At 35.3% G+C, this 72,089-nt stretch overlaps 5 protein-coding genes across 6 annotated transcripts; 4 read left to right on the plus strand and 1 right to left on the minus strand.

Moving 5' to 3' along the window:
- The first annotated feature begins 13,417 nt into the window (after positions 1-13,417).
- Positions 13,418-19,689, plus strand: LOC120073810 (putative L-gulonolactone oxidase 6). The gene is made up of 5 exons (XM_039026669.2): positions 13,418-13,535; positions 13,667-14,420; positions 18,332-18,587; positions 18,684-18,785; positions 18,858-19,689. Exons 2-5 carry the CDS (start codon positions 13,731-13,733, stop codon positions 19,580-19,582), a joined length of 1,773 nt encoding a protein of 590 aa, XP_038882597.2. The 5' UTR covers positions 13,418-13,535; positions 13,667-13,730; the 3' UTR covers positions 19,583-19,689.
- A 2,574-nt stretch (positions 19,690-22,263) lies between these two features.
- LOC120088113 (mavicyanin-like) lies at positions 22,264-23,725 on the plus strand. Its single transcript, XM_039045189.2, has 3 exons — positions 22,264-22,780; positions 22,900-23,081; positions 23,191-23,725. Exons 2-3 carry the CDS (start codon positions 22,925-22,927, stop codon positions 23,535-23,537), a joined length of 504 nt encoding a protein of 167 aa, XP_038901117.1. The 5' UTR covers positions 22,264-22,780; positions 22,900-22,924; the 3' UTR covers positions 23,538-23,725.
- Positions 23,726-35,820: 12,095 nt separating this feature from the next.
- On the plus strand, positions 35,821-38,043 carry LOC150038242 (uncharacterized). The gene is made up of 4 exons (XM_090312505.1): positions 35,821-36,151; positions 36,266-36,612; positions 37,045-37,248; positions 37,501-38,043. Exons 1-4 carry the CDS (start codon positions 35,821-35,823, stop codon positions 38,041-38,043), a joined length of 1,425 nt encoding a protein of 474 aa, XP_090168631.1.
- A 6,723-nt stretch (positions 38,044-44,766) lies between these two features.
- Positions 44,767-47,230, plus strand: MAGO (mago nashi family protein). Its single transcript, XM_039026017.2, has 3 exons — positions 44,767-45,078; positions 46,523-46,699; positions 46,841-47,230. The coding sequence occupies exons 1-3, from the start codon at positions 44,857-44,859 to the stop codon at positions 46,898-46,900; spliced, it is 459 nt and encodes a 152-aa protein (XP_038881945.1). The 5' UTR covers positions 44,767-44,856; the 3' UTR covers positions 46,901-47,230.
- Positions 47,231-47,367: 137 nt separating this feature from the next.
- LOC120073259 (dihydroorotate dehydrogenase (DUF3598)) lies at positions 47,368-54,393 on the minus strand. 2 transcript variants are annotated; one of them, XM_039026000.2, is made up of 5 exons: positions 53,893-54,393; positions 53,412-53,819; positions 51,988-52,110; positions 48,578-48,717; positions 47,368-47,886 (listed from the first exon to the last, which is right to left on the minus strand). In XM_039026000.2, the coding sequence occupies exons 1-5, from the start codon at positions 54,292-54,294 to the stop codon at positions 47,457-47,459; spliced, it is 1,503 nt and encodes a 500-aa protein (XP_038881928.2). In that variant the 5' UTR covers positions 54,295-54,393; the 3' UTR covers positions 47,368-47,456. The 2 variants fall into 2 exon arrangements, with proteins under 2 accessions (XP_038881928.2, XP_038881935.2); XM_039026007.2 differs by having other exon boundaries at positions 51,988-52,080; positions 53,893-54,391.
- Between the last annotated feature and the right edge of the window lie 17,696 nt (positions 54,394-72,089).

Raw genomic sequence — 72,089 nt, forward strand, 5'->3', positions numbered from 1 at the left:
AAATGAGAATTATCTCATACATCATTATCAAATTTATAAATAATATATCAGTCAAGTGAATCAACTGTATGAATGAGTATATTATTATCAAGTTTATCAACAATAGTTAGAGAGAAAAATGAGATGATAAATAATGTAAATAAGGAGAGAAAAAGAATATGGTATCGACCCATTTCTAGAAAAAGGGGAGGGGAAAAAGTTAATTTTTTTAATTTAGATTTTCAACAATATATAAGTTAGAGAAGAAACTTTATGACTTAGAGATCTATAGTTGAATTATATTGATGCTTAGCAAAAGGGAAAAGAGTGAGAAATGTTGAAATGAAAGTGGCACACCTGGCAGGCGACTTTATATACTTTATATATAGTCCTCACATTAAAAAAGTTTTGGTGGAATAAAGTAAATGATCGGTATCAATGTGTTGGAAATTATAATGGGTGGCAACATCGTTACAAAAATAATTTGGATATCCCTTCAATAATAATAATAATAATAATAATAATTTGTATATATTAATATTTAGCAACTAGGTAGCTCCATCCATTTTTCTAGCCCAATCACATCCTCTAATAATTATAATAATAAGGGGCAATTGCAATTTTAATAAAAAAATAAATTGACAGTTAGACGTTTGTTTCTAGATTTTATTATTTTTTTCTGTAAATATGACAAAAAACTTCCGTCTGAAAATTTGATGATTATTATCTGTTTTCTATGTGATTACTATGTGATTGTCACACCTACAATTATAAAAAGTTGAAGTCATGGTTTTGGTTTCTTAAAATGTGTTTGTCATACAATATAATTTTCTTAATAATAATTCAATGTTCTTTCTTTATCTTCTCCATTTTTTTTTTATTATTTTCCGTTACCTTCATCCTCGCAAAAATTCTTCATCGGTTGCATTCAACTTTTTGATGTCAAAGGCAAAGTTCTCTTCTCTTCACCATAAAAAAGTAGCCAAGCCAAAGACAAACAGAATTAGCAGTTTCTTTGAGTTTTTCCCTCTTGATTTTGATGTTAAATCATTGGGTATTGTTCGATTAATCATAGATTTGGATCAATTTCAACAAAATAAATAAATCTTGGTAGATGGGAAGGATACCAATGGACCAAATTGGAGAGAAGTAAAAACCCTAGTTTTGGATTGAGAAAATTGGAGGAGAAATCAATGGGTTTGTGAAATTAGTGTGGGATTTGAAGGAATGATTTTCATACCCATTTTCGAGGCCAGTGATGGTAGCGAAAGGGTAGTGGGATGGGAAGTTTTAGAAGAAAGAAGAAAAGAAATAGAAATATAAGAGAAGAAAACAAAGTACAGAGGTTGAAAGACGGAAAAATTGGAATTAAGTATTAGATAGTAATCACACAGTATTTCGATAGCAATTGATATTACAGAACTATCAAGTGATAATTACAAAAGACTCATTGATATATCTTAAGCAATTGTGAAGCAGTAGATCCATACATGAAGTACGTACTTATGAGTACTCCAAACTTTATTACCTTTTGTTTTATTGACTAATGATATTATTTCATAGAGAACACGAGATTGAGCTAGAGAACAGAAATGTTCCTAATACTATTGAGATGCATGAAGCACACTTTGCATATTGGTTTAAAGATAAAGTATGTAACATTTTGTTTTATTTTGTTCTTTGATAACAATCATAATTTCTTAGTGACTGGGTTTTTTAATCGTGCTTAGATGCAAACAAAAATTCAGTCAACGTCTAATGAAGTTTTGTGTGAGTTATATGCACTTTCACGTGGCCCTGATATTCAAATTAGTTCATATATTGGATGTATTATCAATGGTATGAGATTCAACTCAAAAGATCGAGATGATTGTTGCACAACTCAAAATAGTGGAGTTCGTATTTTTGGAGGACATGATAGTAAATGAGCAAACTACTATAGTATCCCGATTCAAGTGATTCAATTAAATTATGTTGATAGGAAATAAGTTATTCTATTTCGATGTGATTGGTATGATACAAATCCCCCCAAAAAAAAAAAAAAAGAATTTGTGAAGATCATCATTTTACAAGCATAGATACTTTTGATAGAAAAATGAACCATTTATTCTTGCATCTCAAGCACAACAAGTATTTTTTATGGATGATATTCAGTTAGGAAATGGTTGGAATATAGTCCAAAGAATTCAACATATAAATTTATGGGATTTGTCTGAAATACAAGTTAATGAACCTGAAGTAGATGTACATCAATGCGTAGATCAAGTTGGAGATTTTAAAATGCAAACTTGGCAAAGAAGTGGTGTAAATCCAACAGTAGTCTGTGAAAGTAGTGATTTGATTGAGATAGTTTTAGATTTTGATTAACAAGTGGAAGACGTATTAGAAGATGATGAGAATGAAGATGACAAGGAAGATGAAGAAGTTGATGAAGATGAGGAAGATAAAGTTGATGAAGATGAGGAAGTTGAGGAAGACAATGAAGAAGAACGACAATAGATTTGATGTTTGTGCATAGTTACTATATTGAATATTTTTATCTTTATTTTTGTAATGCAACTTTATGTCTAAAATATAATTTTTTGTGTTCCACATGAAAAGATGTCATGAGATAATGGAGAAAACATAATAGACATGAGTAATACACCCACTAATAACCAAGTCCGTGGTGTTATGCGAGGAGTTGGATTGCATCATGCGATTGAGACCAGTGGAGGAACACTTCGTATATCATGGGATCCTTCCCCTGGGAAACCAATTAGAAAAATTGCAAATATGTTTAGTAATGAGATTGGCACATCAGTGAAACAGGTTATCCCCTTTACTTGTAAAGTGAAAAAAATAAATTTCCAATGACATTTACACCACAATAATAGAACGATTGTTGGTAAGTTAATTTTTTTTAAAATATATAGTTCATTACTTGAATTACGATGCAATATTAATTAATGATATATATATATATATATTTTAAAAAGTTTGACATGGACCGCTCTCAACTACATATCAGAAACTACAAAGTATACGAGATTGGTAATTGATTTAAGGACTATAGAGCGAGATTATACCAGTATTATAAAAAATTGGGTGATCTAGAGCAAGCTCGTCAACAACCGTATAAAGGTGTTACAATTGAAGAATGAAATTTTTTATGTGATAAATGGGAGTCTCCAGCATGGAAGGTAAATATTAATTAATTTTTAATACATAAGTAAACAAATTTTTTAATAACTATACATTCTAATGCAGGAAAAGTAAAAAAACAAAACAAAACAAAAAATAGTAGAAATAAACTCCTTTTCAACCATTGTGTTGGAACAAAATCATTTCTATCTCGAATTGAAAATATATGATATTATTCTTTATCCATGGTTACCTATTTTATATTACTTACAGATATTGAATATTATTTTTGAAGATAAAGGATGATGGCACTTATTTTAGTCTCATCAACATCTTCTACCAAACTCATTAGTTTGTTGCAAAAGGTTGGATTGACAATGTGGCACATGAAGCATATGTAAGTATTATTTAAAATGTTTTAACGAATAATATAAATTTCAAATATTTTGATCTTTATGACATTAATTTGTTTGTTTTAAATCATATAGAGAAAATGATTGCTTTAAAACTAGAGTAAGAAAACTCAAGTATGCCCATGAGTGATGAAGAAATTATATGACCATCTTAGAGGAAAAAAAAAATACATATGCTAAAGGGATCTTGAAGTAAAAAAGAAACGTACTCACAAGATTATTCTAATTACTAAAGGCATGCCTTGCAAAGACAGAAGAACGTAAAGAGAGTGAACGTTGGAAGAATGAGAGAAATAAAGTTACTGTGGAAGAAGCATTAGAAAGTCAACATCAAGAGTACGAAAGAAGATTCAATGAATATTTTCTGTGTGTGAGAATATAGAATAATAATTACAGAATATGTTTATAATTGTTATCATGGGATAACTATTGATCAAATATTTCATTTTTTTTTCCTTCTTGTGAAAAAAAGGTTGGGGGAGGGAAGAAATGATTAATGTGTATATTTGTGGTTGTGAATGTAGGGGGGAGGGGTTGTGAACTAGTGGTTGGGGGAGGGAAGAAAGAATTAATGTGTATATTTGTCGTTGCGAAGGTAGGGGAGAGAGGAGAGGGAAGAATATTTATGTTTCATTATTGTTTGGAAAATTAGGGGGGGGGGGGGGGGAATGGGAGGAAATATTTGTTATTATGTGGTTTACTTATCATATTTTATATTTGTTGTGACATGATGAGTTTTTTTGTGATAATTAGGTTTAAAATTATGTGAATTAAGTTTGTCATAATTATGTTCTAGACAACTTACGATTCATAATATAAAATGGGTTAATCATTTTATAAACGGTGAATTTATTTAAGTTTGACATTTAACTTTTGAAATTGTTGAGAATATGTGAATTGTATTTGAAAATAATATGATATGTGTCTAATTATGTGTGTAGGACTAAATTGGAGCTTGTTGGTGATGACTACATTTCAAATTTAGACTCTTTTTCGTTGGAGTGGATATGATGGATTTTATGAACATATTTTAATGTATAGTACAATTAAGTTCCATTGCAATATATTTTTAAAATATTATTAAAATTTGCGACGTAACTAAAACGTTGCAAGATTATTACATCGAGAACATACAACATGTTCAGAAAATGTTTCATATTGCGACTTTTAGTAAACATCGCATAATGCGACTTTTTGAAAACATTGCATATTGCGACTTCTTAATCAATGTCGCATAATGCGACTTTTTCCTTATGTCGCTGCAGGCTACGATGTTTTCTTCCAAAAATCCGCAAAACATATTCAGCGACTGACCTTTAGCAACCAAAGCATGTGATGATTTAAATTAGTCGCTAATTTTTTTTTGCAACGAAATTTTGTTTTTAGCGATGAATATTGTTGCGAAATCGACAATTAAAGAACACAAAAAGGAACTTAGAGTAGGGAAGATCGACACACAGATATATGTGGTTCACTAACAGTGTGTTAGCTACGTCCATGGGCAGAGGGAGAACAATATTATTTGAGAGAGAATAATATTATTTGAGAGAATGTTTTCAAAATTACATAAAAAAACGGTGCCTCTAGGGTTAGAGAGTTTATATAGCGTACTACTCTAAACCCTAGGGTTAAAAACGTAAATAACTACAAATAAATGAATATGCTGTAATACAAAATCTAAATAGGTTTCGGGGGCAGTTGTTTGAAGCGCCAGCAAACAAATTCAAGGCATTTCAACAAATATTTTTAGTAGCAAAATGCCAGATTTCTTGTAGTGTGGTTAACATAAACATAAAGTTCCCTTTTAAAGTAGTTTATGAAAATTATTGTAGCAGCTATAAACCTACCATGATATATTTAGGATATCCAAACCTTGTACTCAATTCTCTTAGCAATCACAAGGTCATACGTGAATACAGATATACCTCCAGGGCCTAAGCTACCCAAGATTAGTAATCAATACCACAAATTGTGGAGTTGGATTCCAGAGTTGACCTACTTTGGCTCCGATGAATTCCTTGCTAATCTGAATAATGGTTGAGGAGTTGGATTCCGAAGTTGGCTACACCAGAGCCCCGATAATCCCCTACCAACCAGTATGGTGCAATGGAGATATATTTTCATAGTAGAGTAATCACCTCTTATTTACCAACTAGAGTTGTACCATCTTTTAACAATTACCAAATTATGTGGAAAAACACATAAATCTATATTAATTAAAATATTTGAAAAATAAACCACTCACTGTTGTTGACTAGTACTCGTTAGGTTAATAGCTTTTCCAACCTTAGTTTGACTTGAAAATAGTCCATGCTCCTTAGGTCATACTTTATAAATTTCCTTAAGCTCAAATAGTCGTTAGCTAGTCCATAATTACCCTCAAATTCCATCTCATATCCTTACTTGCCCTTACTTTTCCATAAATTAGGATTTTTGTATAATAATCCTTCAATTATTCCAAAATTACCTAAATCAACTTGGGTTCCAAAATTATTAATATAGGGCTAAAATACCAATAAAATCCTAATTAGACTTCAAAAATACTAACAAAAATCCAAAATAGCCAAGAGCATGTCAATGGGTGTCAAAATAGCCCATGGGTGCTCAACTGAGCGTGTTGGGGCGTGCTAACATGACTGATGGGCGAGGGACACAACAGGTGGGCAGGGGCGTGCGCACATGGGCGTGAGCGAGTGGTTGAAGACGTGGGCATGTGCGTGTGCTGGGGCATGGTGCAAGGGGTATGGCATTCGTGCTGGGCAACGATGATAGGCGTGAGGCGTGCGCGCACACCCCTGTGTGTGCGACCGTGGGGTGGGCGACTGGGCAGACAGAGCAGCAGAGCTGGCCAAAAACCCCTACCCTGCTTCCCCTATTTTTTCAGCAACCTTCCAAATTTTATTTTGTTAATTCAGGCCATATTCACTACAAATAATTTTTATATAACTCAAGAGAGATCTTTTAATTTACTAACCTTAATTTTAGAGGAATAAAACTCGCTCAAACAGTCCTATAAATCAACCTTGTTTGATTTTGCCCTTCTCACTAATTACTTTTAGTTTTCTTTAATTTTCTCAATCTTCTATTGGTTTTATGTCCTAAAACTCGTGGATTGTAAACAATAAAACTTCTTATGAAAATTTAATAAAGTTGTTATTGAGTATATGAATTGTTTATTTCATTTTAAAAATAAATCTAATAAACTAAAAAATCCATGACTATGAGTACTTGAACTTTATGTGGAGGCATAAGAGCGAACCAGGTTCGAATAAATAGTCAAAATGATCTATAGTACACGAATAAGGTTGGGTGCCTTATTCTTGTAACACTATTGGATGCGGCCCACTCTGTAGTTGTTACAAGTTGTAAAGTGCTATAGACGAAGTGATCCTAATTTGTACATGTGATGGCATAAGGAGTGGGAGAGTCATGTGTAATGAGTTTGCACAAGATCGGACCACGAAATAAGTCACTCTTACTTTATAACACTGTTTATTGTTTAAAGACTGACCATTTCACAAGGATGACCTAGGTAACTTAACCTGAAACTTGAGCTAAATATGAACTCTTGTTTATTGGGGATTATCCTTAGATTTGCATGGTTGAGGGTTAGCACAACAGCACCGGCTCAATAAGCCTCCTATTTCAAGGGTAAGATCGGGTAGATAGGTGGGGACATAGGGTGCAAGATGGAATTCACTCTTACCACTTTTAGGGATAGTAGAAAGATTATTCCCTTAAATGCTGACTTCAGGTGTTGAACAAGGGGCCATGCCCTTTCATTGGCTCGAGAGGGATTTGTTTTGATGATCGGATCACAAACATATTTTTCATTAGAGGATCAATGGGACTTAAACCTCAAGGGTAAAACAGTCATTTGACCTAGTCGTCATTCCTTCCCTTTGAAGAAATTCATAAAAAATTCACCAAATTTCTCCCAATTTAGTTTCCTAATTTCTTAATTAAATTTTATCCCTTCACATTTAGAAAAATTTCCAACATTTTCCTTTCCTTATCTTGATTAATTTTCCCTTTTACTCGATTAATTCCACCCAATTCTAATTTAAGGCTTAAGAAAATACGAAGGATCTAAGGCTTACAAGAAATCACGTGGGTTGTGGATCACAAACATCAGAGAAAGAAGATAAAACGTTTGTGGGTTGCTATCTGGTCACAGTCGCCGAAGATGGAGCATTGCTAGGGCAGTTTGTTGAGTGAATGACGTTGAGAGAAGGGGTATGGCTGAAGCTTCGAGAGAGTTTTCCACACAAAAAATGTGAAGGAAAAGTGATAAGGAAAGATAGATTTAGAGCCTTTTTTTTTTCCCCCTTTTTTTTGTTGCTTTTGTTCATTAAAAAAATCTTTGATAATTAATCTTAGTTATTAATTGTCATAAAATGGTGATATTTGAAAACTATCATAAATATCTAAAAATACGAAAATGTCCGCTTCTCATGCCAAAAACGCGTTTTTTACCTATAGAAAGTCATTTTTGTTGTAGTGGTTGTACTTTGTATCAAAATTACCTATTCAAAAATTTTAAAAATCAAATTTTCCAAGAGTGTTTAAAAATATCCTTATCATTAATTTTGGACCTAAAGGGAATGGGATTTCCACAACGGAAGCGATTGGTCACCTCATGTCTTAGAATTTCGTTTTGGAAAACATTAAAACAAAGACACGATAAACATTCAACCCTAATCATTCTTTCACGAAATTAACAGAGAAGAAACATGATAAGAGTAATCTTACTCTTAAAGAACCACTAATCTTCACGAATTCCTCTCCAACAAGATTATGAACAGAGAAAAGACTTCCCACGAACACTTTAACGAACGGCAAAACTTGGACACCATCACAATGGCTATCTTGTTATTCTTAAAGACTAGAATCAAGCAAAGTTGCTTACTTATTAGTTTTGGTAAAGGAGATGAAATTTCTTGAGAGAGTTGATTTGGGGAAGAAGATGAAATGCAAAGAGTATTTCTCAAAAAACGAACTCACAGGATGAATTGGATCATCAAATCCTCTGCCTTCCTCAATTTGAGAGAGTGAGGGGAAGTTATCAGATAACTCCCATCACATTAGGTAAAATGACTCCATTATGAATTATTTTACATTTATTTATATTACACATAATATAATTAAAATATAATTAAAATAAAATATGCATTATATCATATATAATACATAACATATAATTTATATTATATCACATATAATATAACCTATAGTTTATATTCTCTCGTATAACCTATAGTATTAATATGAATCATATGCACATTAATTTTAACCTATAGCTTTTATATGAATCTCATTCATATAATTAATATTTAAATCATATTCAGATATTTATCTCTCTCATTAAACTTTATAATATAATGTATCCAAATACATTATATTATTTATATCTTATACAATTAATTTCCTTTAATGAATTTAAACAATTCAAAGTAAACCAAAATCAATTGATTCGCATTAACCCTTATTGAGCTAGCAAGAAGACCTTATGGACCTACAGTTAAAAGCTCCAATGGTACGAGATTAACTAATTAAACTCTTTAATTAAATTAATCAAGCTTCATTAACTGTCGGTCACTCCACTAAAGACCGACAGCTAAAGACCGATAGCTACATTCTTTGCATCGTAAATATATTTTTGTATCTATTGGATATAACCAATCAACAGGGCATTGACCCTTCACAAATTGTTCGTAAGTATAGCTGGGTCAAATTACCATTTTACTCTTGTAGTTACATTTAACTTCTTAAGTACTACTGATCCTTCTAATAAGCAATTAGACATAGTTCCACCATAAATAAACTCTTCTCTGGCCAGTGAGAAGGTGAGATACCTCATTATTCAAGACCCGGAATCAACCCGCAAGGGAGCAAATTATCTACTTAGTCTAACAACTGGAAGGAGTGGATTTCTTCTTGTGTAGCTGTGTTCCCAGCTCTCCACTTGGACGAATTTCCAAAATTGAAGGAATATTAAGCTATCAGATCTGACCCCTCTCACCCATGAAGATCAAAGAACCACTCTCATAGGCAGGAGTTCAGAACTCACTCAGGATTAAGGTCAAGTCACCTATGGTCATCTTGGTGGAATGTAAATCTCTTCAAGTAATAGTGTTATAAAGAGAGACTAATTATTTCGTGGTCTGGTCTTATGCAAACTCTTTGTATAGAATACCCCTACTCACATGTCTCCATATGAATGATTAGGATTAGATCATCTGTAACACTTTATGATAACTTGTAAAAATACAAGTTATCTTTACTCTTAAGTTAGAACAATTAGGGTTTTTAATGATAAACTCTCCTCATTTTTAATAGAAACGCATGGAGTTACTTAAACAATAAAAATTTCATGTAAAAGAAGTTTATCACTAAAAATTGCAGCACTAACGCACTACTTTGCAGGATTTCAATGCAAGAACTAACAATAACGCATTAGAAAAGTGTCGCAGGAAACGCGCTAACACATGAGCCATGCGTCGGAGGGAATTCAATGCATAAAAGATTCATTGCTCCGGGTTGATTGTGTCACATCACCACTTGCAAGTATGGGCACCTGCAGCAGACGACGTCTGAAAAGCTTATAGAGGTCAGGCGGCCAACCAGGACATGAAGTTTAATGCTGACCAACAAATGGACTTAAATGCAGCCCATCCTTCAGATGGACGAGACCAACGCTTATAAATACTTGAAGACCATCCAGAATTAAGGGAGCAGATAATTAGAAGCTCCATACTCTTTGTAAATTTGTAAACTTAGTTTTAGTTTGTACAAGCTGTGCCGAGGTGTAAGACGATCAAAGGAATTGAGAACCATCACCACCGTCGGCCAGGGAGTGGAGAAAGTTATTGTTGAGAAAGATACTCTATCCTCGACTCTTTAAAGTGATTGTACACAACAAGATTGAGGTAAAGAACTACAAGAGATTGTATTCTCTAGCTTGATTTAGTTTCTCTCTTAATATCATTTTCATTTCATTTTGATGAATATAGTTCTTTGTAAAGACTCATTGATCCTTTATAAAATTCATATATTTGATCATCACTTTTGCTATTGTTTATCTTCTGTTTATATTGAAAGCATTAGTACTTCATGCATAATTTTGTTCCAACGCCTAAACCAACTTGACAACTTGGTGAAAGGTTCTTTACTTAGTTGTTCGAAAGAATAGCTAAGTTGCATTAAGTAGAACGCTTACTACAGCTAGAGATAAGCTTACTGGTGTTTCTTGCATTCTATGTTAGACGCATGCACCCTAGAGATAGGCTTGTATGTTATTCGCATTGAGAAGTGTTGAATGATGTCTAACGCATGAACAGAAAGATAAGCAACCCATCCCATTTCATCCACATTACATCAGTTATGTGCAATTATCTTTGACCGGCGCGTCCACCTACTTAAATTCCATTTTAACATCCTTCATTTTCCACTCAACTCTTTTGTATTGTCTTGCACAGGCATAGCATGTTAGTGTAAATAATACATCTTTCACATTTATATAGGAAAAACCTCCTACTGCAAGTACAACGCAGAATCTGTGTTAGTGAAACTGAATCCCTGTGATCGACCCTGGACTTGCCAGGAACCTAGATTAGATTTATACTTGGGTTTAATCTAGGAAAACTTGAACATTATTATAAGGAGTTGTGTGCCTTCTGTGCATAATACTAACGCCCCAACGCGTTGCATTCATTTAAACGCATCAAGACAGAACGCAACACTTAGACTTTATTCTTCCAATCTGTTTTACTTTATACACTCCTAAAGCATCTCACGATAGCAAGCGAATACTTTACAACAATTGTAACAATTATAAAGTGGGTCGTATATGTAGTATCACTAGAATAAGGTACTCAGTCTTATCCATCTACTATAGACATTCAGGTTATTACTTAAACATGATATACATGTATGTCTCCACATTTTAAGCTTTAACAAATAGCCTTGGATCTTAGTTTATTGGTTTTGGGTTAATGCAACTAAATATTAAATAAAATAACAACTTATTTTATTAAATAAATAATATGTTTGTATAAATAAATTTACAAACTACAAAACCACAAGATTTAGGACATCAACCCCAATAGGATTGTTATGCTTTGTTTAAAAAATACCTTTGAACTTTGAAAAATTTTTAAAAATACCCTTGAACATAAAAAAAAGTTAATAATTTGTTTGTATAAATAAATTTACAAACTACGAAACCACAAGATTTAGGGCATTAACCCCAATAGGACTGTTATGCTTTGTTTAAAAAATACCTTTGAACTTTCAAAAGTTTTCAAACATACCCTTGAACTTAAAAAAAAGTTCAAAATACCTTCCCCATTGTATATAAACAAAAACCGTTAATGCCTCGTTTAGAAAATAACTCTAAAATTAAAAAAAAAAGTTTAAAAATACTTCTAGTGTTAGTATGATGATCAATTTGTTTGAAGTTTTAGTAAGTTCGAAAAGAATCTATCTTAAAAGAAATTTTATACATATCCTCATAGATATTCTCATATTTTTCCAATTCTTATGCCAATTTTCTCAACAATCAAAATTTTATGTTCAAACATAAAATTCCCCAAAATCTTACAAAATTCTAAAATCAAGCTCTCCCCTTAAAACATACCAAAACGATAAATAGTCGAATAAAAAAAATATATTTGGCTATTAACACACTTGAGTACTAACAAAACTTTGTTAAAACATTTAGGGGCCATTTGGTCCACCAACTTATTAAAGTTAGTGTAAATAACCTAAATGGTAAACATTATTGAACTTGCACACTTATCGAGTAACTCCGTTTTCCTTCTTTTTATTTTTTATAGTTTTCATATTTACCAAGTAACTTCATCTTACTTTATTAATCTACTTTTCAGAAATATTATTGAATAACTTAATCTTACAATTCTACACTTCAAACACAAACTCACTAACTCGAACATATTAGCCTTCGATTTATTAACTCCACTCAGTGGGCCAAACGCCCTCTTAAGTTCTAAAATTTCTGGGTGTTTCCATCATTCTCTTTCTTCTTGTTATAGTCCATATACCTTACATAACTCAAATGTGCAGTTTTATTTATTTATTGCTATTTTTTTAAATAAGCAAATGTCAAACAACTAATAAAAAGGGGAGTGAGAGAGTATTGAAGAAGAGATGAGAGAAAAAAGAAGGAAAATAAAGAAGACACTATTAATGTGTTTTCTCTTCATATAACAGTAAGAGTATTTTTTTTAAAATTAAAGAGTACTTTTGAATTTTAAAAAAATTCAGAGTATTTTTTAGACAAAACAATAATATTTTCCATCCAAAACTAATTGTAAAGGTATTTTTCAACTCATTTTGAAAGTTTTAAGGGTATTTTGGCACAAAGTAGAAAGTTTATGGATATTTTGAATAACTTAATCTTAAAAATTATAAAAAAAGAAAAATATTTTAGCAAACTGATTAAAAACATCTGATTGCATCAACATTTTCATCAACTTTTACAATTTATACATAAAATATTATCTGAGCTAATCTTTAGATATAATGATTAAGAATAATCGATTATAGTTTAATTAAGTCACAATTAAAGTTTCATCGACTAATTTAAACATTTTTCATCTATTTTTTTGATTTCTCTAATTTTTTCAAAATTTTCCATCGCAATCGATATTTCCATAAAATCTAGCCCTCAACATTTCCATCCGAATCTACGTTTTGAACATTGGTTACATTAGAGATAAATACCATATTTTCAGGTAAATTTTTATAATATAACAATGATGTTAGTGAAAATTATTTGTTAAATTAGATTCAAATTAGGCCTTAAATATGCAAACTTGTTTGATTTGTGTATAAAATGCATAGCTGTATTTTCATTGTAAATCATAACATGAATCACGACAGGTGGTGTACATAGGCGTGGGAAATTGAGAAACGGGATGGATTTGGCATTATTTGAAATGAGAGGACTGTGTACGTCCAACAAGACAGCAGCAGGTGATTATTGTAGCGGGAAGTTAGGTAATGATTCTTTTCTTATTTTGAGTAGAAGCAACAAATTAACCCAATAAAATCATTCCTGTTTCCTACCATAAAATATTATTATTTATTAAAAAAAAACTAACAGAAAAGACGATCCTGTTAAATTATAGGGTTGAAGCAGAGGAGCGTGTCTAGTGCCTGAACCTGAAGCTGCGAAAACTAAAGTCAGACACTATGCGTAGGTGTTGGTGGTGGTCGTACAATGTTGCCTTGGTTTTCTTGTTGGTCGTTATTCTGTCTGACTGTAGTCCCCCGGAGGATCCGATCAAATGCGGATCCGTATCCCCAAATAAACACGCCAATTGCACCATCACAAATGCCTACGCCGCGTTTCCAGACCGAACCATCTGCCGTGCAGCGGAGGTGATATACCCAACAACAGAGGCGGAGGTGATGTTGGCGGTGGCGGCAGCGACGAGAGGTATGAGGAAAATGAAGGTGGGGACTCGGTTCTCTCACAGCATTCCGAAGCTGTCGTGTCCGGAGGGGGAAGATGGGGTGGTGATAAGCACCAAGTACCTGAACCGGACTCTGATGGTGGACGTGGAGGGAATGAGCATAAGCGTGGAGGGGGGAGCCACGGTGAGGCAGATCATAGAGGAGGCTGCCGCAGCTGGGCTGGCGCTGCCGCATACGCCTTACTGGTGGGGGCTCACCATAGGCGGCCTCCTAAGCACCGGGGCACATGGTAGCTCCTTATGGGGCAAAGGCAGCGCGGTCCACGATTACGTTGTGGCCATTCAAATGGTCACTCCCGGTGGGCCTCAAGATGGCTACGCCAAACTCCGTACCCTTCTTCCCGCTGACCAATACCATCTCAACGCTGCCAAAGTTTCTTTGGGAGTTCTTGGAGTCATCACACAGGTAATCTAATCTACCCCATCTTTCTTTTTATTTCCATTCGTATAATCTAAGCTTCCCTCTTACTTATTTAATTACTATTTACGTTTCATTCAACTCGCATCAAATTACACATTTAATTCAAGCTGAAAACAATTAATTTTCATTAAATAACCGCAATTTATAGGGTTAATTGGATAGAAAGGACTCTTTAAAAAAAAAAAATGGAAAAAAGGGTTGTTTGAGAATTATTTAGGGAAATGGGGTTTTTCTTTTTCTTTTTCTTTTTTTTTTTTGCTCACCTTTTTAGTTTTCTCTCTCTTCTTTTTCATTTATACATTTTTTCCGTTAGCTTTCGTTACCCCTTTCTTTGTTGTCTTTCTTTCATCTCCCTCTCTTTTTAATTTCTTTTTATTAACACTTTGGTTTACTCAAAATTAAATGATTAAAAATATAACATTTTGAACTTGGAGACTAATAAAAATTAAACCCAAGACTATCTAGGGATCAAAAATGTTTCTCATCCAAATAACCTTCTACAATCTCAATACTACAAAAAATGTAGTTTAAGAGGTAGAAGGAAAAAGCAGTATCCAAAAAAATGTTAATTGAAAGAAAATTTTAATATTAAATATTAAGGATTTTATACTTTTTCAATTAAATTATAGTTTAAAAACTAATGGTATCACAAAAATGTATAATTAGTGGATCAATTATTTAAATAATTTCAATTTAATAAAATAATAATTTAAATATTAAGATAATAATCATTTTAGTTTTGATTTTTATTAAATGTGTTTAAGAGTTTTTATTTACAAAACATGGTATACTAATTGCAATTTTGGTTTGAGAATTAAAAGTTTTAGTTTTGTTTCAAGAAATAGTAGCCACTTGTTTGTCAACCTTTCGTTTTTTTTTTAACTCCACTGTTGGAGAATATAAAATTTGACTTTCTAATCTATAGCATATATTCTAAATAAAGAATTAAATATTTTTTAAATTTGTATTTAGTATTTAAATTAAATTTTAGGTACTACTAAAAATGTGATTTTGATTATTATAATATTACATAAAAATGATGAATTAATTATAGTTTTTTTATTTCTTACAAAATTATAGAATTATTAATATTTAAGATTATTTTTTTCAAAAAAAGAAATAAAAGAAAAAAAATGTATTGTGTAAGATTAGATCCCAAGTGGAGTGTGTGATGTCTTAGCCCACTAACCAATATTCGGGGCTGTTTGAGGAGTTGAGATGACATAAGATGTGAAGAGTTTTGATGTCTAAAGAGTTTTGATGTCTGGAGAGTTCTGATCGAGTATGATCGAATATGTTCAAGTATTGAGATGATATATGATACACGGAAGGAAAATAACTGTGAGATACGAAACACATTCCAAAAATGAACTCACAAATAATTAAAATCAGTGAGATAGGATAATGGGTTTCCAAACATTGAGATGATATAGGATATGGGGATATACTATCTCATGTTAAGCCTCCAAATAGCCCCATGAAATTATAAATAGACAACCCACAGTCAAACATCTGTTAACTTTTTTTAATGATAGCACAATTTTCAATGTGAATGCATTTATGCAAGAAACACGTTCTCCTGAAAGACAGAACTAAATCACCCTTATATATTTAGGGGGTGTTTGGCTTTATAAGTTAGTGTTAAATAACTCAATTTCATTAATTTCAATAATGATTAATATTAAAGTTTTACAAATTCCATTAATTTCAATAATGATTAATATTAAAGTTTTACATTTATCCAAGAATTTCATCTTCTTCTCCTTCTCTCTTTGGAATTTATTGAGAAACTTAATTTTCGCAACTCTATCTCCTAAAAAATAGACTTCTTAACCCCAACATATTAACTTTATGCTTCATAACTCAACGCAGTCCTTCAAACACCTCCATAATAATTATATTTCTCAATTGTTTTCTCCTATTTTATGCTAATCAATGAGTAATAATTTCAGAGAAGTTAGATTTTGAAATATACAATTAATAGCGAATTTTCAGAAAGATAAAAATATATGCAAAAACTTGAGATTAAATATTATTTTCCTTAATACAATCATCTTAATTTTTCTTTTTTTCTTTTTTAAAAAAATCAACTACTTATGTTTTCATTGGACACATTACCAAAACATGCTGACCTGAAATTGAGATATAATTTCTGTAATTACTCCCAAACACAATTTTAACCACTTTAATTCAGAATTTACCAACAGATATATAGAAAATAAAAAAAAATATTTATAAATATAACTGTGATATTATATATTCACACATATCAATTTATCAGTGTGTCGGTTAGTGATATACTATATATATTCCATAATAAACAAAAATACGTAAAGAAATCCTAAAATATAGATTACAAAATTTTATCTAATATAAATTACATTTTTGTTTGACAGATTTACAAAATTTTGCAAGCCATTTTAACTCAATTAATGATTTTTTTTTTTTTTTTTTTTTTAAAAGAAAAGCATGGGTATAGTCTAGGTTTTGGCAGACTAGACGACACCCAATAATAATTTATCATGTGACAACATTTTTAGAGTTGTTTTTAAATAAAGAAAAACTAATCAACTTATTTACAAATATAACAAAATATCATTATCTAGATACCGCGATAGATCACTCATAGATGTCTATAACGGTTTATTGCGATCTATCATTGATAGATAATGACATTTTACTTACTTGAAAATATTTTCAGTTATTTTACCATTTAAAATAATTAATTTTTTTAATTGAATTTGTTTTTATATACTTTTTTAATATGTAAAGAGAATGAGATGCATGAATTAAGTGCATTCTAAATTGTATCTAATCATTGTCCATTTTTTTAAAAATAATTGTCTTTCTTAATTATGTTGTTGCACTTTAGTGACTTGAAATTTATATTATTTTACACTAGTCTTAAACGGGAAGAAAAGTAATGAAAATATCACTGTCAAACAAAAATAATGTACAAAATGTTAAACCCGACCTTTCATAAGTTTTCTTTTTAGAGGGAAAAACTACTTGATGAGACAGAATGATGATCAATTTCTAGAATTTTATTTTTATATAAACACCTTTTATTAGAGTACTTAAATAAGAAATTATTTTTTTTATGTATTGACACAGTAAAATAATAGATTTAAAAGATAAAGAGTAGATAATATACATGGGTCACGCTAATAATGCATGATCATATTAAATTTAAATTAAATCTAACATTCTCTCACTTGATCCATTTGACATTATTTACCGTATCATGATATCAATATAAAAAAATCTAATAAAATTATGAAACGAAAACCAAGATAGAGAAACACAATTCTTTATAATACCATTATCATGGACTAAAATATATCATTATTCTAACTCATGTTGTGAAAATTACGTAGTTCAAAAATCCTGACTTCTAATGTTTTATACAATGTTAGGAAAGTTAAAGAAATGACAATTATTCATTATTTCATTGATACAAAATGTACCATGAAAACGTGTTGTAACTTAGAAATTTTCTAATGAGATATTTGGAGCTCAGAGTGTGAGTAATCGTAAATAAGATAGAAAATTCATCGATGCTTTTCAGCCATAGGCCCACAAACTTATTGGGTGAGGTCCAACTCTTTGGGTTAAACACCTTTGATAAATTTTTTATATTATCTCAATTATAAAAGTGAAAAATTCCATTCAAGATTGAATAAACAAAAACGCTTAGTGTTTATCTAATCGTAGTTTGTGACACATGAGATGTATGTAAATATTAGGTGGAAAAGATATTTAATTGTTTGATGAGTAGTGGAAATAATAATGTTGAGCAATGGAATGATGTGAAATTTAGAAAAATGTGGGAAAGAAGGAAAGATTGGTTAGAATATATATAAGAATTAAAGTAGGGAATTGTGTGTTTGAAGTAGGTGACTCTGAAATTGGAACCTATGTTCAAGCGATCCATCACGTATTTGAAAAGGGATGACAAGGATTTGGGGGATGAAGTGGTGAGTTTTGGGAGAAGTTATGAATTTGGAGACATGATTTGGTATCCAAGCCAACGAAAAGTCGTATATCGCATAGACAGCCGCGTTCCATCCAACACCTCCGGCAATGGCTTCTATGACTTCATCCCATTTCGCCCCACGCCTTCACTAGCCTTGGCACTTGTTCGAGCCTCAGGTCCCTCTTTTTATTTTTTACTATTATTATGATTTTAATTTAATTTTAGCGATCTAATTAATCACCTTTCGAGACCACATACTAATATTTCATCAGAGGAGAAGCAAGAATCAAGGCGTGATGCAGTTGGCAAGTGTATTAGTGCAAACCTATTTACGTCCACTCTTTCACAGTTGGCTTACGGATTAACCAACAATGGTAATGGTATACACGTACATGTTCTCAGCTTTTGGTGGTCGGTCTTACATGTTTTATGAATTATATAAATAGGTATCTCATTTCTGAAATATCCGGTGATCGGGGATAGCAATCGACTTCAGTCCTCCGGGAGTTGCTTACATAGCCTCGACGATTTTAGAATAACGGCATGCCCTTGGGACCCTTTGATAAAAGGAGAGTTCTTCCACCAAACCGCCATTAGCATTGACTTGGGAGTGGTTAAAAGTTTCGTCCAAGACGTCCAGAAACTTGCTGAGTTGGAGCCCATGGCATTCTGTGGCCTTGAGCTCTACAATGGCATCCTCATGCGCTACGTCACGGCCTCCACCGCCTACTTGGGGAAGCAGCAACATGGCGTTGACTTTGACTTCACCTATTACAGAAGCAGAGACCCAATGAGTCCTAGGCTTTTCGAGGACGTGTTTGAGGAGGTTGAGCAAATGGCGGTCTTCAAATATGGAGGCATTCCGCACTGGGGAAAGAACCGGAACGTAGCATTTCATCAAGCATTTCGCAAATACAGAAATAGAGACAGCTTTGTTAAAATTATGAAGGAATTTGATCCCCATGGCCTTTTCTCAAATGAGTGGACAGATCAAATTCTTGGATTGAAAGGAACTGTCAACATATACAAAGATGGATGCGCCTTGGAAGGACTCTGCATATGCTCTCAACACACTCATTGTGCCCCAACTGAGGGCTACTTTTGTACGCCTGGCAGAATTTACAAGGAAGCTAGGGTTTGTTCTTATTTAGGATCATCCTACCGCCCCTAATTAATTATTTATCTTACTTTAGATGGGTAATGATTAGGAATCTCATGCATCCTTTCATACATAATAGAAAAATAAATAAAAATAATTTAATTTTTAATTTTTAAAAATATTATCACAAACAAATCTATATTGGATGTTGTCTTCGGTGTACAATACATGGGTACATCTAAATGTTGCGAATGCCCTAAACTCACAATTCGTAAATATTGTTAAAATATTTTATTTATCAATAAAAGCATTATTGAGTATTTTTCAATAAATTGTTATTGATATTACATTCTTTCATAAAATTCCAATAAACGAATCCATGACTATAATATCAATACTTTAACTTTATGTGGCGACATAAAAGAGATCAAATTTTGGTATATGCCAAAATGATCTATAAGTTTATGTATGGGATTGGGTACCTCATCCTAGTGATACTATTGGATGCGGCTCATTTTGTATACTGTAATGTGATCTCAAAATCATCCATGTGGAGACATGTGAGTGGAGGCATCCTATGCAATGAGTTTGTATTAGACCGGATCTCGAAATTGACACTTTTCTTTATAACAACCATTTACGGCTAAAACTGACTATTTCGAATTCAATGACCTAGGGTAACTCGATCTTAATCCTAAGCTAGCTATGAATTTTTGTTTATTCGAGATTATCCTTCGATCTACATTGGTGAGAGTAGTCTAACAACACTGCTCAAAACTTCACATAATTGGCCCCAATTCTAAGTTTCACTTCTCAAATCCAAGTTGGAGAATAGTAGAGAAGCACTTTATGGTGGTCCACTGAAGTTTTGGAGTTCAAATTCACAAAGAGGAGCAAGCATCAAAGGTAATTGTATTCTTAAACCTACTTTAGCAGAAAACTATTTTGTATGCTTTTACAATTCAAAATAAATGTAATTAGAGTGCTTATTGATCATGATTTCTTCCGCTATATGTTAGTTTACTCTATCACTAAAAAATTAGCATGTGTCCAAGTTGAAATTGAAAAGATAAGTTGACAAATCCCGATGTGCCACGTGTTTTTGTCGTGAAACTTGGATCAAATAAAATAATTTGGACAAATTTGACATTAATATTTGAGCTCAAGTCAATTCGACAAAAAATAGTCTTAATTTGACTCATAAACCAACAAAGTCTAAAATTTAATTAGTTGGGCTCAAGAGTCAAATCCATGACAAATCAAGCTAAACCCGAAATAACTCTATAAATAGAGAAGTCCTCATTCAAGTTTAAAAGTTTAAGACCTCAGAGAGTATAAAAAAAATTCTCTTGATTTTTGAAGTTGAATCACACTAAAAAACAAAAACTCTTTTTCGAAACAAAAATTATTATTCCAAAGATTTCAAAAATATTCAAAGGAAAGACTAGAATAGAGATTAAACTACATCGGCACAAATCAACATCAACATAAGTTCAACTCCATCGAACACATTTTTCTAAAAACTTTGTACAAACAATATTTTAGGATAAAAGTCCTCGAGCACTCGAGTTCAATAGTAAAAAGAGAATAGGGAATCATTGTGATGCAATATAATATTGATAGGAACTTAGGGGTAAAAAAAATCAACTTTTAAACATTGAAAAGAAAAAATAAATTGACTAATGAATCCATCGATTGGTAAATGTCAAAGTTGATTGGTGAACGGAAGTTCGGTGGCTGATGGAGAGAAAAGACTTAAGCTTAGAGCCGAGTGGCAGATAGAATGATAGGATGTCCATAGGAGGATATACAATTTTCCAAAATTTCTATGTTGTTGAATGGATTGGTTGAAGATGTGTGTGTACACACTACTTTAATTGTTGTTGTATTATATAATATTTGCACAATCAGATGATTTATTGATGACCATATTTATATTGATTAGGTATTGAAATAATATCACACATCATGTTTCAAAAGATAGTCGTGAACTTTAACCTTCAATTTTTTTCATATGATCGAAAAGAAGCAAAAAAAAAAAAAAAGTGTCTACCATGTGTTAATTAATGATTTTTCTCGAGTTTAAATGCATAACGTCGCTTTAATTGAAACATTTTCAGGCTAATTATTCTAGCAATTCAACGAATTTTGGTTATACAAGATTGATCACATTTATATAATCCACCCATTCATCCATTCATATAGAGTTTAGGAGCTGTTTGAGGGCCCAACATGAGATAATATATTTTCACATCCTATATCATCTTATTGTTTGGAGGCCCATTATTCTAATTTTAATTGTTTGTGGACCCATTTTTCGGAACGTATTTGTATATCACTATCATTTTTCTTCCATGTATCGTATATCATCTCCGTACTTGAACATACTCGATCAGAACTCTCCAGACATCAGAACTCCTCACATCCTATATCAGCACCCCAAACAGTCCTTTAAATTGAACTTTTATATCTCAATCTAATCTCTCTATATATATATAATTTATTGACTGAAAATCAAACGTTACATGGTCCAACCATAGCCCATAGGGAGGTCAATTCAAAGATGATTTTGTTTAATATTATGTAAGCTAATCAACTAACCCCTTCACTTTTTGTTCCCACAATTTTGAAATAAGGAAAAAAGAAAGTGGAATAATGTTCAACCTAATCCTTTTTGCATATTATCCATGTGTTAGGTGGCAGGCATGAAAAAAGGTTCAATAAAGAATATGAAGCACCTTCTAGTATTCTCTACTCAACATTGTTATCTCCTAATTAGTCCCAAGTAAATAGTGTTGGCTGCTTTTAATTATATCAATGAAAGTATAGGAAGGCAAAATTGACCCGGCGGCGGTGTGATGAATAAAGCCAAAAGGGGATGCAAGTTTGGTCTGAGGGTAGTCATTAGCAGCCCAATTTTGGGTCTGATTTGTACAAGCGTCGTCGATGTTATAATGTCTTGAAGTGATCTAATACATTAGGTAGAGTAGGAAAAATTCCAACTAAGAACACCCCACGTCAAATGATGACACTCTTCTAATACCCCCTGTTTTTTAGAAACTAGAAGGAGAAACAGACTTTATTGACGAATGAGCTGGAAGTAGAATAAGGCGTAAGTGGGTGGACGGCTCCTTTTTCTTAATTAAACCCAAACTTTCTATAAAACCATTTAATTACAGGCACAATTGCTGGGGTGTATCATATCGCATCCTTTTCTTCTCTCTCTTTGTGTTAAGGCGTACCAACTGAAGAATACAAAACAGAGAGCTTGTAAGTCTCTTCCCGAATTTTCTATCATAACTTTTAGGGTCTTCAATTTAATTGTATGTAAAGCAGAGTTGAGTGATGAATACAATTCAGGATTAAAAGATTTATTTTGTGTGTTGCAGTAAGATCAAGAAGTAGGTTGCAGAAATGGCGATGAAAGCAGCTGCTGTTTTTGTTGTTTTGGTAGCGGTGCGGGCGGTTTATGGAGCAGATATCATCGTTGGTGGCAACTCTGGGTGGAGTCAGGGGGTGAACTACGAAACCTGGGCTGCAGGACAGAATTTTAGTGTTGGCGACACATTAAGTACGGTTTTTAGCTTTTACAATACCAAACTAGGAATATCAGCTTTTACTTACAATATGAAATGAAAGAATATGTTCTAAGTTTTTTTGGTACAAAAAATGGGATGCAGTGTTCAATTATGCTGGGAGTCACTCAGTGGCGGAGGTGAATGAGGAAAGCTACAAGGCATGCTCCTCCAGCTCGGTAATCAGATCCCACACAGGCGGAAGCACCTCCATTCCTCTGTCAAAGGCAGGGCCAAGGTACTTCATCTGCCCCACTCCCGGCCACTGTGCCTCCGGCATGAAGCTTCAGGTCAATGTTCTGGCGGCCAATTCCACCCCAAACCCAACCCCAACTCCATCGACCACCGGCACTCAGCCGCCTCCGTCTCCAAGCGCAGCCGCCCCTTCTGCTTTCTTCACTCTCAACCACTTGATCTTCGGAGCTTCCGTTGCCACCCTGTTTGTGCTATGAGTGTGAAGCGGCCTGGGAAGATGCAGTGCTTTAATTTACATTCTATTGTTATTATTGATTGAATGAATAATTTGCTTTTCATTTTATTTTCCTTTGCTATTTCCTTGGCTTCCTCTTATTCAGCCGCACATGTATTTCGGTGAGTTCTCTTATATTGAAATTGAATTATTAAGAACCCCTTTTCTTTACGGTATCCCTTCTCATTAATCATTCATACAAACTGATCAATCAAATCATTTCCAGTGTTTCAGAACTCATCTTTTGCCTCGTTTAGATCATGTATAACACACTTCACCAATAACATTAAATTTCTTCTCCAAACCAACTCTTTTATTTCTTTTGCCTCAAAACAGGTGTTAACTCCTTTTCGTCAGCTACCAAAATATTTTACTTCCAACTCCAAATATATTAACAATGTACAGTAACTACTCATATAAGATCATTGTCTATTCAAAAGAGCTAGGTTATTATAGTCCTAAGTTATTATAGTTTGATTATAATAGTTTGTGCTTTGGATGTAAATTATTTTAGTTCAAGTCATGATAGTGATAGAAGATAATAATATATAATCTAAATTAATAGACCAAAATTCAGATAATATAAATTATCCAACAGATGCAACTCAAATTCGAGTTCTAAATTATGTGGAATAAACAATTTATAACTCGATAGCTTAAAAGAATAGATCAACCAACCTAAGCTTTTAACAAGAACGATAATAAATCAAGTTTAAAGGAAGAGAGATCCGGTTTATACTGGTTCACCCAGTGTGGGCTACGTTCAATTATTTGCTACCGATGTAGGTTCCACTAAAATAGTTAAGGAGAAGAGTACAAGAGTTTACAATGCTCAAGAATGATGTCTCTCACTTCTCTCTCAAAAGAACTGCGCACAAATCACTCTTACAAAGCTCACAAAACTCTCAAAAGAGGAAGAAAAATGCTCACTGTAAGACAACGCAAAGAAATCAATTCAACGATATATATATATATATATATATATATATATATATATACATATATATTGTTTTGTTTAAGAAACTTTCGGCACACTGCTTGTTTTAAAAAACCACTACTGATTTGCATTTTATAAAAAAATTTCCACTGCCCCATATTCATTCTCCATCATTACTCACCTCCATGTTAGCCAATGAGAGACTTGCTAAAGAGTTAAGCATAAAACAAAGAAAATAGGCCTTGGTTGGGCTTAATTTTTTCTTAACAATTTCCCACTCGGAGACCAAACAAGTATCATGTCTCCCCTACAACGATAGCGACTCCTCTCTCTATTCATGAAGAAGTCCAATTGAAGTTGCGCACAACTTCAGTTTATCGACAGGAACAGATTTGTAAACATATCTGTTGGATTCTGACTTCTTGGAATCTTTTCAACACTAGTGTTTCGTCTTCCAAAACTGATTGAATAAAATGATACTTCACCTGTATGTGTTTCATTCTCGAATGAAACACTAAATTCTTTGCTAAATGAATAGCACTCTGACTATCACAATGCAATGTCCCTGTCCCTAGTTTCAAGCCAAGCTCTTCTAGAAACGCCTGAAGCCATATCATTTCCTTACTTGCCTCAGTGATTGCAACATACTCAGCTTCTGTAGTAGAAAGAGCTACTATCTTTTGCAGTCTAGAAATCCAACTAATAGAAATATTATCTAAAGTAAAAACATACCCAGTAGTACTTTTTCTACCATCTGTATCACTTGCCATATCTGCATCAACATAGCCTTGCAATTTAAAATTTGACTTCTTAAAATTCAGAGCATAATCAAATCAGTTGTTCCTCTTAGGTATATGAAAATCCACTTTACAGATTCCCAGTGCTGCTTCCCTGAATTGCTCATGTATCTGCTAACAACTCCCACTACATGTGCAATGTCTGATCTTGTGCAAACCATGGCATATATCAGGCTGCCTATAGCTGAAGCATATGGAACTCTAGCCATGTGATCTCTTTCTTGCTTAGTAGTGGGTGAGTGCTCCTTATATAATTTAAAATGACAAGCTAAAGGAGTATTCACAGGTTTTGTATTTTCCATGTGAAATCGATTCAATAGCTTTTTCACATATTCTTCTTGTGACAGTGTCAACATACCATCTTTTCTCTCCATCTTCATTCCCAAGATTTGTTTGGTAGCTCCCAAAAATTTAATATCAAATTCTTTAGACAACTCAACTTTTATCTTCAGAATTTCTTGTTTGTCTGCACTTGCTATCAACATGTCATCAACATATAGCAGTAAAATAATGTAAGAGTTATCCTGAGATCTTCAGTAGCAGTAATGATCTGCCTGACACCTCTGAAACCCATTGTTGCTCATAAAGCTATCAAACTCCTTATACCACTTTCTGGGAGCCTGTTTGAGACCATACAGACTTTTCTGAAGTTAATGAATACCTGTGGCTGTACTATGTAAATTTCTTCCTCCAAAAATCACCATGAGGAAATATTGTCTTTACATCTATCTATTCCATGAACAGATTCTCTTCTACCACTATCGATAATATAGTTCTAATAGTAGTTAGTTTAACTACAGAAGAAAATATCTCATTAAATTCAATACCCTTTCTGTTGAAATCCTTTGATTACAAGCCTTACTTTGTATCTTTTGCTACCATCGGGTTCTTGCTTCATTCTATAAACCCATTTATTCTGCAAAGCTTTCTTTCCTCTTGGTAACTCAGTTAATTTCCATGTATTATTCATCATAAGAGAATCCATTTCGTCTTTCATGGCCAACTCCCACTTGACAGAATCTTCCAGTTGAACAACTTCATCATAGCATTCAGGTTCACCTCTGTTAGTCAATAATATATAATTTAAAGAAGGAGAATACCTGTGTGGTGGTCTAATAGTTCTGTTAGACCTCCTAACTGAAGGATCTCTTACTGAAGAGTTCCATGAGCACGTTTGGATCGCTCCGATCTCACAGTGATCGAAATACAACAATATACATTCAATGCACAGTTATGCAAACAAAACTTAATTAATGGCATGCTAAGAATAAGATATAACAAGGGAAAGAGTTCCATACCAATTGAAGACAATCTTCAATCTTTGGAACTCAACGCAGCGGAACCCTCCAAGCGATCTACCAATGCCCAGTAGCTGTGTCAACAATAGCAGCACGAACAACCGCACGAACACGAACGACGGGGGGACGACACCACCAGAAAAGAGCTCGAGTATTCTCGGAGTGAAAACCCAAAGCGTGATCTTTGGTGAATTTGGTAGAAGAAGGAGGAAACACGGATCGTGTAGGCGATAAGCAAGTGGGAGGGAAAATGACACTATCGCATAGCAAAATGCTTATCGTTTAGGAGAAGCTACACGATCGTGTAGGTTTTACTGAATGATCGTTTAGGAAATGGTATACGGTTGATAAGTAAAATCGGCACAATATACGATCGTTTAGAGAAGCTATGAGATCGTGTAGGAACTAGTGTGTGATCGTTAAGGCACGAGGTGGACGATCATTAAGGCAGAGAGGAGCTATCGTATAATCTCTCGATTCTTTTAAGCGATCGTTCACTTATCACCAACGTGCGCTCTCTTGATTTCTTTTGGACAATTTGACGAACGATTGATTCAAAAATGAAACAATTTCATTTTTATTTCATCGGTTACAATAACCGATGCTGCCCCACTAATCCACGTCCAAACGTGATTTTTGGCTTAATTATCATATAATTAACCAATTAATTAATAATAAATATAATCATATTATATTTTTATCCTATGGTTTGATATCACATATCTACTATAGTATTTTCTCCTCTACTTGATATAAATCATATTTATATCCAATTTCCTCCAAAATAATGTATCTCATACATTTAGTTAATTATATCATATATAATTAATCAATCCAATTATATCATATATAATGGAATTTCCTCTTGTCAATTTGAACATTTCAAATTAACCTAAACACTGGTTCTTGACTTTATCCAAGCTACCCAGGGGACCTAATGAACCTGTGGCTCAAAGCTCCAACGGTCCGTGGATAGCTAATTAAACTCTTTAGCCACGAGATCCACCATCCGTTAACTTTCAGGTATTCCACTAAAGACCAACAGCTGAACTCTTCTTACCACAGATATATTTCTGTGTCCATCGGATATAACCAATCATGAGTACGATGACCCTTCACATATGCTCGTAAGTACAGCTGGGCCAAATTACCATTTTGCTTCTGTAGTTACATCTCACTCTTTAAGTACCACTGATTCTTCTAATGAACAATACAACATAGTCCAACTATGTGTGAACCCTCTCGGGCCAAGAAAAGGTGTATGGCGCCACATTGTTCAAGCCCCGGAATCAGCCCTTAAGGGAGCTATCTATTTACTTACCCCTACCTCAGGGAAGGAGTGAATTCTATCTTGTGTAGCTGAGTTCCCAGCTCCCAAATCAGACGAATCCCTAAAATGGTAGGTTTGAATCGGCGACGTGGCCACTCGTACCCATATAAATCAAAGGATCACCCTCAATGGTAGGAGTTCCCAACTCACTCAAGACTGAGGTCATGTTACCTATGGTCATCCTAGTGAAGTGAAGTCTCTTTCATGAACAATGTTATATAACGAGACATTAACACTTCGTGGTCAGGTCTTATACAAACTCTTTATATAGGACGTGCCCGCTCGCATGTCCCCAACACGAATGATCAGGATCAAACCATCTGTGACAAGTCACAACACTTGTGACCATTCTACAAAGCGGGTCGCGTCTGTAACATTACCAAGATAAGGTTTCCCTCCTATATCCATATACTACAGACCATTTTGAATATCACTCAAGACATGATCCACTTTTATGTCATCACATACATGCTTGAGTCACATACAGATAACCAGGATTTTTATGTTTATTGATTTGTGGTAAAGAAAATAAAAAAAGTAACTGAGCAAAATAAAATATGTGAAGTAAATATCATTTATTAACAACACAAGCATTCGTACAAGCTGTTAACAAACTACAGGACACGAGACTTTAAGGCATCAACCCCAACACTAATTACTATAGATGGTGTTCTCTGAGCTTCATCAGGCTCAACAACTGGTCTATTAGGTATCGCAACTGGTTCCTTAAGTTCTGGAACTAGTTCTTCAGACTCTTGTACCGGTTCTTCAGGAGTAACTGTACTCTGATCTTCACTTTTTGTTGATCTGGTCTCAATCCCAGGAAGACTTATATATTAAGTCTTCTCTTCTTTACTGTTTTTTATATCAGAATCAATTGTTTTTCTGTATTTGCACAAAACTTCCTCATTAAAGATCACGTTCCTGCTTCTAAGTATCTTCCTGTTTTGGTCATCCCAAAAACTTATACCCCATATTAGCACGACCATATCCAATTAAGTAATATTTCTTGGATTTGGCATCTAACTTACTCCTGTCTGCAGCATTAATGTGAATGCAAGATAGACAACCAAAAACCTTTAGATGAGAAAGGTTTACCTGTTTACCGCTCCAGACTTCTTCAGGCAATTTCAAGTCTAGAGATATGGTCGGACTTCTATTGATTAGATAGGTTGTCGTGTTGATTGTCTCTTCCCAGAATGTCTTAGGCAATCCTGTATGTAATCTCATGCTTTTGGCATGTTCATTTAGTGCCATGTTCATTCTTTTAGCCACACCATTCTGCTATGGTGTCCTTGGAATGGTCTTTACCATCACAATTCTATTATTTGTACAGTACTTTTTAAATTCTCCATCAACATATTCACCACCGTTGTCTGACTTTAAGTTTTTAACTTTCAAACTTGTCTCATTCTTAACCATAACCTTCCAAGTTTTGAAAACATAGAAAACTTCAAATTTATATTTGAGAAAATAAGTCCATACCTTCCTGCTTGAGTCATCAATGAAGGTCACATAATATTTGGAACCGCTAAGAGAAGATACTTCAGAAGGCCCCCATACATCTGTGTGAACTAACTCAAACTTTGTTTGTTTTCACGTTGCTCCAGTCTTTTAGAAACTAACACGTTCTGCTTCCCAAATACACAACTTTCACATAACTTGTGTTCAACTGCTTTTAGTCCCAGTAACTTTCCTTCAGAGTGAAGAATTTTCATACCTTTTTCACTCATATGTCCCAGTCTGTTGTGCCACAAATTAGTCTGACTCGAACTATCAACAACGGCCACCATATTTTTGTCACTGTTGTTGACGTAAAGAGTTCCTAACTTGTTTCCTCGAGCGATTACTATAGCACCTTTGGTAACCTTCCAGTTTCCTTTGCCAAAGAACACGTCGCATCCTTCATTGTCTAATTGTCCTATAGAAATCAGGTTTTTCATCATATTTCGAACATGGCGTACATTGCAAATTTTCCAAATTGAACTATTTGCCAATTTTATATTCACGTCACTAATCCCAATGACGTTCAAAGGTTCTCCATCAACAAGATATACTTTTCCATGATTTCCTGCAACATAATTTTCCAAAATGTCACGTTGACCAGTAGTATGAAATGATGCACCTGATTCCAGCATCCATGTATCGTGAGTGCTTTCAACTGCCAAAGTCAGAGCATCTTGAATTTCATCGGTAGCAATATTTGCACCAGCTTCATTTTCCTCACTCCGGTTTGATCTTTGCAGTTCTTTTCAAGTGTCCAGTCTTACCACAGTTCCAACATTCAAACCTGTTGTTTATGGACTTGCCTCTCTTGTTTTCGATTTCCCTCTGTTTCCACGACTTTTGCTATTACTCCTTCCTCCATCCACATTCAATGTTGAACTAGAAGTAGAAGTAATACTTGTGTCCTTTCTGTGAATCTCTTTTGCGAGCACAAAATCTCTAACCTGTGAAAACTGCAATTTCTCTTTATCACATGAATTAGAAAGTGTGGCTTTCATGGTTTCCCAACTATCAGAATGATCTCAACAACAATATTGCATTTACTTCGTCAGAAAATTCTAATTCAACATCAGCCAATTTATTTATCAACAAATCAAATTCATTTAAATGAGCAGTGACAGATGTACCTTTCGCTATTTTCAAATTAAAGAATTTGGTTGTGAGATACACCTTGTTGTTTACTGAAGGCTTTTTATACATGTTAGATAGAGTCGCCATCAGTCTGGTTGTGGTTGTCTCCTTCGCTACACTGCTTTGCACATTTTTTGTCAAAGTCAGGCGAACAGTCCCCAACACCTTTCTGTCCAATTTCTTCCATTCAACTTCTCCCATGCCATCAAATTTTCCTTCTAATGGAAAATCCAATACTTTGAAATGCAAGTAATATAATATCTGACACTTCCAGAAAGAAAAATCTGATCCATTGAAAATAACCAATCTTTCATCTCTTTCCGACATCATTCTACAATTCAATCAGCTCTGATACCACTTGATAAAGGATAATAATATATCAATCTAAATTAATCAACTAAAATTTAGATAATATAAATTATCCAACAAACCCAGATCAAATTCGAGTTCCAAATTATGCAGAATAAACAATTTGTAACTCAATGGCTTAAAAGAATAGATAAACCAGCTTAAGCTTTTAAGTAACAAGAACGATAATAAATCAAGTTTAAAGGAAGAGAGATAACACCTGGTTTATACTGGTTCACCCAGTGTGGGCTACGTTCAATTCTCTGCTACCGATGCAGGTTCCATTAAAATAGTCAAGGAGAAGAGTACAAGAGTTTACAATGCTCAAGAATTATTTCTCTCACTTTTCTCTCAAAAGAACTGCTCACAAATCACTCTTACAAAGCTCACAAAACTCTCAAAAGAGGAAGAAAAATGCTCACTGTGAGACAACACAAAGAAATCAATTCGACGACATATATATATATGTGTGTGTTCGCTTAAGAAACTCTCGACACACTGCTTGTAAAAAACCACTACTAATTTGCATTTTATAAAAGAATTTCCACCGCCCCAAATTCATTCTTCATCATTACTCAACTCCATTTTGGTCAATGAGAGACTTGCTTAAGAGTTAAGCATAAAACAAAGAAAATAGGCATTGGTTAGGCTTCATTTTTTTCTTAACAGGTAGTATGTGTTTGGGGTGTAAATTATTTTAGTTTGAGAAAGAAATAGTAAATACTGTAACAAAGAATAAAAAAAATGATGAATGTATTCACTCTAGCAAGAAGTAGTAATTATAATCTTAGAATATTCCTTACCCAAACACCTCATGGTGGTTAAACAAATCAAACACTTCATTCGAAAATTTATTCAAAAGGTCCCAATTTTGTAAATCTATATCTACATGGGCAATAAGGGGAGAATTTTCATTTTCCTTTTTTGCCATTTTAAATTTTTGAAGAAGTCTTAATTTTCCCTCTTTCAATATAATTTATTTTGACACCACATTGTAGCATACAATATCGCACCTTTCGAATTTTTACAAAATTGCCTCACTCATACAGACACATTCCTTCACATTATAATTACCAAATTTTCAAATAATAAATACAAAAATTTCTACTTTTCTTTGATCTCATCTTTTTCATTTTCAGAATTTTATGGAAAGAATTTTAAAATGAAGTTTTTTATCTCCATTTCAGGATGGTCTTGATCCTCCTATATCTGTTGTATCGGTTGCTTTTTCTGTAACATCCCGCACCTTTTTTCTTATTATTATTTATTAATGATGTAATTTTTCTTTTTCAGTAATTGTCCTTAGTTAAAGAGCATGTTTGGAATTTTTGAATTTAAAGTTTAAGCGTGAGGATTTAAGTGTTGGCATGGAAAATATTCAAATCATTCAATTTTTTAAACTCAATTTCGAAATTTATGGCAAGAATTTATTTCCTTTGGAAAATGAAAGAAATTAAATGGTATAAAGTGGATTAAGAAAAGGATTTAATTAGAGTTATACTATTTTCCTTTTATTATTATTATTATTAGTTTTTTTTTAAAAAAAAAAATCAAAAGAAGCACCCACCCCCCATCTGTTTCACGCAATCTCTCTCGCTCGAACGCCCCCCACCCTCACTGCCTTATCCGACCGCCGCACCTTCATCGCCACTCACAGCCGTCCGACTACTGTCGAGCCCTCCCACAACCCAACTCGCCTCCCTCAACGGATCCGACAGGCGCACCCTCCTCACCAGATCTGGTAGGTGAACCCTCCCACCAAATCTGGCAGACGCGTCGTCGCCCACCGCTCGAGCCAGACCTGCCGCCGACAACCACGCCTCCCTTACTACTTCCCTTCATCGCCCATCGTGTCGATCTCACCTAGCCGATCTAAATAGCCGCTACCACTACAGCCCCTAACCGCCGCACTCCACCACTGTCTACCAGTAGCTTGAGCCGCTACCGCCTCCAGTCGGGTTCTCCACCGTCCATCGCCGTGCTGCCTATTTTCTGCTGCGTGGGTCTTCGTCGGACGCTTAGTTTTTGGTAAGATCTATTTTGTGGTTGAGTTTCTTGAAAGATTTTGGATGCCCACTAAGTTGGATTAAAGGTTAAATTAGTCACATTATTTTGATTTTAGATTTGAGCTTGGGAAACTACAGCCGCGACTGTCCAGCAGATTCAAGATCGTTCGACAAGAGTTTTGGTAAGAGTTATAGTCCTTATTGTTGGCTTGTGGGCACGCTTTGATTATTGAATTAAGTTGACTTAACCCTTGTATCTTTAAAGTTCCAAGTTGTCGTCTATTGGGGGTTAAAATCTGTTGGAAGGAGATTTTGGAGTGGTTGTTAATCACGTTCCTTGGGTAAGCTTTTGGTGTGGTTTTGACTCTGAGATGTCGCAATTATTTTTTGGACTGAACCTTAATGGTTGTATTCGTATGTTAGGGTCGTTTCTTCAAACTGCGGTCATCGCTTGGTTGTCTGAGTTTATTTGTGGATTTTCGATTCAGGTAAGTAATCTTACCACTGGAACTGCCCACGGGCCAGGCTTTAGTTGTATGTTAGCATGATGAGTGTAGGTTATGGTAAATGTTAGCATGTTGATTGATAGTATGACCTGAATCAAAGTATATTCTAGCACGAATTCTGATTTGTTTACCATACAACTAGGTACTTGATTGTTAGTATGAGGTGGTATGTGTTTCCATATGTTGGTATCTGATCTGCTGATGTTGAGACATACTTGTATGTTGTGGAACTATGATGTTAAGGTATATATGAATGTTGTAGAATATGTTGTTGAGGACTATGTGTATGTGGTAGAGCCATGGTATCGAGGACTACATGTATGTCATAGATTCGTACGGTGTTGATTTTTGAATATTGAGACTGTGTGAATGTCCTCACTGATTATTTAGATGCTCATCAGTTTGTGTTTCCTTTGGGATTCACCAGTTTTGTGTTTCTTTCGGTATTCACCAGTTTTTGTTTCCTTCGGGATTCACCAGTTTTATGTTTCCTTCGGGATTCACCAGTTTGTGTTTCCTTCGGGATCCACCAGTTTTGTGTTTCATTCGGGATTCACCAGTTTTGTGTTTCCTTCGGGATTCACCAGTTTGTGTTTCCTACGGAATTCACCAGAGGTAGTGGGCATACTTAACTACAGTAGGATAGGACTCAGTATATGTGTCATAAGTGGGTATCTAGAGGACATAGAAGCCTGACCCCAGTGGTGGGGTTACTTACTGAGTATTTCATGCTCATTCTTTCTTATGTTGATGTTTCAGGTAAGGGTAACGATGCACCGGCGATGGCACAGCGAAATTCATGATCGTGCCATTGAGACTAGTTTTTACACTTCCGCATCATGAAATTTAGAGTCCTTATTTTTTTCACTTAATGTTTAGTTTTACTGTTTGAAACTTATTATGAAGGATTGTTTTTTTTATACTTTTAATAGTCTTTATGAATCATGGGTACCATATTATCGTTTTAACAATTGCATTTAATAAATGGATTTTGAACTTCTCTTGTCTATTTAGCATTTATTTCAACATAACGGAGTGTCGTTTTAAGTCCATGCATGCATGTATTTTAGTAACGACCTAACTTAAGTCCTAGAGGGTCGGGTCGTTACAGATGGTATCAGAGCCTATATTTTGGGTTCTGTAGGCTGACTTACTACGTAAGTTTAGATAGTCCCTGTGGCCAGTAACAGATTCCTTGTCATCGCCAGGTACGTTCTATTAATGAAAGTTTCAATGCATATATGAGAATAGTGATGTTGTATTTTAAATGCATGATGCCTGAGAAAGGCCCAAAAATAGTTAGTTAACGTACGAATTTATGACAGGACATGGCACCTAAACGTAGAACAAAGAAAACAGTTAGAGAAGAAATGCAAGCAGAGAGAGAAGGGAGTAGTCAAACTGCTCCGACAGCGCCAATTCCGCCTATGACCCAAGTGGATGAAAAGGCAATGGAAGCCCAAATTAGTGAAGTTGTTGCAACCGCTCTGATAGGGAAGCTGCAGGAACTGATCTGTAGTACGATGGTAGGACAGGCTACCCAGACTCAGGCTTAGGAGGAACCGATGCCACCCGAGCCGTTACAACAAACTCGTCCGCAGGACAAGAACACGTAGGGCTTGTCTCTTGAGGCCAAACATCTGAGGGATTTCCGAAAGTATGACCCTCGCTCCTTTTATGGATCGTTAGGGGACCCCACCAAGGCAGAATTATGGTTGTTGTCTATCGAGACTATTTCGTTTTATGAGGTGCCCGAAAGAGCACAAACTGCAATGCGCAGTCTTCATGCTGACTGGTAATGCGGCAATATGGTGGCGTTCGGCAGAAAAAATGATCGATATTAGAGGTGAACTTGCAACCTGGGAACAGTTCAAGAAACTCTTTTATGAAAAGTACTTTTCGGCCAACACCCGATATAATAAGTAGGTAGAATTCTTGAACTTGAAGAAGGGCATTATGTCGGTGGAGGAATACGAGTAAGAGTTCGATAACCTGTCTCATTTTTCTCCTGAGCTAGTGGCCATTGAGACAGCGAGGACCGAGAGATTTATTCAGGGCTTGAGGAATGGGATGCGAGGGATGGTGCATGCCTTAGATCTCAAGATGTATGCTGCAGCACTGCGAGCCGCTGTGAGGATTGATGTCGACTCCGGAAGGAGAGGAATACAGGAGGTCACTCGAGATTTGGACCTCCGCAAGTCAGAAAAGGAAGGTTGAGCACAGGACTCTTGAACATTAGCAGAGGGGTCAGAACACAGCATATGTTCCACGTCAGTGGGGACAATAGAGTACCCAGGCTGGGAATGGCAGGAAGGATAGACCGATATGCACCACTTGCGGTAAGCAACACTGGGGACGTTGTTTAGCTGGCTCTGGGATTTGTTTTCGATGTGGCTAGAAGGGGCATATGGCAAATAGATGCCCTAGGAAGAATGTGCCTGAGCACAGGAGCCAGCCCGTAGGCTCGTTCCAGGGAGGCCCGAACCGCCAGCAACAGCAGGGAAAGGTATTTTCTACCACTTGGCATGAGGCCAAGAAGTCAGGCACCGTGGTGACAAGTACACTTCCCATTTTGGGACACCATGCTTTTGTTTTATTTGGCTCTGGCTCTTCGCACTCGTTTATATCAACTGTATTTATGAAACATGCCATGTTAGACTCAGAACCGTATCCATTTGCATTGTCCATTTCCACTCCATCGGGAGAGATCATGTTATCTACAGAAAAGATAAAAGCATGTCAGATAGACGTAGCCAATCGCACATTAGATGTAACCCTGATAATTTTATATATGTGCGATTTTGATGTTATATTAGGCATGGATTAGTTAGCTGCTAACCATGCCCGCATAGATTGCTCTCGTAAGGAGGTTATCTTTAACCCTCCTACAGAAGCCAGTTTTAAGTTTAAAGGGGTATGGACCGTAGTCCTACCCAAGGTGATATTCGCATTGAAGGTCAGTAGGCTATTTGACCAAGGAGCTTGGGGTTTTATGACCAGTGTGGTGGACGCCAGGGAGAATGAAGTTACCTTGACTTCGGAGCTAGTAGTGAGGGATTTTCCAGATGTGTTTCCAGAAGATCTTCCCGAATTGCCCTTGCAGCGGGAGATAGATTTTGCCATTGAATTGGAGCCTAGCACAACCCCTATTTCGAGGGCTCCGTACAGGATGGCCCCGACAGAGTTTAAGGAACTGAAGGTCCAATTTTAGGAGTTGTTGGACAAGGGTTTCATTCGCCCTAGCGTGTCACCATGGGGTGCACCTGTTTTGTTTGTGAAAGAGAAGGATGAATCATTACGTCTGTGCATTGATTACAGAGAGTTGAACAAGGTGACTGTCAAGAACAAATGTCCCCTTCCCAGGATCGATGATTTTTTTGACCAGTTATAGGGAGCTACGGTATTCTCTAAGATTGACCTCCGGTTAGGGTACCACCAGCTGAGGATATAGGATAGTGACATACCCAAGACAGCTTTCCATTTGAGGTATGGACATTATGAGTCCATAGTAATGTCATTCGGTCTAATGAATTCACCAGCAGTGTTCATGGATCTGATGAATAGGGTGTTCAAAGAATTCTTCGACACCTTCGTGATTGTTTTTATTGATGATATTTTGATTTATTCCAAGATAGAGGCCGAGCATGAGGAGCATTTGCAGAAAGTTTTGGAGATGTTGAGGGCCAATAAGCTATATGTTAAGTTTTCGAAATGTGAATTTTGGTTGAAGCAGGTGTCTTTTCTAAGGCATGTGGTATCCAAGGAAGGTGTCTCTGTGGATCCTACAAAGGTGGAGGAAGTTACGGGTTGGGCTTGTCCAACCACGATCAGTGAGGTGTGCAGTTTCCTGGGGTTAGCAGGCTAGTACAGATGGTTTGTGAAGGATTTCTTTCGCATAGCCGCCCCATTAACTCAGTTGATCCGGAAGGGAGCAACATTTGTTTGGAATGAGGCTTGTGAAGATAGTTTCCAGGACCTCAAGCAGAGGTTGGTTTAAGCCCCAGTTCTTACAGTATCGGACGGATCAGGTGGTTTCGTCATTTTCAGTGATGCATCCTAGAAGGGGTTGGAATGTGTTTTGATGCAGCAGGGTAGAGTAGTTGCTTATGCTCCACGTCAGCTGAAGAAGCACAAACAGAATTCTCCCACGCATGACTTGGAGTTAGTAGCGGTGATTTTTGCTCTCAAGATCTGGAGACATTACTTGTATGGAGAAAAGATACAGATCTTCACCGACCACAAGAGTTTGAAGTACTTTTTCACTCAGAAGGAGTTAAACATAAGGCAAAGAAGGTGGTTGGAGCTAGTAAAGGATTATGATTGTGAAATTTTGTACCACCTGGGGAAAGCAAACGTAGTGACTGATGCTTTAAGCAGAAAGGTGGCCCATTCTGCAGCTCTCATTACCAGACAGACTCACTTATGTAGGGAACTGGAGAGGGTAGAGATTGCAGTAGTCGTGGGGAAGGTCACGGCACAGTTAGCACAGTTGTCGGTGCAACCAAGCCTAAGGCAGAAGATTATTGATGCGCAGCGAGACGACCGTTATCTGGAGGAGAGAGTTCGTAGGGTGGAGTCAGGCCAGGATAACGAATTCTCAGTGTCAGCAGAAGGTGGCCTTCTTTATTAAAGGCATCTGTGCGTGCCGGCGATTAGTGACATTAAGGATGAGTTGTTGTTAGAGGCTCATAGTTCCCTATTCTCGATCCACCCTGGCAGCACCAAGATGTATCAGGATCTGAAGCGTTACTATTGGTGGAATGATATGAAAAAAGAAGATACGGAGTTCGTCAGTAAGTGTTTGGTGTGCCAGCAGGTGAAAGCCCCAAGGCAGAGGCCAGCAGGCTTGTTACAACCATTGAATGTACCCAAATGGAAGTGGGAGCATGTGTCTATGGACTTCATCGTAGGGTTTCCTCGGATAGTTAAAGGTTTCACGATGATATGGGTCATTGTAGACAGACTTACAAAGCTAGCACATTTCATACCTGGAAAGTCCATCTTTTCAGTGGATAAGTGGGCATAGATATACATGAAGGAAGTGGTAAGATTGCATGGAGTGCCCGTGACCATTGTGTCGGACATAAACCCTTGTTTCACGTCTAACTTCTGGAGGAGTCTCTAGGCGGCTTTGGGGACCCCATTAAACTTCAGTACAGCATTCCACCCTCAAACTGATGGGCGGACAGAGAGATTGAATCAGATACTGGAAGACATGTTGCGTGCCTGTGCCATAGAGTTTTCAGGAAGCTGGGATGCTCACTTGCACTTAATGAAGTTTGCGTACAATAACAGCTACCAATCTGCAATTGGGATGTCACCCTTTGAGGCCCTATATGGGAAGAATTACAGGTCCCCTGTGTGTTGGGATGAGGTAGGAGAAAGGAGATTGTTAGGATTTGAATTGGTGCAGACAACGAATGAGGCAATACAAAATATCAGGGCTCATATGCAGACAGCTCAGAGCAGACAGAAGAGCTATGCCGATGTAAGACGTAAGGACCTGGAATTTGAGACTGGGGTGAATATGTCCTTAAAGGTGGCACCCATAAAAGGTATTCTGAGGTTTGGTAGGAAAGGAAAGTTGAGTCCGAGATTCATTGGACCTTTCGAGGTCCTGGAACGAGTTAGCCCTGTAGCTTACCATTTGGCCTTGCCCCCAGCGTTGTCTTCAGTTCATAATGTCTTTCATTTTTCGATGCTAAGGAAGTATGTGACAGACCCGTTCCACGTAGTTGACTACGAGCCCTTACGATTGAATGATAACTTGAGCTACGAGGAGATGCCTATAGGGATCCTTCCCAGAGAAGTAAGGACATTGCGCTGTCGGGAAATTGCTTTTGTGAAAGTCCTGTGGCAGAACCACCAGTTCAGGGAGGCCACCTAGGAGCGAGAGGATAAGATGAAGGCCTAGTACCCTAAGCTTTTTCAATGATGAAGTTTTGAGGACGAAATTTCTTTGAGGGGGGAAGAATGTAACATCCCGCACCTTTTTTTATATTTATTAATGATGTAATTTTTATTTTTCAGTAATTGTCCTTAGTTGAATAGCATATTTGGAATTTTTGAATTTAAAGTTTAAGTGCGAGGATTTAAGTGTTGGCATGGAAATTATTCAATTTTTCTAACTCAATTTGGCAATTTATGGCAAGAATTTATTTCCTTTAGAAAAGGAAAGAAATTAAATGGTATAAAGTGGATTAAGTAAGGGATTTAATTAGAGTTATACTATTTTTCTTTTATTATTATTTTTAAAAAAAAGTAAAAAGGAGCACCCACCCCCCATCTCCTTCACGCAATCTCTCTCGCTCGAGCGCCCCCACCCTCACTGCTTTATCCGACCGCCGCACCTTCACCACCCCTCATAGCCGTCCGACCACCGGCGAGCCCTCCTTACAACCGAGACTCGCCTCCCTCATCGGATTCGACAGGTGCACCCTCCTCACCAGATCCGGTAGGCGAACCCTTCTTACCAAATCTGGCAGACGCGCCGTCGCCCACCGTTCGAGCCAGACCTACCGCCGACCGCCACGGCTCCCTCACTACCTCCCTTCACCGCCCATCGTGTCGATCTCGCCCAATCGGTCTAAATCACCGCCGCCACTCCAGCCCCTAACTACCGCACTCCATCGTTGTCTACCAGTAGATTGAGCTGCTACCGCCTCCAGCCGGGTTCTCCATCGTCCATCGTCGCGCTGCCTATTTTCTACTGCGTGGGTCTTCGTCGGACGCTTAGTTTTTGGTAAGATCTATTTTGTGGTTGGGTTTCTTGAAAGATTTTGGATGCCCACTAAGTTGGATTAAAGGTTAAATTAGTCACATTATTTTGATTTTAGATTTGAGCTTGGGAAACTACAGCCACGACTGTCCAGCGGATTCAAGATTGTTCGACAAGAGTTTTGGTAAGAGTTATAGTCCTTATTGTTGGCTTGTGGGCACGCTTTGATTACTGAATTAAGTTGACTTAACCCTTGTATCTTTAAGGTTCTAAGTTGTCGTCCATTGGGAGTTAAAATCTGTTGGAAGGAGATTTTAGAGTGGTTGTTAATCAAGTTCCTTGGGTAAGCTTTTGGGTATTATGGTTTTGACTCTGAGATGTTGCAATTATTTTTTGGACTGAACCTTAATGGTTGTATTCGTATGTTAGGGTCGTTTCTTCAAACCGCGGTCATCGTTTGGTTGTCTGAGTTTATCTGTGGATTTTCGATTAAGGTAAGTAATCTTACCACTGGAACTGTCCACGGGTTAGGCTTTAGTTGGATGCTAGCATGATGAGTGTATGTTATGGTAAATGTTAGCATGTTGATTGATAGTATGACCTGAATCAAAGTATGTTTTGGCACAAGTTCTGATTTGTTTACTATACACCTAGGCACTTGATTGTTAGTATGAGGTGGTATGTGTTTCTATATGTTGGTATCTGATTTGCTGATGTTGAGACATACTTGTTTGTTGTGGAACTATGATGTTAAGATATATATGAATGTTGTAGAATATGTTGTTGAGGATTATGTGTATGTGGTAGAGCCATGGTATCGAGGACTACATGTATGTCATAGATTCGTACGGTGTTGATTTTTGAATGTTGAGACTGTGTAAATGTCCTCACTGATTATTTAGATGCTCATCAGTTTTTGTTTCCTTCGGAATTCACCAGTTTTGTGTTTCCTTCGGGATTCACCAGTTTTGTGTGTCCTTCGGGATTCACCAGTTTTGTGTGTCCTTTGGGATTTACCAATTTGTGTCTCCTTCGAGATTCACCAGTTTGTGTCTCTTTCGGGATTCACCAGAGATAGTGGGCATACTTAACAACAGTAGGATAGGACTCAGTCTTTTACCTGTTTCATGTGTGTATATGTGCCATAGGTGGGTATCTAGAGAACATAGATGCCTAGCCTGACCCCAGTGGTGGGGTTACTTACTGAGTATTTCATGCTCATTCTTTCTTATGTTGATGTTTCAGGTAAGGGTAGAGATGCACCGGCGATGGCGCAGCGGAATTCGTGATCGTGCCACTGGGACTAGTTTTTACGCTTCCGCATCATGAAATTTAGAGTCCTTATTTTTTTCACTTAATGTTTAGTTTTACTATTTGAAACTTATTATGAAGGATTGTTTTTTTTATACTTTTAATAGTCTTTACGAATCATGGGTACCCTATTATCGTTTTAACAATTGCATTTAATAAATGGCTTTTGAACTTCTTTTGTCTATTTAGCATTTATTTCAACATAAAGGAGTGTCGTTTTAAGTGCCATGCATGCATGTATTTTAGTAACGGCCTAACTTAAGTCCTAGGGGTCGAGTCGTTACATTTTTTTAACTCATCACTAACACCCAAAGATATAAATTGTTATGGTGGCTAATTATTAACAACCAAAAATGAAATGACACGAAATTGTTTGGATGGATTTGCCTTGAGATTTTGTTGGCCATTTAGATATGATTTTTTATATTTATAAGAATTTCCCTTTTATTCGTATATATATATATATATAAATGGTTAGAATAAGTATATTTTACTAAATATATGGGTTGTGCATCTTTGAAATATACCGTGTTTAGTTAGGTAATTTCCAAATTTTTTCTTTTTTTTTTTTTTAAATTTCTTTTCCTCTTATATTTTCCCCTCTTCGTTTTCTGGTTCAACCGTACTAGGCGCAACACGGGTCTTTCAGTGTCATTACATTGGTCTCCTCTCTTCCATTGTCATGTCACCATCGATCTAGTACAATTGCCACAACCGTATAGAATAAATTAAAGTGAAAGGTTGAGAGATACGAATTCAATATTTGGGCAAATGTTATATATAAATTTATTTAACATTTTTCTCTTCTCTTTAATTATACATTATTTTTTGTGTGAAACTTTTAATGATTCCTATTTTTTCCTTATATCCCCATCTTGAAACTTTTGGAAAAACTACATGTTTATAAAAACACACATTTTCAGCAAATTAAATGTGACTATTGCAAATAAAGTAATCGCCATTTCTATAGTTTTTTTTATATAAGAAATTTGATGTTTGTGCTACAACCCACATATGTTTGTGATGATTGCCCCTCAAATTTGCTATCTTTGCAACTCATGATGAGGAGTAAATTGAATTATAATGAATGCATGAAGAAAGAAATAGAGAAAATAAGAAAGAGAAATTTAATCTTATGATTTTTTTCTTTTTTGAAATCTCAGTGATGATTCAATTATTATATCAATTCTCTTTCATTTTTTCATTTTATACTTTAAATTTTCTTTTATTTATTTCGATAGAATAAATTTATCGTTGTAAAATCAACTAATAAAGTGATATTTGTGAATTCTTTTTATATTTTCTTAAATTAAAATTTTATTTTCTGGTGTCACCTTAAGATCTGTAATTGATATTAAAAAGTTGTTATTGACTTTTTAAATCAAATAGAAAGAAAAGATTTTATATGGGGTTTTATAAAAACTTCTAAAGTATCAAAGAAACTTATTTTTTAAAAATAAGAAGGAGATTCATTTTTAATAAATAATGAGAAAAAAATCACATTCATCTGGACCAAAAAGAAACATAAATGTTAAAATTACAATTACACTATTTTTTAGAGTAAGTTGTTTAGTGTTTTAGTTGAGAATTATTAAATGAAGTATATATTTTATCATTTTAGATATAATATAATATCAAAATTGTGTTCTTTTTAAAATTTATCACGTAAATTGTGAATTTTTTTCTGTCTATGGTTGTTCCAATTATCAAGTGAGAAGTCAAATAAAATTATAATGGTTGTTCCAACTGTAAACTTAGTTAGTTGTGAAAATTAAATATTAAACTAAGTTAAACTCTTCCTAAGATAAATGGTTAAAATAGGTTGTTTGTCAAATTTGTTAATTCATAATTGTAAAGGTTAAACTCTTATAAATTGTTAAAATGGGTTGTTTGTCAAATTTTGCATTTCTTTTTTTTAAAAAAAGGTTTTCAACCAAACTTTTTCAGAAGTATTAAAGTGTATTGAAAATAATTTTTATGAAATTAAAAATGATATCCTCAAAAAAAAAAAAAAAAAAAAAGTCAAGTTTGAATGTGATCATGAAAGGAGATTTTAATCACTATTATAATATGAAATTACATTTAAAAGTCTAAAATTAAACACTAAATAAATCCTTTTAAATCACACAAACATTCTAGCAAAACAAGTCATCATCAAAATTTCTATTCTAAATATTCCAAATATATATATATAAAAAATAAAAAATAAAAAAATTGCAAGTCATTTTATATTGTTGTGAATTAATCTAAAATAAGATATATATAGTTTTCATCATAATTATTTTATTATTTTTAATTCTCATGCTAGATATTTATAATTTAAACTTAATAAAATATATATTCACTTGTTATTGAAAATTCACTAACAAAAGTGATGTTTTAAAGATTTTTAGCCACGTGTTTTATAGCTAATATAATTAAAGAAAAAAGTGACTGTCTAAACAGAAACAGGTATCCAAAAATGCATTTTGTTTTAAAAATCTAAAGAAGTAAAACTAGATTTGGGTTAACCTGAAAATGGAGCTAAAAATGAGCATAGATCGCCATTAAGTGACCTAATTTCACTTGTATTTTAAAAAGACAGAAATATGGTTAGAATTGAAATAATAAAAATAATATATTCAAATTTGTCCAATATAAACATACCACCTCTAAACTTTTTAAGGTGCATTCTACTACTAAAAAACATCAATTTTATATCTTATCAATTATATAAGAGGGAAAAAGAGTAATCAATGTAACAAACAACTACGGACAACAATGGTAGGCAAATGCACATTGGAATGAAATGAGGAATTGGTGGAATACAAGAAGATTGTCAGAAACCGAAATAAAGCGAGAATGTAAAGAATCGGTTGATGGAAAATTTTGGGATAGATTTTACATTGTGGTTTTTTCTATATGACCTTTTTAAATAAAAAAAAATATTTAAAAATATTTACATTTTATAGCAAAAGTCCAAAAGTGCTTGGTACTTTTGGAAATTAAGGCTATAAATTATAAATATTTTTTGAAATTTTCTATTTATAAGAAATTTGATTTTTTTTATTCCGTATATGATTCTTTTTAAAATTAATTATCAATGGAGTGATACTAGTAATTAGTTTTTATTTTTAGCTTTTCATTCTCATTTTCAGACAAAAGTGTAATATTTCATCAATTTGAACAAAAGTGAAAGTTGAGTTCAAATAAGTGTTACACCCCTTAGAACAAAGCCCAAGCAAAGAAAAGGCCCAAGTAATGTGTAGATGGGCTGATGGGCCAACAAAGGCAGCAACGTAAGGGCCCATTCCTATCTGACTTCTTAAAATAGTTAGCCTCTCCACATTTTCCAGAATTAAAGTCGCAGAGGCCGCGGGAGTGGAAGAGGGAAGAAGGTTGAAGGTTGAAGGTTGAAGGTTGAAGGTGGGTGCCATGTCGGCGGAGGATTTGGAGAACGGGGAGTTTTACTTGAGATATTATGTGGGGCACAAAGGGAAATTTGGACACGAATTCTTGGAGTTCGAATTCCGACCCGATGGCAAGCTTCGCTATGCTAACAACTCCAACTACAAGAACGACACCATGATTCGCAAGGAAGTCTACCTCACCCCGGCCGTCCTTCGGGAATGCCGTCGAATCATCTCCGACAGCGAGGTCAGGATCTCAACATTTTGTCCCTTCCTTTATGTCTCTAGGGTTTCCTTTGCATAGTCATTTTTAGGGTTTTCGTATGTTTTCTTGAACTTTATGTTTCTCTCCTCCATTGCTTCTGTGTTTTTGCAATGCTTCAATACGGTTCTTTTACTGTTTTTCTCGTCCACTCTTTGATATCATCAACTTCGCCCTCTGGAACGTTAACCGGACCACGAGAATGAGATTCATCCTGGAATTCCCCATTGAGGTCGTCACCGGCACAACTCGTTATCGAGCTTGAAGACTTCGCGTTGTGCCCAGTATTCGCCTTCGAGTCCACAACTCGTGTCGTGCTCAAGCTCTGATAAAGGGAACCTTATTTTAAGTAAGTCTCATTAATGGTGCGAGAGATGGAAGGCCATCCTTCATCATTTTCAAAAACTGGGGCAAACAACATCAATCCTCCCCAAATTAGTTCATCCGTAATAAAACCCTTACTTCCAGCATTTCCATTTGTTAGGCTAGCTAAAAAATAATTTTTCGTCGTGGAAACGGACATTTGGTTAAGTTAGAAAGAAAACTTAAATAAAATTGAAAAACAGACATGAGATCTAAGTTCACCGTGTATGATGTCCGAGGGAAGAAATACTTTCGACACTCGACAAAGATCAATTTAAGCTCCATTATGACTTAAAACTTAAAGAAAGACCAGTAGGCATAACAATAGGACTTCAAAATTTATAAAACATGTTGAATGGAAAACGATCCAAAGTAGTGTGAGACAATCTTTTAACTTTTGAAAGATGAAATTTGATCCTATTGTATGACCAAGTGAAATCACCAATTGAAATAGGGAGATCAATCGAAGTTCATAAAGAAACCTATTGAACTATCTTGTATGTAATTTGTCTCTTGAAGATCTCTTGTGACTCCACCTTGTAATAACGAAGTCACTGGAAATGCACCACACCTTGCACTGTAGTTGGAAAGAGCCTCACGCTCGTCTCAAAAGAATATTTCAAAAGAATTTTACCTCACTAGGGCCACTGAAGATTTTTTAGATGTCCATATGCTGTTATTGAATGGAATTTCTCATAGATCTGAAACATCATTCCATTTCTCTGAAGCTATGAGAAAGAAGATGAGATTATTTTTTATTTTCTTCTTACTCTCTGAATAACATGGCACGTTTCTGATTATGAAGGAAGAGATGTATTTGATGTAGTGTTTTGGAATTTGGTCTGTTTGTCGATTGCCTTGAATTGCTTCGTTTTTATCACCTTATGGAGCCCCAAATAATTAGTTTACTGTTGCCTTGCCTCTGATCAGATTATGAAGGAAGACGATGTAATTTGTGTAATGTCTTTGGAATTAGTCTGTTTGCTAATTGACGTCAAATGCTTCATTTTTATATCACCTTATGGAGCCTCTAATAATTAACTAGTTTCCTGTTGCCTCTGTTCAGATTATGAAGGAAGACGATAATAATTGGCCAGAACCTGATCGGGTTGGACGACAGGAGCTTGAGATTGTGATGGGAAATGAGCATATCTCCTTCACTACATCTAAGATCGGATCTCTTGTTGATGTGCAGAGCAGCAAGGATCCTGAAGGATTGCGGATATTCTATTATCTTGTTCAGGTAAGGCTTAGTAGTTAGTCTTCCATGTTGATTACTTTTACGTGGAAGCTTTTCTTATCTGTCTTTAGGCCTCTAGATTCTTGCATTCTATCCTTTATACGCTCCACACTTAGGTCTTATATGCGTTGTTTTTGTCTGTAGGATCTGAAATGCTTTGTATTTTCTCTCATTTCACTCCACTTCAAGATCAAGCCAATTTAAAGACGGGCCAGATTTCCTGCGGTGCAATTTGAGGAACGTGTACTTCTCCAAACTGTGAAATCTTTTTTGGGTTTTGAGAATTCTTTACCGTATAACAGTGTTTGGGTGGTGTTGAATGGTTTGATTTTCTGAATGAATATGCAAAATTGGAGATTTGGAATTTGTATTGTTTTTAGAGTTTCATTTTCAGGAATTCATATTGATCTTGCTGTTGTTGAGGATGTATCTGTCATAATTTGTTTTTACTTAAACTGGCATTTGATAAACGTGAACTAATTGAATGGATGGTGTTTAACCGGAAATCAAATGGAAAAGAGCTTCTTGAGTAAATAATGATCCGACCGTTGTATTGAAGGTGGAAAGCGTTAAAATTTGGTCTGCAATATTTAATATTGTTGTAGTATTTATATTTTGCTGATTGTTCTATATGATATGATATGATAGAAAACTAGAAAACTGAGTTGAGGTGGATGAAAAGAACATGGATTTAGTGTATTTTGTTACTTACATACACATGAATAGTTAAAGAGGGAGAAGTAAAAAATTTGAAGGTAATTCAAAGGGGTATTGGGTCAGGCCATCTTCTTTTTAATTCAGATTTCCACCTAACTTCCTTGAGGTTCCCATCGAATCCATAATCCCTCTCCATAACAAGGTTGATACCCTCATCTGAGTACCAACCGACTCCAATACAGAGAATGCCATCCTTTTTGACATCAACATAAGCAGTGACACCACCTGGAAGCCACAGCATGGTAACATCCTGCATGTCCATTTCTTCCTCCCCAAAGTAAACTGGGTTTCCTGGTAACCTCCTTTTCTTTAACGTTTCTGTGCACAGATACACGTAAGGGACGGTGGCTGCATTACTCTCTTCACCAAATATTGGAGTCCCGCTTACTTCAAACACCTTCCACGATCCTGTAAGTTCTGATGGATGGGTTCGCTTCCGTTGAGAAAATGGCTTCAAATCAAACTCTACATCACTGTTTGCAATCAAGTATTCTCATCCCATTACTCAAGTCTTTGGCAGACGTACAATAAACTAGTCTATAACCAACTAGTCTAATAAAATCAAAAGAACCATTGTTCTGCTTTAATACGTATATATTAAATAAAACTCCATACCGCCAGTAAACCAATTTGTAAAGTTAATAGATGTTTTTTTTCGGCCAAAGACGATGGAAGCTGATTCAAGTTATAAAGGCCATAGAAAACTAATATTAAAAAACAATAGAGAGAGATTCAAAACTGTTAAATCCAGTGAAAAATAGAAACAGAAAATATCTCCTTTTTAGGGGTGAGCATCGAAGCATTAAACAAAGCAGTCGAGTTTGGTTTAAGACGGTCCAGTCCGGTTCTTTTTTTTCATTCTTTTTCTATTTCTTTAATATTTTTCTTGGTTTAACGTGTTTGGTTCTTTTTCTATTTTTTTTTTTTTTTTTATATATTTAGATATTTTTTAAGAAAAAATATACGATATTAATATATCCGTTGGGTTCGGTTTAAATGTCGGTCGGAGTTAATTGGTTTTTAACAGATTTTTTACAAAACCGATCTAATCGGTTTTTTTTCAATCTTTGCTGGTTTCGATCATTCAGCTCGGTTTTTCAGCTATTCCAATTCACCTTTATTCCCTTTGTGGAAGGGGTGAAGAAAAGAAGAGAAAAAAGATACCTTATGTCAGACATATTTGCAGGGCTAACCCACTGTTCTTCATACACAGCAACTCTTAGTATCTGTATGTCAGATCCGCCACCACTAAATTCAATGGTATGGACGATACGGAGCCTTTTATGGCAGCCTTTTACTAAACACTAAAATGGCCACATATCAGCACACTTCCTAACTATCATTGGAAACAGGAAAATAAGATGCAATTAACTAAATTTAGTTCACACTAAAGAAATCCAAATGTATTGCAAAGATTAATGACAACCCTGGATACAAACATTCCACCACTAAGATCCGACCGCGTTTGCATAATAAATGTGGGTATTTTTTAAAATGACTCTGGCCAACAAGTCCAATTGCTAAGGCTTTTGAATTTGCGATCAGTGCATACCTCAAATAGTCTGTGCAATTTTTGATTAACGAAGTGAAGCCTTTATGTGTTGTTAGGTATCTTCTATGAAGTAGAATTCATAGACAGAGGAAAGAACATTTTTATGAGCTAGATTAATCGAGATAGAATCCTAGACAGAAGATAAGTTTATGGATGGATGGCATAGTCCGTTCATCCCATTTGAGCTCGGAAGATTGTTTGTTGTAAGGTCTGAGATGTACTGGTATCTTCAATTGAATATATATGCCTCTGTACTAACTACTAAGTTGTTAGGTATCCAAATCTGCAAACAGGAAATACCCAACAAGACAAATCCCAAGAAACAGAGCAATGCTCTAAGATACTTTTATTTATATACTTCAAGAGAAAGAACACAATGGATTTATTTATATACTTCAAGAGAAAGAACACAATGGATTTATTTATATACTTCAAGAGAAAGAACACAATGGATTTATTTATATACTTCAAAAGAAAGAACACAATGGATTTATTTATATACTTCAAGAGAAAGAACACAATGGAAATCCACAGTACTCAAGAACAAGAAGATAATAAGAGAAATAGCCCAGCTTCTCCAAAAGCTGGAAACTACAGACCAGCCAATTCGAGGGGGCTGAAAATCTCTCCTCCAAAAGCTGCTCCAGCTTCTCCAAAATATTCCACAACCCCTCAGACTCTTCCTCTCTGTTTCATAACCAATTTCGTGGTCCTCTCAATACCAAGTGGTCCCCTCAACATCTTTATTCAATTTCCATCCCCCTGATTATTCCCTCCCTCACTTATGATTTTTGGTGTAAATCCCCTTCTACCCTTTCTCTTATATGTGTGAATAATCGGGGGGTTTATCAGTGTGCAGCATGGAACAAATGCTGTTACTAAACGCTGTGTACTGAAAGGCTACGCAGAAATCACATAGTTTCATTGAAAGCTTATTTGAATCCGTACAATTGAGCTGAGCAAATGGACAAGAGATCCTTTATTTGGTCAATTCTCTCTCCTTGAAAAGGGTTAAAAAAAAATAGGGAAAAAAGAAGCCATATTCTCTATTACATGAAAGAGGGGGAGAAAAAAAGAAAAAGACAAAAAAAGGAAAAACAGATTAAAGTGCAACTAAGAAGAGGAGTTGCTTTCTAAAAATCTGTCCCCTTGCCTAATCAAACTCAAGTATTTCTTTCAAACTATAAAGAGCAGAATAAGGCTCTTCGATCTGTTTCTTAAACAGCAAATAGGTGCCCTGTTGAGATATATGTATGCATATATATATTTCCAATCTCAGAGATCCTTGCTCTACTTTCCTAGACACTGTTGACTTCAATATCAACAATTTTTTTCAGCACCACAAAATATCGTTTGTGGTTCCAGCCTAGAGCTTGCAGGGAGGCAAAAAGACCAAAATGGGGGCAGGAAGACAAGATGAGGGAAGAGCAAAACAAACACAGAATGAGGGAAGGGAGATGAGATGGAGGGGCCAAGGGAAAGGAGATAGGGAAGGACATGAAAGGAGGAGAGCATTTTCATAACGACTAAGATAGCCTCAAGTTTAGCATCATGAACTGGTGTGTACTAGTTAGTATAGAGAAACCATGAACCAAAATAGAACTTGTGCCCCACTCATGAGTAATCTTTCGTAGTAGCCTCAAGTTCTAGTTAGTAAATAACTAGAAATAGTACACTCCAGTTGATGATGATACAGTTGCTTCATGCTGACCAACTATTGCATAGTTGAGAGCTTGACACAATGAGTGAGACAGAATCTTGTGTGGGAGGGAAGCATCGAAGAAAGACAAGGGAGGCATGCAACAATGATGAGATCGAGTGAAAAAGAAAGTGATGAAATCAGTACACCAATTTTGAGAGCAACCACTAGTTTTCTCTCAAAACTTCGATGTAATCACAACTTTTTCTCCTTTTCTCTGTGTTTCTTATTTTTTTTTTATTTTTAAATAATAAAGAACAATATGTTGGTCGATTGGTTGGAAGTGCTTTTCTAGTCACACCACCTGGTCGACATCGACTGAAATGTTAGATTGATAAACCCTAGTTTGGTTCCTTTTTTGGGTTTGATCGTTTACCCCTATAACTACAATATTATCTTTTACAACTTTGAAGAAAGAGCATCTATGAAGAATTTATATTGTAATATTTTTCTCAAAGATGGAAATCCTTAAGCTATTTCTATACTGTCAGTTTGTTATCTAATGTGGAGTTGTCAGTCCTCCCACAAATTTTGAAAGTCCTTGGATGCAGATTATTAAATTCTGAAGGAAGTTCTCTGATTTAGAGATTGATGAATGGTCCTATCAAGCCTTGTTAGTATCATAAGAAAACCTAGAGCCTACAAAAAAGTAAAAGTTATCCTTTGAATTTTTGTTCCGGAGGTGCTCAATAATCAATATATACAACAGAATTGCTAAAAGGAATATTGACATTTTCTTTGTCTCAGCTGGTGTTTTTTGTGCAAAGATGGTAAGTATAGTATGTTCCTATTCTTCTGATAATATGCTGGCCACCTATTGGCATGAGCTATTTAAATGCTTCAATCTTTGATGGGTTTCTCCTAATAACAGTTCAACCGTCCTTCAACTCATTTCCAGAACATTCTTTGGCGGCTATGCTGGAATCCTTTTCTCAGGGGTGGCTCTCCTTTGAAGATCATGGTTTGGAAGGAAAAAAGGGAATTTTCAACAGGTTGACTCACCTCAGTGACATTTTTTTAGGATGTAAAACAAACATGACTCTTCTAGTTGGTGATCCCCATTTACAGAACTCTATAAATATGCTTTGACTGCAGATTTGCGCCATTGGGAATCTTTCTACGATCACCCTGGCTTTTTAGGAATATCTCACATACTTTTGTACATCTTCAGTCGGTCAATATGTCATATTGTTTTCTATCAAAAAGAGAGAGGAAAAGGAAAAAAAGAACTCACCTTGGACTTGAAACAAAGAGAAAAGGAGGTCATCTTAAAACAAGTAGATATATGAAGAAGCCACAATGCAGTTTACAAACTTAACTTACCTGTTCGAACTTGAAAGTTGGATTTATGTAATAATTGGTATCATCAACATCACCCACTGGAATGTTAACAGGACCACGAGAATAAGATCCATCCTGGAATTTCCAATGAGATCGTGATATGGCCTTAGTTCAAATAGAAAAATAGAGAGAAACAGTAATATTAATCAATACTTTTGACATTCAGACAAAACATTAGGATTAAATTGAATAACAAAAATGCAACAAAAGCAAAGAAAAATTTATTACTTCAAGCATTTCCATTTGTTAAGGTACAAATTGGATTAATCGAGGTGTGCATAAGCTGGCTTGGACATTCATGTATATTTTAAAAAAAATGTTAGAGTTAATCTACAAATAATTCTTCATCGTGGAAATTGGTTCAACTAATTTTTTTTTTTTAAAAAATATTAATAAGTAAAATCGAACAACATAGACAATAGACTTGATAGGAATGGTATTAGCGCGTTATATTAAGAATAGATTAGGGGGGTGTTTGAGGCAACAACTATCCTAAGTCTATAATAACCACCTCTTGTTATGGTAAATACTATTTTTTGTCTCCAATTAGTTACAATCAACACTATTTCAAAATTCTCATTTGCTACAGTATTTACTATTTACTACAATTTTTACTATTTTACATTCATCATTTTATCATTTTTTTATTCTTTGCTACAGTGTTTACTATTTCCTTCTCAAACTAAAATAGTTTACACTTCAAACACATACAATTATAACCCAAACTAAAATAATCTACACCTCAAACACAAACTATTATAACCCAACTATAATAACCAACTCCTTGCCTCAAACGCTTCCTTAGTAATTAGTTAGGGAAGTTGTTATGTTATGATATTAGGTTATATAAATAGAGAGGGGGAGAAAGGAGAGTAGTTAGATAATATTTTGGTATATGAATTAGGGCTTGAGAGAGAGATCTCAAGAGAGGTAGATCCAAGTTCCTCAAATTTCTTGGCTATCTTGTAAATTTTTGCCATTTACATTTCAATATAGTTTGATTGTGTTTTGGTTCTGATGAGGCATGAGATCAAAGTTCATCGGTGATGATGCCGGAGGGAGGAAATACTTCCAACACTCAATAGAGATCAATTTAAGCTCCAATATGACATGAAACTAGAACCAGAATGCAAAACAATGAAACTGCAAAATTTATAGAACACGTTGAAGATGATATCCAAAAATCTCATCTATTGAGAAACACCAGTACACAGCAACAAGGACTGCAAACTATATAAAACTGCAGATAGTAGTATCCCCAGTTCCCTTTTATGATGCATTCTGCACTAATTTCGTGAACAGTACAAGTGCAACAAAAGATGGCAAAATGATCAATTTTGTAATAAGCTCAATTTGAGAAAAATGATCTATGAATCAATCTACTAGAGAAAGGAAAAGAACCATACCTCAAAGAAGACAAGGCCGGGCTCATTTCCCATGACATCGTCTTCCAGGACGTCACTTTTATCAAAATTAAAAGACTCAAAATTTGGCAAACAGTAATTTTTTGGGCTTGCGCCTACCATTGTTTCCGAGGTTGAGGAAACATCTCCACGGTTTAGGGGTCCTTCCCCGTAAGGATTTAAAGTCACCCAATTTACTCTCCTTTTGATTTGATTTGTCTTCCCCCCAGATAAAGACCGCTCGTCCTCAACACAAGAAAGAGTATAGCAATCATATAGGTTTTCATTGTTGTTTCCAATTTCAATTGGCTCCATTTCTGCAGTGATAGGAGAAAATACGGCGCCCACCCCTTTCCATATCCCACTTACACTGCTAACAAATGTATTCCATATTGGCTTAATTACAGGTTCCTGAAAGTAGAACAGACTCATGGCGTTATTAGGAGATTCAATTGAACCCGAATCAAGAGAGGGGAGAGAGTACCTGAGTTTGAAGAACGGTTTCGACCTCCATTAGCATAGCACGAGAAACCATAATTGTGCCACCTTTGTTCCTCTTACTCTTAATGACCCTTCTACCTTTGGGGTTCCTTCTGGCTGCTCTATCCCTCTCTTTTTGGGCGTTGGCGAGCTCATTATCCACGCTCCATACGTTTTCCTTGTTACCCTTGAGTTTGGGTTTAGGATTTGAATTGCGGTTGTGAGGCTTGCTTTGGGATTGTATTGGAATGGCCTTCTTACTGAAACGAAAATTGGAGATGAAGAGAGAAGAGGGAAAGAAGGATTTGGTGGGAATGGAAGTGAAATGGAGTCCTACAAAGTGATGGGAGAGATGGGGTTTGGTAGGAGCGATGTTGTGGGGAAAATGAAGAGAGGGCGATTGCATGGTTCTGTTCTGTTCTGTTCTCCGATTCGGGACCGGAAAGCAGTGCAACAGCGGTGGGGGAGAATGAGAAACACATCCGCGTGCTGTGTCCGCTTCCCAGAGTTTGGGCTTTTCCCACATTTCAATTTCATATTCAGCTCATTTCTAAAATGGGCCGTGTTTTTCCCATATTCCATATTTAGTCCAATTCTTAGATGGGCCGGCCCAAATATTTTCGGCTTTTCCCACATTCCATGCTCAGCTCAATTCTAAAATGGGCCGGCCTAACTATTTTGGACTTTTTTCAAATAGATTTCTACGTAAATAATTGTTTTTTTCGGCTATATTTTCCAAAAATGTCTTCAGCCTTGTATTTTTTGAACGAAGGCTTTTTGTAATTTTCTTTTGGGATAAATTTACCTTTTTTCTTTTTTTAAAAAATATATTTTTCATCATTGTTTGTGTGTAATTATTCCCTTTTTCTTTATTTATATTTTTTTATCATTAGTTTTTGTGTAATTATTATTTTTCATTAATAATCGGTGTACTTTATGTGTTGTTTAGACACGCGTGTCTAAGATTGATATTTCTTATTCTAATACCTTTTTAAATATATTTTTTTTTTGTAAAAAAATTATTTTTATTCATTTTTCCTTTTGTTTTTTTTCATCTCTCCTTTTGGCAACAGAATGTTTGTGTTTTTTTCCATTAGCCAATTTTTTTCATGCATTTTTTTCTATTGTCTTCATGCATTATTTCTTCCACCCCTCCTCTTCATCTTCGTTTTTCATGTTTTTTTATTTCATTTTTTTGTGCTTTCAATTCAATTTTCTTCATGCATTCTCTTCTTATTCCCTTTATCTTTCTTCATGCAATTTTTTTTAGTCTTTTCTCGTTTATTCTTTTCACTCTTTTTTTTTTTTAATTTTTTGATTTTTATTTATTTGTAGATTCAATAAGTTTTTTAGACGTTCTTCCTCAGTATTGAAATTGGTTAGTTTGAAATATTTAAATGTTGTGTATACATTGCACTGTTTGTGAATTCTATTATTTTTTACTGTATGATAAGGTATATATTGTGCATACATTGTATAATTTGTGTATTCTATTATTTTTTACTATATACTGAGTATATATAGATTTTGTTGTTATATCTATTTGTATACTAAGATATATATGATATATGAGTTATTTTTAAAATCATTCCACATAGATGATTTATTATGTCTTTCATTTTACATGTACTCTTACTGTTCAAATTTTATATGACACTCGTTTCAACGAGAAAGATAATTGCGATAATTACAAAGTGGCTGAAATAGATTTTCATCATCAAATGTCCTTTGTTGAGTTTCAACAATTAGTAGTTGATAACAATGTAGGCAATTGCGGTAACATTAAGATTTTTGCGTGCGTTGGATCAAAGGATTTTATGAAGAAGGATTTGAAACTTATAGAAGATAATGATGTTAGATAGTTTATTCTGCCTAATTTCCAGTGGTGTTGAAAAATTTTGCTCATTGATTATTGTTTTTTCAAACAACCTATCAAATCAATAGTCTTGGATAATATATCTCTTAATGAAGCTATGAGTAATATTAATGATGATGATGGTCATTATTACGAAATGACTGACTTGTCGAAGATTTTCCCTAATTTCCAAGTTAAGATTGATGACATGTTTCCTTCAAAAGATATGTTGTTGAATGTTATGCGAGCTATTGTAATTAAAGATAACTTTCAATACCATACTGTTAAATCAAATAAGCAAGTTTTGGTACTAAATTGTCTTGTCGATGAAAGTAAATGGTCGTTTCGTGCTCGTCCAATTGGAGATGATGAGAAATCTACATGGATAATTGCAAGTTTTAATCATGAGCATTCAATGCTCTTTAGATATTGTGTTGACTGACCATAGACAAGCATAATTTTCTATTGTTGAAGAGTGCATCAAGAAGAAGATTAACATTGATAGTAGTAGTTCAATTACGCTTAAAGATATAGTGAATTATATTCGGATTGAGCATGGATTTGACATAACTTGCCAAAAAACTTGGCATGCTCGAGAAGCTACTATGAATAAAATTCGAGGATCACCTAAAGAATCTTTCAAGATGATTCCAGCATTTGTTTTTTAGTTGACTATGCGAAACCCTGGTATATTCTTAATATACTGTAGTTGCTTTTATATATTCCATAGTTCATATCGTATACTTTTAATATACTGTAATGTATGTGGTATATTTTGTTAGATTGATACCAACATGCAGCGGAAGAGTTCAGGATCCATAAGCGTTCTAATTCATTAATTTTGGTTAAAAAGAAACATGCTAAAACAAAGTATAATGGGTTTTAAGAACATACCTTGACCGAACCAACGAAATTTCTATTTTCAGCTGCTAAATCCTCCGAATCTCTGTGTAGACCACCACAAGATCTTCCCTACTATCCTCCTGGTGCTCTAGATTGAGTTGTGGGACTCAAAATAAGCTAGAATCAAAGGGAATATGGAGAAAGCTCACTGAACCAACCCATTGAAGTGATGGAAAAATAGGCATGCGCAGCGGAAATGAGGATCAATTTTACTCTAATTGCACAAATTAAACATACAACCCTAAATTAATTAATTAGGATTTTTTTTTGAAATATTACCTTTGAAGTTCCCGAAACTCTTCTATCTTCGCTCGAACACAAACCGGAAAACCACTAGAGCTGACTTACTATCCTCTGGACTCATAACCGAGTTGTGGGACCCGATGGATGAAGAACTCGAGAGAGAGAAAGAGATGGAAATAGAAGATGGATTTTTGGGTTGGGTTTGGGTTTTGAATTTTTCTCAAAAAATAGTAATTTTTTCCAGTCGAAATTTAGAAATCAATTTTGGCAAAATGTCAAAAGTCTTTTATCCTAATTAAAAGCCCAAATTTATAGAAAAAAGCCATGCAAAATTGCATGAAACAAATTCATAAAAACTCAACACCTCAAAATCCACTATCTAAGTGGAGACATTTTGACTTTTTATGATTTTTTTCATGTTGACTAATTTTGACCTCCCGAGCATGAATCCACATTCATTTTCTCGAAATTTAAATCACATTTGAATATAAGGTCGGTCAAAGTTTGACTTTTCAAAACCAAAAGTCAACTCTTTGACTTTTTACATCTTTGACTATTTCCATTATTTCCGAGCTTCCGAATATGAACGTATTTATATTCTTGATATTTAAATCACATTTAAATATTAAAGTTGTATCTCTAAATTGAAAAAACCGACCATTATATCACATATACTTGTTGGTTTCTCTCTCTTCACCTAATTCGAACAATTCGAATTATTCTATCATGTTGTTATAAGTTTATTCCATATGAGCTAGTAGGGGAACCTAATGGACCTATAGATCATGGGCTCCAACGATCCGAGATTAGCTGGCTAAACTCTTTAGATGGAGTTAATCAACATTCGTTAACTCACGGGTCATTCCACTATAGTCCCGTAGTTGTACTCCCCTCACTATAGATATATTTGTGTTCATATAATATAACCATGATTAGTAAGCTAATCCTTCAAAGGTTGTTCGTCATCTCGGTTGGGTCATAAAAACCGTTTTATCCCCGAGACTACATCTTATTTCTTAAGTTCCACTGATCCTCTAATGAACAATTGGTTTAAGGTCCAACCTATAAACATAACCTCTCTCGGGCCAAGGAGAGGGTGAGGCTCCTTGTTCAAGACTTGGATTCAGTACTAAAGGGAACAATCTATCTACCATCCCTATAATGGGTAGGAGTGAATTTCGTCTTGCACCCTATGTTCCCAACTATCCACCTGATTTTACCCCTGAAATGGAAGGCTTATTGGGCCAGCGATAATGAGCTGCCCCCACCTATGCAGATCTAAGGATAATTTCTAGTGAACAAGAGTTCATAGCTAGCTCAGGATTAAGATTAAGTTACCTAGGTCATCAATTAACGAAATAGTCAGTTTTATACATTAAACGACATTTAGAATGTAAAAAGTGACTATTTCATGGTTCAGTCTTATGTAAAATCTTTACATAGGATGCCCTCATTTTCATGTCTCCACATGAACAGTTTAGGATCACATCGTTTGTACTAACTACAAAATGAGCCGCATCCATAATGTCCCCAAAATAAGGCACCCAAACTTATTTATATACTATAGACCATTTTTGCTATATATTTGAACTTGATCCACATTTATGTCACTATATAAAGTTCAAACTTAAACTTAATAGCCTCAGATCCTTAGTTTATTGGATTCATGAATATAGAATTTTAATTTACTAAAGATTTTCAATAACAGCTTTATTGAACAAGAATATGATATTACAAACTACGAGTTTTAGGACATAAAATCCAACAAACTCCCACTTGGACTAAAACTCCTAGTAAGATCAAACGATGCTGAATTTAACTGTGAGAAATTAATATTACATATGAGTACAATAAACATATGAATACAATAAACTAGGGCATTCACGCCCAACATAATCTCCCACTTGTCCTAGTTTAGAAACACAGTAGACCTAAACTCTATAGGTGACCCTAAAAAACTTTAGCCGTGAGGGTTTTTATAAAAGAATCAGCAATGTTTTACTCAGAGGGTATCTAGGTCACTACAACGTCACCATGGTGTACGATTTCCTAGATAAGGTGGTAGTTGTATTTGATGTGCTTTCCCCGTTTATGGCTTCGAGGTTCTTTTGAATTTGCAATTGCACCGTTGTTGTCACAATACAAGGTGATGGGTAGATGCATATTTGGAACAATTTCCAAATTTGTCAAAAATTTCCTCAACCATACTACTTCTTTTGCTGTTTTGCAAGCAGCTACGTATTCAGCTTCCATTGTGGAGTCAGCTATATAAGTCTGTTTTACGCTTCTCCATACTACTGCTCCTCTGTTAAGAGTGAACATTAATCCAGATGTAGACTTCCTAGCATCTTTATTATTTTGAAAATCAGAGTCGGTGGATTCAGTAAGGATCAGATCCTTAGCACTGTATATGAGCATGTAGTCCCTAGTTCTCTTGAGATACTTTAAAATGTTCTTAATGGCAGTCCAATGATCACGTCCAGGATTAGATTGGTATCTACTAACGATCCCTACTGAGTAGCATATGTCAGGTCTAGTGCATAACATTGCATATATCAGGCTTCCAACTGCGGAGGCATAGGGAATATTTCTCATATCCTCAACTTCTTGAGGTGTCTTAGGACATTGTCCTTTTGACAGATGAATTCCATGTTTGAAAGGCAACAGACCCTTTTTGGAATTCTGCATTTTATATCTAGACAACATTTTGTCTATATATGATGCTTGAGACATGGCTAGTGTCCTATTCTTGTGATTCTGAACAATTTGGATCCCAAAAATATACTGCGCATTTCCTAAATATTTCATTTGGAATTGTGTATCTAGCCATTGCTTGACATCAGTAAGATATCCTACATCATTCCCAATGAGCAGAATATCATCGACATATAAAACCAAGAACACTACAACAGAATTAACGATCTTTTTGTAAACACAAGGCTCGTCAATATTCTGTTCAAAGCCATAAGATTTGATTGCAGTATCAAACCTTATATTCCAGGATCTAGAAGCTTATTTTAATTCATAAATGGATTTCTCAAGCTTACAAACTTTTTGTTCTTGACCTTGAACTATAAGCCCCTCTGGTTGAACCATATAGATACTCTCTTCAAGATTGCCATTCAAAAAGGCTGTCTTGACATCCATTTGCCAAATTTCATAGTCATAAAAAGTTGCAATGGATAAGAGTATTCTTATCGACTTTAACATGGCAACGGAGAGAAAGTTTCTTCATAGTCCACTCCCTCTCTCTGGGTATAATCCTTTGCCACAAGTCGAGCCTTAAAAGTTTGTACTTTACTGGCTTGATCTCGTTTTCTCTTGTAGATCCATTTGCAACCAATTGGTTTTACATCATTTGGTTGATCTACAAGTTTCCAGACAGAATTGAAGTACATAGACTCCATTTCGAGGTCCATAGCTTTAACCCACTGATCACGGTCCACATCTTTTATCGCTTGTTTATAGGTCGATGGATCCTCTTTTCCGTCATCAGGTATGACAACTTGTGTTTCTGTTAAACCCAAGTAACAGTCAGGCTGATGAACAACCCTCCCACTACGTCGAGGCACTCTCAACTCTTGAGAAGGATGTGACTGACCAGAAATACTAGCTTTATCTACTACTTTAGTAGATGAACTAGGTATATTTGTAGCTTCTTTTGAAATTTCTCTCAACATTATTTTACTGTGTGGTTGATGATTTCTAATGTGGTCTTCCTCTAAGAATGTGGCATTTGTTGATACAAATACCTTGTTTTCTTGAGGATGATAAAATAGACCACCCCTTGTTTCCTTTGGATAACCTACAAATAGGCATAATTTTGAACAATATTCCAATTTCTTGGGATTTTGTACCAACACATATGTTGGGCAGCCCCAAATTCTAAAGTGACGTAAACTACTTTTACGCTCTTTCTATAGTTCATAAGGTGTTTCTGAAACACTTTTAGAGGGAACGTTGTTCAAAATATGGATAGTAGATTCAAGTGCATATCCCCAAAAGGAATAAGGAAATTGAGCATAGCTCATCATAGAGTGAACCATATCTAATAAGGTTTGGTTTCTTCTTTCTGATACACTGTTCTGCTGAGGCGTACTAGGTGCAGAGAGTTGTGACTGGATCCCGTTCTCTATCAAATAGTCTTGGAATCGTATGTCCATATACTCTCCACCTCGATCTGATCGAAGTGTCTTTATTGTTTTACCTAATTCATTCTCAACTTCAACCTTATATTCTTTGAACTTTTCAAGAGAATCAGACTTGTGATGAAGCAGGTAAACATGACCATACCTTGAATAATCATCAATAAAACTGATGAAATATTCATACCCACCTCGAGCCTTGACATTCATTGGTTCACAAAGGTCTGAATGTACGAGCTCTAAGGGTACTTTGGCTCTAAGACCTTTTCCAGTAAAAGATCTCCTGGTCATCTTTCTTTCAAGACAGGATTCATATGGAGGTAAAGAATTATCTTCTAACTGGCTTAAAAGTCCACTCTTGACCAATCTCCCAATCCTATTTAGATTTATGTGACCAAGTCTTAGGTGCCATATATAGGTGTTGGAAGAAACCTTTTGTTTTTTATTCTGAGTTTCTAATGTTCTAAACATTTTAGTATTTAAAACAAAATTTTCTCTAGTTGGTCTTAACTTATATAAGTTGTCTTCAAGTGTAGCAGAACAAATTTGAATACCTTTACAAAAAAATGAACGCTTCATTTATATTAAAAGATATTGTATATAATTGTTCTATAATACAAGCGATAGATATCAAATTCCTCTTCATAAGAGGTGCATACAAAATATTTTTAAGTACTAGATATCTATCTTGAAAAAACAATTTCAGGTCTCCCACTGCTTTAGCTAAGACAACCTCTCATGTTCCAACTTTAAGGGTTACCTCACCTTCTTCAAGCTTTTTCCAAGAACTAATTTCCTGAAACGAGAAACAAATATGATTAGTGGCTCTTGAATCTAGTATCCAGGTTGAAGTATCATATTCCACTAAACATGTTTCAACGACCAGTAAATCATATTTACCTTGTGCCGTTTTCTCAGCTTTCTTCTCTGCAAGGTACTTCGGGCAATTTCTCTTCCAATGCCCGTTTTGGTTACAGTGGAAACATTTTCTTTTATCTGTATCCTTCTTTCCCTTTCTTATCTTGGGATCCTGCCTTTTTCCCTTCTTTTTCATTTGAGCTTTAGAGGGTTCGACTTTGTTTTTAGAGGACGATCCTCTTATAAATTTTTTCTTAGTGATAGCAATATTTGCTTCCACTTCCTTTCCCTTACCTAAAGTAAGGTTTTGGAATTGCTGGAGCTCGTTAGGAAGGGTAGTGGGGTTAAATTCTATCTTATTTAAAGACACATTTGTCTCAAAAGGTATAAAAATCTTCAGAAGAGATTGTAAGATAAAGCTAACCTGATTAGCCTCATCAATGGGTCCGCTGTTTACTTCAGCGATATTGAAGTACATCGTCATGTCCAGGACATGTTCTCTAACAGAGGTCCCCTCCTTCATCCACTTTGTGTAAATGTGCTTAATTGCCTCGTGTCTAAGGGACCATGATGGTTGCCCAAACATTTCTCTTAATGAATCTATTATCTCTTTAGTCGTAGCTAAGAATTCATGTTTCTTTGCCAAAATCATTAGACATGGTGGCAAGAATGAAAACACGAGCTTTTTCATTGGCTTTAACCCATCGATCGTATGCTTCCCGAACAGTTCGGTTAGCATTTGAGGTTGGGGCTTGAGAACATTCCTCAATTAAGACAAATCTTAGATCGTCAGCTACCAGTATTGTGTTTAGATTTGATTTCCATGCCGAATAATTATCGCCGTTTAGTTTCTCGGAAGCTAAGAGTTGAATTTTTGAGCTATTCATGCTGAAAAAAATAAACATATTCTTTTAGAAAAACTATAACCACAAAGAAACCAATTTAATTTAGCAAAAACTAATAATGTACCCTTCATTATTATATTTTGCAATGATATTTCAAAATTTTAGATTAACCTCCACCGAAGGGCGGTCGATTATTCCTCTTTTGAAATAAGACAATCTTGACAAGATTCTAACCTCAAAATAACTCTTTATTCTTATAGCACTTTAGTTATCGCTACTTTGGTCGAGAATATACTAACATCTTAGTAATTCTTGTAAGTGTAACCTTCCATTTTTGGATTCCAGAAACCAGAATCAACATGCTCTTGAAAGTGGAAAACCAATATGAAAACTGATCTAAGAGAGCCTATCCAGATTTGGAGTTCGCGGTGTTCCGAATCCTATAATACAACCCTCCGAAGGGAAAGGTCGCTTCAAGGCAGACATGCAATCGCATTATAGGAATCTCACGGTGCGACTTAATGGAAGAGACCATGGGATATGTTGTTACATACCTCTCACCCACTTTCTATGAACTACTTCCCCTATTCACATTGATATTGATCCATGCAAACAATCTCCAAAGGGAGTCTGCTCTTAAGCACAGGCCAAAGCCCTGCATGGACCTCACGATGTGAACTCTTAGGGATGCTAGAGCTAAAAGTATGCTACTTCTCTAGCTGAAGTGTTCTAGACGGTTAGGGTATAAAATACTTAGCGATACATTTCGGCTAACTTAAACATACCCTAAGTTAGATGATTCATTTGAGTATAAATTTTATACTGGATTTTTAACCTATGATGTCTAGGTGATAAACAAATTTTATTATCTCACACCGCTCACACATGATCATAAAACCGGTTTAACCTAACTCAGACGCCGGCTTGATCTCCAGGTAATAGGTGTTCTATTAACCGTCAACTTAAAAACCTTCAACCTTAGTCATCTTATCTGACTTTTGATAACTTGTAGAAATACAAGTTATTTATACTGCTTTATTAAGATATTGCGGCCAAAAGAAAGAAAAGTTGCATCAATTGTACGAAAATTAGCTAAGAAATGCAAGAATTGTAAATTGTCGTCAATACACCCACTGACACCATTGCGATGGTAGAAAATGATGTTTCCATTCTATTTTGCAGGAAATCAAGTCACCGCATGCGTTCATGAATCAAGATAAAGAGAACAACGTGTTTACGTCGCATTGCACCCATCATTCAGGAATGAATAGACGATCAACGCAATGACGACGCATGCGACAATCGATCAAGAGCTAAGCGATTACCGCAATCTCAACCACATGCGGTAATAAAAAACAACATCGCATGCGGGCAAACGATCGAAGATGCAAAAGAGCAACGCAATTGTGAAGGATCCTGACACGTGTATAGCTGACCGTTGTGCATTTATGACGGGATTGATCGTGTAACAGAAGGAATATTTACTCCACCATTTCCGGAATTGCCATAACAATAAAGTTGGGTCCACACTGCAAGAGTCAAAGCTGAGCCTATAAATAGCTCTGAAATTCCATTGGAAGATATACTTCATACGGGAATATTTTGATAATTGTATATTGAGAGAGGGACTGGTCTGAAGAGCCTGATCGGAGAAGATCTTGAAAGATTTAAGAGACAAGGCCGGGAGGTGAGTCTCAGGGCAAATTCTTTATATCCCCGCAGTTAAAGCTACGTACCAAGGTCACTTCTACCGGACGAGCAAGCTTGAGAAAGAAGCTCTTCTTTTCATCCACTCCAAACGTTGGCAAGCAAATCCACCGTCCAGATCTGTGTCAAGACGTTGGCACTCTTCTGTATTTGTTTCTATCTCTTTATCATCAATTGTATTCATCTTCTTAGTTTATCATTCACACCATGTATCAGACGCTAAATATTAGTATTGAATGTCATGATCATTTCCATCTCCATCTTTTTGCCTATTTCCGTTCATCCGTAATTCGCTTTCTCTACGATGTTTTCTTAATCCCTTGGTAATTAGTATGAATCAAACAAGTAAATTAATCTGTGTTAAGGAAATAAATATGTTTAGCTAAAGAATGCTAGACAACATCTTCACCTGTGAGAGCAGAAGTGAAGATGCCATTCCTCCTATCGAGAGAAGGTTGGAAGAATACGTTAACTAAAGCGAGAAGTACTTCCAGAGATGGAAGCAACCTTGCGTTCATAACGTTCATCCCTGTTTCACCACAGAGATGTGGGAACACGACCGATCACCGAGAGGTGTACGCCAAAGGAAAGTGGAACCATAGTTATGTCTTTAACGCAATTAATAACTTGCGATGTTTATATTAGTTATCTTTTCTATTTCTGTTTCATACATAAAGACTTGCCACCGCATAACACGACCCTTTGTATAATATTCACAGTCAGTCTCAAACTCAGTATCATGTGTCATGTATCCTGCATCTTGTATCATCATAGCTTAGGTTTATCTTTATCGCACTTTATTTTATTACCGCAACTTTACTTTACTGCATAATTTTACCTTACCGCAACTTTAAATACCTGTATAAACAAAACTTTTATTGATTGAAAAACCTCTGGTCGCATATATCACGAACGTAACGCATTAACTAAGCAATCCCTGTGTTCGACCTTGGATCACTCCGAGAAACTTGCGTTGGAATTATACTTGGTTTCAGCGCAAGGAAACTTGTGACAACGCATAGCATATTACAAACATTCCATTATAATGCATACATCTAAAGGTAGTAACATATATCATAAACTTGCGTTATAATCATCCATGCGTTGTGCGATAAAGAAGATAAGATAAAATAACCGTTAAAACTTTTTGCCAAGATCTTACCGGGTGAGTTTTCTTGTAACTTCAGTTTTACAAGATATCGACCTATTCTGACTTTTTAGAAAAACCGATTGAAATTGCACCAATTTAATCCTAGGTGAGCATGCAACTTTTACCTTTGTTATAGATTTTAAAGTCTAGGTTATTTTATAACAATTATAAAATAAAAATATAACCATTATAACCCTAGAATCATACATCTATAACATACATTCATACTTAATGATCATGCTTTAATATAATACTTTATATTAAAAAAAACTTAACATGCATACTATATACATTATAACAATTATAACATATATCAAATGCATGTACATGTTAACCTATGGTGGGATTTTAAATCTATATGGCATACTATATGCACAACAAGATTCAAAATTTAATTAAAACATACATCGACATACATAATTAATTAAACACCCTAAAATGGATTGATTTTGGCTCTTAAATTAAGCTAACAACTAAATTATTACAATAATAATTTGGTGTAGTACAAAAAACGACTCTCGAACCAGCTTCAAACACTTTTGTATCAACTCGAACCGGCCAAAAAACTCTCGAACCGGCCTAAAAACTCAAAAATCCAGGTTGAACCGGTCAAACCAGCTCAACAGAACCAGTCCAGACCGTCTGGACCAGCTGGTCAACGCGTGCTGGCACGGTCAATGGAAGCGCGGACGAGTTGGGTCGAACGGAAAGTGCAGGTGCGCGAGTCAGCTGGAACGGGCGGAAACAGACGTTGGAGCGCAGGTTGGCTAGAGCGGAAGGAGCGCGCGAGACGGATCTGGGCAGCGGGTCGGGTCTAGGAGCAGTGTCTCGGGTCTGGTGGCAATTTTGGGACTGTGAGCCAATTTTCTCCAAATTTGAAGCTGTCCTCTTTCTCGGAACCGAACAACTACAACCTAATTTCAACACTAATGACTCTAGCAAATTTACAGACCCTTTGCCACACATTAATGCTCATAAACATGCAAGCAATTGCAAATTAATACCACAAAAAAAACTTAATTGCCAAAATCTATAAACCATTTTAGTTTTCAATCTCAATTTTATCTAATAAATTGAAATCCACCACATGCAATTGAGTAAAATTAAAACATGCTATGATACCACATGATGGAAAAATAGGTATGTGTAGCGGACATGAGGATCAATTTTACTCTAATTGCACAAATTAAACATACAACTCTAAATTAATTAATTAGGGTTTTTTTTTTAAATATTACCTTTGAAGCTCCTAAAACTCTTCTATCTCCACTCGAACACGAATCAGACAACCACTAGAGCTGACCTACTATCCTCTAGACTTAGAACCGGGTTGTGGGACCCAATGGATGAAGAACCCGAGAGAGACAAAAAGATGGAAATAGAAGATGGATTTTTGGGTTAGGTTTGGGTTTTGAATTTTTTTATCAAAAAGTAGTGATTTTTTCCAGCCCAAAATTAGAAACTAATTTTGCAAATTGTCAAAAGTATTTTATCCTAATTGAAAGCCCAAATTTATAAAAAAAAACCATGCAAAATTGCATGAAACAAATTTATAAAAACCCAACACCTCAAAATCCACTATCTAAGTGGGCTTAATGTCTCCATTATAAGCCAACACCTAGCTCACTATCTTGTTAGTGGAATTATCCAACAAAAGTATAGATTTTCCCACTAACTTTAGTCAAAGAGCAAAATAGTCATTTTGTCAAAGTCAAACCTTGACCGAAAAGTCAACATTTTGACTTTTTATGATTTTTTTCGTGTTCATTAATTTTGACCTCCCGAGCATGAATCCACATTCATTTTCTCGAAATTCAAATCACAATTGAATATAAGGTCGGTCAAAGTTTGACTTTTCAAGGCCAAAAGTCAACTTTGTGCTTTTTACATCTTTGACCATTTTCATTATTTTCGAGCTTCCGAATATGAATGTATTCATATTCTTGATATTTAAATCACATTTAAATATTAAAGTTGTATCTCTAAATTGAAAAAACTGACCACTATATCACATATACTTGTTGGTTTCTCTCTCTTCACCTAATTCGAACAATTCGAATTATTCTATCATGTTGTTATAAGTTTATTCCATATGAGCTAGTAGGGGAACCTAATGAACCTATAGATCATGGGCTCCAACGATCCGAGATTAGCTGGCTAAACTCTTTAGATGGAGTTAATCAACATTCGTTAACTCACGGGTCATTCCACTATAGTCCCGTAGTTGCACTCCCCTCACTATAGATATATTTGTGTTCATATAATATAACCATGATTAGTAAGCTAATCCTTCACAGGTTGTTCGTCATCTTGGTTAGGTCATAAAAATCGTTTTATCCCCGAAACTACATCTTATTCCTTAAGTTCCATTGATCCTCTAATGAACAATTGGTTTAAGGTCCAACCTTTAAATCGAACCCCTCTTGGGCCAAGGAGAGGGTGGGGCCCCTTGTTCAAGACCTGGATTCAGTACTAAAGAGAACAACCTATCTACTATCCCTATAACAGGTATGAGTGAATTCCGTCTTACACCCTATGTTTCCAGCTACCCACCTGATCTTACCCCTGAAATGGGAGGATTATTGGGCTAGCGATAATGAGCTGCCCTCACCTATGCAGATCTAAGGATAATTCCGAGTAAACAAGAGTTTATAGTTAGCTCAGGATTAAGATTAAGTTACCTAGGTCATCAATTAACGAAATAGTCAGTTTTATACATTAAACGACATTTAGAATGTAAAAAGTAACTATTTCATAGTTCAGTCTTATATAAACTCTTTACATAGGATGCCCCCATTTTCATGTCTCCACATGAACGGTTTAGGATCACATTGTTTGTACTAACTACAAAATAGGCCGCATCCATAGTATCCCCAGAATAAGGCGCCCAACTTTATTTATATACTATAAACCATTTTGGCTATATATTTGAACTTGATTCACATTTATGTCACTACATAAAATTTAAACTTAAACTTAATAACCTTAGATCCTTAGTTTATTGAATTCATGAATATAGAATTTTAATTTATTAAATATTTTGATTAGCAGCTTTATTGAACAAGAACATGATATTACAAACTATGAGTTTAAGGACATAAAATTCAACATGAAGAACACATCCTTCATCCGAATTTTCAGCAAAAATTCAATCGGTTCATCCCTATTTTCTTCACTCCAACCACTTCAATATTTTGCAGACTATCATGCAAAAAGATGTTCTGTATGGGATGTAGCTCATGCTTGGAGTAAACCAAAGGAGGAGGTGGGTTCCTTGTACGCTAGTTGAAGATTTACATGAAAAACTCATTTTCAAGTTTTGTGTAATTTTTCAATTTCCAAAATCTATTTTGGTTTTAAAATCATATTTTATTTCTAAAATCAAAATTTATTAATTTTACAAATTAATTTCATAAATTAATTTTCTAATTAATAAATAATTATTTAAACAATTTAAATAATTCTAATTAATTTAATATCCAATATTAAATTAATTTTTACACAAATTCATCTTCATCTATTTAAATCATATTTAAATATATTTTCTCCAATTCCGTTTGATTCTAATTTGAACGTTTCAAATTAACTTATCACACTACTCTAGAGCTAATCCTTTTTCGAGCTAGTAGATGGACCTCATGGACCTACAGATCATAGGCTTCAACAATACGAGATTAATCGGCTAAACTCATTAGACCGATCTAACCCCCATTCATTAACTAATGGGTCACTCCACTAAAGCTCATAGTTGAACTCCCCTCACTGTAGATATATTATGTCAACTCAATATAACCATGATTAGTAAGTTAACCCTTCACAGGTTGTTCGTACTAACGGCTGGGTCAAATCTTTGTTTTACCCCCGAAATTACCTCTTGTTCTTTAAGTCCCCGCTGATCCACTAATGAACTATTGTTTTGTGATCCAATCACAAAACTGAGTCCCTCTCATGCCAAATGAGAGGGCGGGATCCCTTGTTCAAGCCCCAGAATCAACCCTTAAGGGAACAACCTCTCTACTATCCATAAAGCGGGTAGGAGTGAATTCCCTCTTGCACCCTATGTCCCCAGCTATCTATCCAGTCTTACCCCTGAAATGGCAGTCATATTGAGCCGACGCTGTTGAGTCAACCCTCACCTATGCAAATCTAAGGGCAATCCCAAATAAATAGAAGTTCATAGTTAGCTCAGGATTAAGGTCAAGTTACCTAGGTCATTGCTTTGAAATAGTCAGTCTTAAACAGTAAACAATGTTATAAAGTAAGAGTGACTTATTTTGTAGTCTGATCTTGTACAAACTCTTTTGCACAAGGACACCCCCACTTCTCATGTCCAACATGAACGAATTAGGATCACTTCGTTTGTAGCACTTTACAACTCCTTGTAACAACTACAGAGCAGACCGTATCCAATAGTGTTACCAGAATAAGGTATCCAACCTTATCCATGTACTATAGATCATTTTGACTATTTACTCGAACCTGATCCACCTTTATATCTCCACATAAAGTTCAAGTACTCATCCAATAGTCAAGGGACTTTTAGGTTTATTGGATTTTTATTCAAGCAATAGATCTATTCAATAACACCTTTATTGAATTTTCAGAATAAGCTCCATTGTTTACATACCACGAGTTTTAGGACATAAAACCCAACAAACTCTCACTTGGATTAAAACTCTAGTGGTAACTTATACATCCGATATATAAGACTGAGTTTCTGAGTTTTATAGAGAAATACAATAAACTAAGCATCTTATACCCATCTTTTACCATTCGGTATCTCTATACCCGATATTTCTCCCACTTGCCCTAGGTTATCTGGTATTCCTAGTCCTACTAGTTAATTCTCAAACACTTTAGCCGAAAGAATTATTGTATACATTGTTAGTATACAATAGGCTTTAGATAAAACTATAAGGGGATTGCATCTTAATCTCAATAATGGCTAGGAAGCACACTTTTCTCCCACTACATTGAGGTACTCTCAACTCTTTGAGTAAGATGCATCTAACCTGTCTCAACAACTCTTTGTTAATAGTCATATCTAGAAATCTTTAAACTTTTTATACTTTGATCTAGCCATTTAGATATCTGAATATCTATAAATGGATTTTAACAATTTGATTCTCAACAGAGGTTGCTAGAACAAACACAATTTTTGAAAATGAACATTTCATTTATCCCAAAAATATATACAATTTGCTCTATACAAGATTTAACAATTAAAAATAAGTAGCAACTTCTCCCACTGGATGAGCTGAACAAATGGTCCCAGGGTCAAGTTAGCCTGGTTACCTTTTCTATGCTCTCTTCTCGACAAGATATTGAGGGCAGTGTTTCCTCCAGTGCCCTTTTTCGTTGCAGTGGAAATATTTTCCTTTGCAGCGCTATCCTTGCCTAATCCAGTAGGCTTCTTCTTCTCTTTCCCTTTGCCTTTCTTCACGAGAATACTCTTACTCTTTGAAGAGGAAGCAACTTCAGGCTTGGAGGACATTCCTCACTTTTCGGCAGTAGTAACATTTACTTCTGGCATCAGACCCTTTATTCTCAACATTGTCTGGTAAGCCTGTAGCTCATTCAGCAGAGTAGTCAATTTTATTCATTAATGCATTCAAAATTGTAGAAAACTCTTCTGAAGAGATTCTAGAATAAAATTGACTTGACTTCTCTTATCTATGACAACACCATTTACTTTTGCCATATTAAAGTGGACCATCATGTCCAGGATATATTCACAAACATTGGTCCCCACTTTGATGCGACTGTTGTAAACGTACTTAATGACATCCGTCGCAAAGATTCCATAATCTCTTTGGCAGTACTCATATCCTCATGCTTCTTTTGTCAACACATCAGATAAGCTGGTGAGGATATAAGCATAGGCTATATCATTAACCTTGATCCATCTGTCATATATATCCCGAAAATTTCGGTTTGTGTTAGAGCTAGGAATGAGAGGACAGTCCTCAGTTAAAAGAAACCGCAAATTGTTTATCATAAGTATCGTGTTCAAATTTGATTTCCAATTCACATAATTATCCCCGATAAATTTATCTGATGCCAATACTTGTATTAATGAACTTATCATTTTGAAATTTTATATCCAATCAAGTTTTAGCAATTTTAATATTTTACCCAAGATTATTCTTTTGCAATGATACTACATCAAGACATTCTTGACTAAATACTACCTCCAAAATAACTCATATTTCGATAGTCATTTAGATATCATTTTTGGTCAGATATTATTAACACTTTCGGATCTTATAGAACGATATGAGTATTGCCTGAAATGGAAAACAATACCCAAGACGGAGCTATAAAACCCTACTGAAGCCTGGGTTGTTCCGAATCCTATGTTACAACCTTCCGTAGGGATAGCCGTCGTTAAATGACTAGCAAAGGGTCGCTTAAAGCTAATCAGTAGGCGCAACATAGGAATCTCACGATTCAGACTAATGGAGGAGATCGCAGGATATGTTGACATATTTCCTT

Source organism: Benincasa hispida, chromosome 1 (assembly GCF_027475165.1).
Source record: "Benincasa hispida cultivar pf3 chromosome 1, pf3_genome.v1.1, whole genome shotgun sequence".
In the NCBI taxonomy this organism is placed as follows: Eukaryota; Viridiplantae; Streptophyta; class Magnoliopsida; order Cucurbitales; family Cucurbitaceae; genus Benincasa; species Benincasa hispida.

Excerpts from the sequence above, each read along its gene's own strand:
- LOC120088113 (XM_039045189.2), top strand. The coding sequence starts at position 22,925 with ATGGCGATGAAAGCAGCTGCTGTTTTTGTTGTTTTGGTAGCGGTGCGG. Across the intron at positions 23,082-23,190 it reads TAGTGTTGGCGACACATTAA|TGTTCAATTATGCTGGGAGT; the intron begins GTACGGTTTTTA and ends AATGGGATGCAG.
- LOC120073810 (XM_039026669.2), top strand. The coding sequence starts at position 13,731 with ATGCGTAGGTGTTGGTGGTGGTCGTACAATGTTGCCTTGGTTTTCTTG. Across the intron at positions 18,588-18,683 it reads GGCACTTGTTCGAGCCTCAG|AGGAGAAGCAAGAATCAAGG; the intron begins GTCCCTCTTTTT and ends ATATTTCATCAG. Across the intron at positions 18,786-18,857 it reads TTACGGATTAACCAACAATG|GTATCTCATTTCTGAAATAT; the intron begins GTAATGGTATAC and ends TTATATAAATAG.
- MAGO (XM_039026017.2), top strand. The coding sequence starts at position 44,857 with ATGTCGGCGGAGGATTTGGAGAACGGGGAGTTTTACTTGAGATATTAT. Across the intron at positions 45,079-46,522 it reads GAATCATCTCCGACAGCGAG|ATTATGAAGGAAGACGATAA; the intron begins GTCAGGATCTCA and ends GCCTCTGTTCAG. Across the intron at positions 46,700-46,840 it reads TATTCTATTATCTTGTTCAG|GATCTGAAATGCTTTGTATT; the intron begins GTAAGGCTTAGT and ends TTTTGTCTGTAG.
- LOC120073259 (XM_039026000.2), bottom strand. The coding sequence starts at position 54,294 with ATGCAATCGCCCTCTCTTCATTTTCCCCACAACATCGCTCCTACCAAA. Across the intron at positions 52,111-53,411 it reads CCGGCCTTGTCTTCTTTGAG|GCCATATCACGATCTCATTG; the intron begins GTATGGTTCTTT and ends ATTTGAACTAAG. Across the intron at positions 47,887-48,577 it reads GCAAATATGTCTGACATAAG|TGATGTAGAGTTTGATTTGA; the intron begins GTATCTTTTTTC and ends GATTGCAAACAG.
- LOC150038242 (XM_090312505.1), top strand. The coding sequence starts at position 35,821 with ATGGCAAATAGATGCCCTAGGAAGAATGTGCCTGAGCACAGGAGCCAG. Across the intron at positions 36,613-37,044 it reads CAGAGTTTAAGGAACTGAAG|ATAGAGGCCGAGCATGAGGA; the intron begins GTCCAATTTTAG and ends ATTTATTCCAAG. Across the intron at positions 37,249-37,500 it reads GTCCAACCACGATCAGTGAG|CAGGGTAGAGTAGTTGCTTA; the intron begins GTGTGCAGTTTC and ends GTTTTGATGCAG.